The 55,051-nt window shown below is 40.3% G+C and overlaps 6 protein-coding genes across 23 annotated transcripts; 3 read left to right on the top strand and 3 right to left on the bottom strand.

Annotated features, from left to right (window-relative positions):
* Positions 1–8,804: 8,804 nt before the first annotated feature.
* On the top strand, positions 8,805–14,749 carry LOC112202676 (probable disease resistance protein At4g27220). 4 transcript variants are annotated; one of them, XM_024343677.2, is made up of 3 exons: positions 8,805–9,386; positions 9,468–12,149; positions 13,464–14,749. In XM_024343677.2, exons 1-3 carry the CDS (start codon positions 8,887–8,889, stop codon positions 13,498–13,500), a joined length of 3,219 nt encoding a protein of 1,072 aa, XP_024199445.1. In that variant the 5' UTR covers positions 8,805–8,886; the 3' UTR covers positions 13,501–14,749. The 4 variants fall into 4 exon arrangements, with proteins under 4 accessions (XP_024199445.1, XP_024199446.2, XP_040375725.1 ...); XM_024343679.2 differs by lacking the exon at positions 13,464–14,749 and having other exon boundaries at positions 9,006–9,113; positions 9,256–9,386; positions 9,468–13,457; XM_024343678.2 differs by lacking the exon at positions 13,464–14,749 and having other exon boundaries at positions 9,513–13,457.
* A 731-nt stretch (positions 14,750–15,480) lies between these two features.
* Positions 15,481–19,072, bottom strand: LOC112166432 (lysine-specific demethylase JMJ30). 5 transcript variants are annotated; one of them, XM_024303279.2, is made up of 6 exons: positions 18,932–19,072; positions 18,647–18,855; positions 18,415–18,549; positions 18,168–18,311; positions 17,302–17,394; positions 15,481–16,054 (listed from the first exon to the last, which is right to left on the bottom strand). In XM_024303279.2, exons 2-6 carry the CDS (start codon positions 18,728–18,730, stop codon positions 15,854–15,856), a joined length of 657 nt encoding a protein of 218 aa, XP_024159047.1. In that variant the 5' UTR covers positions 18,731–18,855; positions 18,932–19,072; the 3' UTR covers positions 15,481–15,853. The 5 variants fall into 5 exon arrangements, with proteins under 5 accessions (XP_024159047.1, XP_040375663.1, XP_024159048.1 ...); XM_040519729.1 differs by having other exon boundaries at positions 18,647–18,828; positions 18,932–19,068; XM_024303280.2 differs by having other exon boundaries at positions 18,927–19,066.
* On the bottom strand, positions 18,887–19,547 carry LOC112164310 (lysine-specific demethylase JMJ30). Its single transcript, XM_024300526.2, has one exon. It carries the CDS (start codon positions 19,520–19,522, stop codon positions 18,887–18,889), a length of 636 nt encoding a protein of 211 aa, XP_024156294.1. The 5' UTR covers positions 19,523–19,547.
* Positions 19,548–19,889: 342 nt separating this feature from the next.
* On the top strand, positions 19,890–22,443 carry LOC112166595. 2 transcript variants are annotated; one of them, XM_024303473.2, is made up of 3 exons: positions 19,890–20,229; positions 20,645–20,730; positions 21,062–22,443. In XM_024303473.2, the coding sequence occupies exons 1-3, from the start codon at positions 20,057–20,059 to the stop codon at positions 21,109–21,111; spliced, it is 309 nt and encodes a 102-aa protein (XP_024159241.1). In that variant the 5' UTR covers positions 19,890–20,056; the 3' UTR covers positions 21,112–22,443. The 2 variants fall into 2 exon arrangements, with proteins under 2 accessions (XP_024159241.1, XP_024159242.1); XM_024303474.2 differs by having other exon boundaries at positions 21,158–22,439.
* Positions 22,444–34,340: 11,897 nt separating this feature from the next.
* LOC112164309 (protein FAR1-RELATED SEQUENCE 5-like) lies at positions 34,341–36,509 on the bottom strand. The gene has a single exon (XM_024300525.1). It carries the CDS (start codon positions 36,507–36,509, stop codon positions 34,341–34,343), a length of 2,169 nt encoding a protein of 722 aa, XP_024156293.1.
* Positions 36,510–38,559: 2,050 nt separating this feature from the next.
* Positions 38,560–53,391, top strand: LOC112202891 (probable disease resistance protein At4g27220). 10 transcript variants are annotated; one of them, XR_005810877.1, is made up of 11 exons: positions 38,560–39,279; positions 39,357–41,988; positions 47,108–48,115; positions 48,615–48,818; positions 50,824–50,929; positions 51,028–51,078; positions 51,638–51,709; positions 51,999–52,058; positions 52,551–52,622; positions 52,735–52,847; positions 52,952–53,391. XR_005810877.1 is itself a non-coding variant. In XM_024343940.2 (2 exons), the coding sequence occupies exons 1-2, from the start codon at positions 38,774–38,776 to the stop codon at positions 41,986–41,988; spliced, it is 3,138 nt and encodes a 1,045-aa protein (XP_024199708.1). In that variant the 5' UTR covers positions 38,560–38,773; the 3' UTR covers positions 41,989–41,991. The 10 variants fall into 10 exon arrangements, 1 of the variants encoding a protein (XP_024199708.1); XR_005810878.1 differs by having other exon boundaries at positions 50,796–50,929; XR_005810881.1 differs by having other exon boundaries at positions 38,862–39,000; positions 39,092–39,279; positions 48,615–50,929.
* The last annotated feature ends 1,660 nt before the right edge of the window (positions 53,392–55,051 follow it).

The following is a 55,051-nucleotide window of genomic DNA, read 5'->3' as shown; positions in this document are numbered from 1 at the left end:
CTTTATAATCCTCCTATTTTAGAGATGAATAAGACAATTGAAGCATTGCAGACCATTGAACCCTTATTTTCTACTTGGTATCACAGCAAGTTCAAACCCTTGAACTTGCATTGTATTCCTTTGAAACCCGAAATCCGAATCCCGTAAAACATCACAAACCCCAATCCCCATTGAAGTCAAACCATTGCCACATACTTCTGTTTGATTAACTACTAGCCGACAAAGTCCTCCTACATAATTGATTAAGACCAGCCGACAAAGTCCTATTACATAGTTTATTTAATCAAACAAAGTCCTGCTGCATTGTTTGATTAAAGTTAAGCCGACAAGTCCTGCTGCACTCTTTATTGGTCACGTGCAACCCTTTGCTTTCTACTCAATGGAAGACGACGGTGCCATCCTTGCACTCCACAACATGTCTCCAATCATCAATCATTATCATACCACTGCTCAAGATAACTTAGCGTTTCCCACCGGCATTGCCTTAAATGAAACCAACTACACCATATGGCCACCGCTTATGAAGATGAGGATTGGAGCACGAGGAAAGGTCGGCTACCTCACCGGAACCAGAGTTGCACCAGACAATGAGAACTCCACTGAATTTGAAGTTTGGGCCACAGACAATGAAAAAGTGAAGAGTTGGCTCATTGATTCCATGGAGCCATCACTCATGAATCGATATATCTGACTTCCAACAGCCAAAGATGTTTGGGAAGCTGTTGAGAAGACCTTTTATGATGATTCGGAGGAAACTAATATTTTTGAATTAAACAAAAAGTTCTTCGGAGCGAAACAGAATGGCTGGACTCTTCCTACCTACTACAATGAATTAGTGGAAATGTTTCAGGAGATTGATCAATGTATGGCCTCTCAAAATAACACAGTGGCTGCAGTTGTTCAAGAAACTACTGCCATGGCACGAATGCGAGTTCACATGTTTCTTAGTGGACTCGATTCAGAGTATGATCAAGTCTGTGGTGAGATCCAGCGCAAAGACCTGAAATTCGACTTGGAGCAAAGCTATGCCTATGTTTGAAAGGTGCATTCTGATAGGCAAGCAATGGGACACTCCCCTGAATCCTCTGTCATGGATGTCATTTGCAAACAGGGTCCTCCCCCAAGCTTCACAACTACTCCACAATGCCGCCTCCAGGTAAAACAAATCCATATGCAAATACAAATTAAGTGTCCGATATGTGGAGATGTGGGTCATAGCAAGCAACGGTGCTATGAAGTAATTGCCTACCCTGATTGGTGGGATTTCACCAAGAAACCGCGGAAGAACCTTGGAAAAGCTGCCGTAGCTACTACAAAGGAAGAGCAACCATCTAATACCTCCGCTAATATTGTAGCACAGTCAGGTATGAAGGGTAAGGTATCTATGAATAGTTCTTGGATAATTGATACAGGTGCATCTGACCATATGACTAATGATCCTAGCCTCTTGAAAACGTTGAAACCCTCCTCTCTACAGCGTCAACTGAAGAATCCGCTGCGAATGTTCCTCCTTAGGTACCTTTAATTTTGAATGAATCATCTGGGGTAGATAATATTGAGCCTAGGAAATCACAGAGGGTTACCAAGGGTATTCCTAAGAAACAATATGAACCAGACACCAAAACCAAAGCTAAATATCCTATAGCTAATTACATGTCTAACCATATGTTGTCTGGGTCACATGCACTTGTTGTTGATCAATTATCCACTGTATCTATTCCTAGTAGTGTACAGGATGCTTTGGCGGACCCTAAGTAGACTCAAGCGATGAATGAAGAACTAGAGGTTTTGCAGAAAAACTTGACTTGGGATATTATGACTATGCCAGCTGGAAAGAAGACTGTTGGATGTCGATGGGTGTTTACTGTAATACTTAAAGCTGATGGAACCATTGATAGGTACAAAGCATGATTAGTTGCCAAAGGATATACCCAACGCTATGGAATTGATTATGAAGAGACGTTTTCCCCTATAGCAAAGATCAATACAGTTCGAATCTTAATTTCACTTGCAGCAACTAAAGATTGGCCTCTACATCAGTTTGATGTGAAGAATGCTTTCCTCAATGGAAACTTGGAGGAAGAAGTGTATATGGACACGCCGCCAGGGGTCAAAAATATGCCTTGCGATACTGGCAAGGTTTGTAAGTTGAAGAAGTCTTTGTATGGTTTGAAGCAATCTCCTCGAGCTTGGTTTGGAAGATTCTCCAAGTCTATGAGGATGTTGGGGTATAGACAAAGCAACTCGGATCATACCTTATTCAAAGCATAGTCGGGGTAAAATTACCACACTGATAGTATATGTTGTTGATATGATTGTCACAGAGGATGATCTAAAAGAGATGGAGACTCTACAGAGTATCTTTCTAAGGAGTTTGGGATGAGGACCTTGGGCAGTTGAAGTACTTTCTTGGAATTGAAGTTGCAAGGTCTAAGAAGGGGATTTCTTTGTCCCAACGTAAGTATGTACTTGACTTATTAGCTGAGACCAGGATGCTTGACTACAACCCTATTGAGACACCAATCGAGATGAACCATAACCTGGCCATCTATCCGGATTAGGTTCCAACTGATAAAGGAAGGTACCAACGTCTAGTAGGGAGGCTTATTTATCTTTTTCATACTAGGCTTGATATTGCTTATGATGTCAGTGTGGTTAGTCAATTTATGCATTGTCCTGGTGAAGAGCATATGGATGCAGTGTATCGTATATTGAAATATCTTAAGATGGTACCTGGAAGAGGTTTGTTGTTTGGAAAAAATGATGAGTTGGAAGTTGTGGGGTACACGGATGCAGACTGGGCTGGTGATAAGACGGACAGACTGTCCACATCTGGGTATTTTACATTTGTTGGAGGAAACCTTGTGACTTGGCGCAGCAAGAAACATAAGGTTGTTGCTAGGTCAAGTGTTGAAGCTAAGTTTCGAGGTATGGCACATGGAGTTTGTGAGATGTTGTGGATTCGTAATGTGTTGAAAGATTTGGGACGATATCAGTTCAAAGTGCAAAAAGTGTGGAACCACTCAGTTTCCCTCTCTTTTATGTCAACATCAAACAAATCTACGCCGTCTGTTGAAAAACGACATCACACGACAGCCATACACGTGCCTCAAAATCGCACTTACTGTCCGAATTAACCGAGGCGTCGCCTCGGTTTCAAAATCCATAATTACTTGCATTAATGGCACAGATACGAGCGTGCTGAGGAGACGTTATCCCACACGCTAACCCAATGCATGATGGCCACCTGTCGGGCGCCATCAGACGAAGCATCTATCCGAAGTAACCATCAGAGGAAGCTCACCAATCGTCGAAACAGTCTCCGCTAAGCGCAACTCCGCTAGCGGGACTTCTCCCTTTCATCTTGCAAGCGAGATAGTCTCCGCTAAGCGCAACTCCGCTAGCGGAACTTCTCCCTTTTCATCTTACAAGCGAGATAGCCTCCGCTAAGCGCAACTCCGCTAGCGGAACTTCTCCCTTTTCATCTTGCAAGCAAGATAGTCTCCGCTAAGCGCAACTCCGCTAGCGGAACTTCTCCCTTTTCATCTTGCAAGCGAGGCAGTCTCCGCTAAGCGCAACACCGCTAGCAGGACTTCTCCCCTTTTCATCTTGAAAGCAACAGTCTCCGCTGAGCGCAACACCGCTCACTGAGCTACAACCAGGCAGGTCCCCGCAACACTTCTTGCCGCTTACTATCAGCGAAGGGTCTTCCGCCAAGGGCGATTCCCGAGGCAACGCCTTATTCTGACGACGACCGCCACGCGGCGTTACAATCAAGCTACGTCCTTCCGGGACACAGGGACACGTCAACAGTCTACGACGACCCTGATCAGGCACGTTGACCCCCGCCACTCGGGTATCAAAGATTGGGCTCGCTACCCAACACCCTCTGCTCAGCGCAGCTCACCTCAACAAACAATACACCGACCTAACGGAGGTCTATCTTAGCCAGGGAGTGGGGGACTCCCTGGGGGCCTAGCAGGGGCCCATCCGATAGGGTATAAAGCGTTTGCTCAGTAAGTCCACGGTTGACAACGCACTGACGCTAATTATGCTTTTGCAAGTCTAGCGGAAGTAACGCTTCAAACCAATTGGCAGCTCCCCAACCAAGATTGCCCTCCTTCACTGGGGACTTGGGGGACTTGTACTTGCATGAGCATTTGCCAAGCATAATTAGCTATAATGAGCCACGCTCATGCTACCGCCAGCGGTACCAGCTTCCACCAACGGAGTGACCTACGAAAACACAGCCAAGCAGGCTACTGCCTGAGCCCCGGCTCACCCCCAGATCACCGCTGACGCGCCGCCACGCGCCGCACCAAGATAGCATTAAAAGCTCCAGAAGCTGGGAACTGAAGCATATCAGTCCCACATTGAAAACATGGAAAAGGTCAGCCTCTTCCCCACCTATAAAAGGTTCTCTCCTCTCTCCTCATTAATGACGCATTTACTACTTACCTACTGTTATTCTGTCAACATAAATACATTGACTAACTTAAGCATCAGAGAAGAGAAGACCGCCCAACGCGGTCTCCCTTTGACGCCCTCTGTATTTTACTTGACAGGTAGCGGAAGTGTTGATTACATCATGAGTAGCGGTCCGCCACCAGACCAGTGTTAACCGAGATTTAGCTACCACTGAATCTTAGACATCAACAATAGTGATTTTGGAGGCAAAACTCCAAGCATCTGTTAGTGGAAACTCAAAATCAATTCTTTTTTCATTGTGTGAAATTCAGAAGTGAATGAGAAATTACAAACCTAACCTCCGTTGCTTTGAGGTCGTCACAGACCAGACGGCGGTCCAAATTAGGGCCGTTTGCTTCGGAAACCCTAGCTGCGGCTCTGGATTTAGTGGAGACTTTAGTCACGGCGGAGTGGAGGTCCGATTTGAAAAGCGGGCCGCCCATGAGGAGGCCCATGTCGAGGGAGCGGAGGGCGTCGATGAACTCAGCGGCGGCGAAGTGGAGCTTGGCGACGTGGAGGCAGGCCATTGCGTAGGTGTCGCACCATACGGGGAGGACGGATTGCCAGGGGCCAGAGTGGAGCTGCTCCCAGGCCATCTCGAGAGCGGCGGTGCGTGTGGCCATGCTGACCCAGACGTCCCAATCAATGTATTTTTCTTTTGAGCATTGTTGTTCAATACAAGGTTTAACGTCGCCACTGGCGGCGCGTGTGACCATGCTGACACAGACGTCCCAATCAATTTATTTTTCTGTTGAGCATTGTTGTTCAATACAAGGTTTACTAGTGAAAATTTCGGCTTAAAGGACAAGGCCAGGAGTCAAAGTCTTCTCTTCGCCACGATTTATGGCCTTTTTCGGGCTTCTGAGGTCATTTCAGGATTGAAAACTTTATTTTACTATTTTTACAGCGTTAGATTTTCTAATTCGTTTTGGATTTTATTTTATTTACTCCGTGGGTTTTTAGGATTGGTTGTTAGTCGCCTTAGGATTTCTCTTCTATTATATAAGCAACTTTAAACGGCTGCAGATAGCTATCTTTCATATTATTATCAATAAAACTTGAGAATTTTCTCATGTTTCTGGTGGATTATTCTAGAGCTTATAACTTGTAAATCCCGTTAGTTCTTACTGCGTCAATAATTGTCAATATTGTATATATAGTTTACATTGCTGCAAATCCAACAGCCTGAAATTTACCTAAAATACTACATGTAGCAGTGATATCTCCTATAGCAAACTAAACCAAATGCTTCTAGTTATACTGTTACAGAGATAAGAATTTGTAATGGAAACTGAAAATTGTGTTAGGGTGCATTACAAACTCCTTGTGATGTGCATTATGACTATTAGACAGAGTAAAAGCCTCCCTCAAATTAAACATGCTGTCAGGGAAAAAAAGAAAAGAAAAAGAACTGCTATGCATACCTAACATTTTTCACATTATATATATATATATATATATATATATATATATATTGGAAACTGGACTTGCTCTTTGTCAAGCCCAAGAAGATGGAATAACATAGCCCAAACTTATAACAAAGGAAAGATAGTTCCCAACCTAAATCAACAATGATCAGGGGGGAAACTACTCTCACAACAGGAAAAAAAAAAAAACAAACAAACAAAGTGCAGCAATTAAACACAGAAGCAGGTGGAGATGGAAGACCATCCATTGCGTAGAACATGAAGTAAGGATTAGGGGTGGACACTTTGTACCGAAAATGCGGTTATCGACCCGAATCGCACCGAACTAAAATGGTGTCGTTTCATGGTCACACCGCACCGAACCCCTTTTTGCGGTTTCGGGTCATAAACTGCTCGATTTAAACCGACCCGCACCGAATTTGTTTTAATTACATTTTATTTATTTATCATTTCTTTGTAGATGGAAATGTTGGTTTTTAATATATAAGAAATCCATTTTTGTTTAGGTTTTCAGTTTGTAATAAGTTGCTATGTTTGCTTGATTATTGATATATATATATATATATATATATATATATATACAGATTTTATCCAGAGCGGAGCTCCACTTTGAAATTAACGTGTGAAGTTCGAGTTTTTGGTCACTTTTCGGTCTCATATCCACATCTTGACCGTTCAGTTTTTAGGTACTAGTGTATAGATCATCTCTGCAAATTTTCAACCAAATTGATGATCGTTAAGGTATCTAACTTGTTTAAACCAATGGATGGACTGAATCTGTCAACCTGAACCGTACTAGCTTTAAGACAATTATCAATGTCTTAATGATCATCATTTTGCCTGAAAATTTGCAGAGACGATCTATACACTAGTACCTAAAATCTAAACGGTCGAGATGTGGATATGCGACCAAAAAGTGACCCAAAACTCAAACTTCAAACGTTAATTTTCAAAGCGGAACTCCGCTCTAGATAGGATCTGTATATATATATACAGATCCTATCCAGAGCGAGGCCTCGCTCTGAAATTAAAGTGCGAGGTTGGAGTTTAGGGTCACTTTTCAGTTGCATATCCACATCTCGACCGTTCAATTTTTAGGTACTAATATATAGATCATCTCTGCAAAATTTCAGCTAAATTGATAGTCGTTAAGGCATTGATAACTGCCTTAAAGCTAGTATGGTTCAGGTTTGATAGATTCAGTTCATCCATTGGTTTAAGTGAGTTAGATACCTTAAAGATCATCAATTTGGCTGAAATTTTGCAGAAATTTTAAGCGAGTTAGATTCCTTATATATATATATATTTATATATGGGTTTGTTAAGTGTTCAAATATGGTCTTTCTGCAAGTTGCTTGATATTTGGGTGACATTTGCCGATTTGTGTGGACTCTAAATGCATTCAAAATTTATTTATGCCTTATTGAAACTGTTAGGTAAATATAAGCATGATTTTGGCCCTCTCTTTGTAGTTGAAATTAATAAATCGGTCCAAATCGAAACCGACCGGCACCGCACCGAAAAATGGTGTAACCGAAATAATCGGTTCATCCCTTTTGTAATGCAGTTGCGGTTTGATATATAAGTCAACCGAAAAAAATGATTTGGTTGCGGTTTGGGCCTTAAACCGATCCGAACCGCACCGCGCCCACCCCTAATAAGGATGGTGGTGCCCTGGAAGAATCCACCGCCCTCGTGGCAAGCGAGTTATTAGTCGGTATATTATTATAGCTAGAATATATTATTAGTCAGCAGCAAATGGAGATATAGTACTATATAGAGGTGGCAAACGGGCCGGCCCGACCCATTTTAAGCGGGCCTAGTCGTGCTTCGTGCCGGGCTTGGGCCGGCCCATTTATTATCGTGCCGGGCTCGTGCCGGCCCATTTACTTAAACATTAAGCCCGGCCCGGCCCATGGCCCGAGCCCATATCGTAGCGGGCCGTGCTCGTGCCTGGTCAATAACGGGCCGTGCTCGTGCCTACCCACTATAAAGCACGATTTTAAAATATTAATTTGAACAAATAAAAATTAATTTTATTTAACTATTTAGAAAATTAAAATAAATTAAGTTCTACAACGTTTTTCTTAATCTTAGCTTTTTAAGATTAGATTTCTAATAATTTTTTATATTCCACTATAAGAAAGAAAGAAAAAAAAAACTCAAAATATATTGTTTTTAGTATATTATTGTGAGATTAATCTTTATTAATATAATGAATATTTAGTATCTATTATTATTTCCTTCATTCTATAGTTGTATTATTATGAGATTAGTCTTTATTAATAAACATATATTTAATATTTAGAAAAAATACTTATGTCAAAACAAGGATATAATGTTTTGTTTCATTATTTTGACAATATAAAAGAAAGCATTGGTGGAATTGTCATGATATTTTAAATAAAAATGTCTCATATTCAAATCTCATCATTGTAGTTTTTTAATATTTTTTTAAAAAAAATGAAATTTTGTGTTTGTAACGGGCCGGCCCACAATATGTCGTGCTCGGGCCGTGCCGGGCCCATTACGGGCTCGGGCCAATGGGCCAATATTTTTAGGCCTAGCCCGATCCGTTATTCTAACGTGCTCGGGTCGTGCCGGACCACTAACGGGATTGGGCCGTGCCCGGCCGCTTTTAAACGTGCCGGGCCCGTGCCGGGCCCGTGCCGTGCTCGTACTTAGTGGCCCGTTTGCCACCTCTAGTACTATATAGCTAGAATATGCAAAAGTCTGTCAGATTTATTTTCATGTTGTTCAGACTCCAACACATTGATTATTTCCCTTAATTCCTCGAACCTCTATCCCTCATTGGTTTTTTAAAAAAATATAAAAAATATAAAAAATATAAAATAAAAAATAAAATAAAATAAAAATCTTTTTCATTCGGTTTTTGCTGTTTCTTCTTACCTCCCTGTACTTGAGACCTTGTTCTTGCAGTTCCTTCTTTCCTGTTTTTGATTGCCTCTTGTTTTGATCTGGTGGTTTTTTAATGGCCTCCAGCTCCCAAATAGCTTGTGCATCTTCTCATTCATCAGCTCCTTGCTGGACGTATGATGTGTTTTTGAGTTTCAGGGGTGTAGACACTCGCAAGGGGATTACAGTGGACATACACGATCGACTTAATCGGAGAGGAATTAAAACATTCATGGATGACCAAGATCTTGAAGTAGGGGATGCTATTTCTCCCACTCTCTTAGCAGCAATCAAAGAATCAAGGTTTGCAATCGTTGTTCTCTCGCAAAATTATGCTTCTTCTGCTTGGTGTTTGGAGGAACTTAGAGAAATTTGTCTATTAATGGAAGACAACAGAATTTTGCCACTTTTTTATCATGTTGATCCTACTGATGTTCGATATCAGAAGAGGAGTTTCGAAGAAGCTTTTTCTAAGCATGAAACCTCCTGGCGACATGAATCAGAGAAAGTGAAGCAATGGAAAGCTGCTTTAAACAAAGTGGCCGGTTTTTCTGGGTGGAATACAAATGATTATAAGTAAGCATTGTGCCTTTTAATTTCGGTTCTATGTATTTGAAATAACGCTTATTTTGACTCTTAACTAATTCTTCCTTGTAGGACTCACAAAGAACTTGTTGATGTGATTGTGGAATTTCTCTGCAGTAAAGTAGTACCTGACGCAATTGAGTCCACAGGAGATTTTGATGCATTTGAAGCAACAAGACAAGCCATGGATGAAGTTATGAAGGCCTTTAAAGATGACGAGATCACTGCCATAGGTGTCTACGGCATGGGAGGCGTCGGCAAGACAACCATGGTAAAACATGTCGGTGCACATGGCCGAAAAAGTGGGATTTTTGATTATGTGATTATGGGTGTCGTCTCACAACGCCTTGACTACAGAAAAATTCAAGGCACATTGGCAGATCTGTTGGGCGTCAAATTGGAGGAGGAGACAGAAATTGGAAGAGCAGTTAGATTGAGAAATGAGATAATGAGAAGAACAAAGATCCTTATAATCCTGGACGACATTTGGGAGAGAATGGACTTGTCAGACATAGGAATACCTAGCTACAAGGAACTTCGAAAGTGCAAGTCCAAAGTGCTACTCACCACAAGGATAAGGAATGTCTGTCATGCCATGAAGTGCCAAGAAAAGATCAACCTCAATATCTTGTCAAAAGAAGATTCTTGGACCTTGTTTGTGAGAAATGCAGGAAGGTCTTTTGAATCCACCAATTTCGATGAGGTAGGGAGGAAGGTAGCTAGAGAATGTTGTGGTCTACCGATTGCATTGATAGCAGTTGCGAGGGCACTTGGAGATAAAGACTTGGTGGAATGGAAAAGAGCAGCTCAACGACTAGAGAAGTCGCAAGCTGCCAACCCTGACGATTACGGAGAAGCATCCAATTGTATAAAATTAAGCTATGATTACTTGAAAGATGAGGACTACAAATCATACTTCTTGCTCTGTTGCTTATTCCCAGAAGACGATGAAGTCAAAATTGAACACTTGTTCAGGTATGCTATTGGGAAAGGATTGTTTCGAGATGCCGACACACTCGAAGAAGCCAGAGAGAGAGCTGATTCCGTGGCCACGCACCTTAAACATTCTTGCTTGCTTTTGGATAGTGATACGGATGGATGTGTAAGGATGCATGATGTTGTCCGGGATACAGCCATTCAAATTGCGCAATCTGAAGATGGGTTTTTGGTGAAAGCTGGCTGTCGTTTAGTGGATTGGCCACGTCAATTACATGAAGACTACTCTGCAATCTCACTAATGGAGAATGATATTCAAAAGCTACCCGAAAAGTTGGTATGTCCAAAACTCCAGATTTTGTCACTGAAAAATAATATCTGGATAGAAAAGATACCAGAAACTTTCTTTCAAGGTCCGAATGAGTTAACAGTATTAGATCTTACCAGCACTAGTATTGCATTACTACCCGAATCATTCAGTCTGCTAACCAACCTCCAAGCTCTGTATTTAGATGGCTGTCAAGTCCTAACAATAAATAAAATTTCCATACTAGGAAGACTTAAAAAGCTTGAGATTCTTAGTATGAGAAACTGTTATTTGAAAGAGTTGTCAAGAGAAATAGGAAATTTGACCAATTTAAGGATGTTGGATATCACTGGTGGTGATATGAATACAATTTCATCAAAAGTGATTTCAAAGTTGCATAAGTTAGAAGAATTGTACATGCAATGTGGATTTCACGATTGGGGGAGTAAAGTCAGGGGAGAAGGAGAAGAAACCAATGCTAGCTTTGATGAGGTAACTAGCTTGTCAAATCTAAGAGTTTTGGAGGTTTGTATCTCTGATGCAGAATGTATCCCTAAAGATGTCAAGTTCAATCCGAATTGGGTCAAGTTTGATATATGTATTGGCAGAGACCGCTACAAGGCATCGTATGCATTTAGTCATAATTCAATATCCTTAATGCTTGACACCACTAGTAGCTTCCCAGACTGGTTTCTCAACGTGGTGATGAACAAAACACAAAGGATAGTGTGGGAAGGGTGCCAAAGGTTGATCAAAATTTTTGTGGATTATGAACATGGGAGGTTACAAGAATTGAAACATCTCTCTGTATATGGTGACGATTGCTATGAGCTGATGAATGCATTAACATGGGTTCCAAAAAAACCTGTGTTCGAGAACTTGGAAAAGTTGCATTTGAGTGACGTAGATTGCCATGAGTTATGTGTTGGTGACTTACCAGTTGGATCTCTATTCAATTTGCAGATATTGAAGGTACACTCTTGTCTCAACTGGGGGAATGTACTTTTACCATCAGTACTGTTACCAAATCTGGAAGAACTAAATTGTAGTTTCATCAACATTGAATATGTGTTTGGCTGTGAAGCATTATCTGAGCCAAAACAATCAAAATTGAGAAAGATGGAATTGTCTAATCTATATACAGTACGAAGCATATGTGATGGACCAGCTCCACCTGCAATGTTACAGACTCTTCAAAGTTTATCCATTAAGGAGTGCTCCTTGCAGGGAAGTCTCTTCACCTCTGATGTTGCTCAGTGTCTTTCTCAGTTGAATTACTTAAATTTAGAGCATTGCTCCTCTTTGGAGAGAATTGTTGAAGCAAGCAACAAGAAGATCATTATTCCGAAATTGAAGGAATTAAGTTTGACGGGACTGGACATGTTGTACTATGAAAGTGCTACTTTTGATATTGAGTGTCCTTCATTGGAAGAATTGTCTATTTGGAACTGCCCCAAGTTTTCAATCTCTCCTTCTGACTTCCACAGCAGCAAACAAGTCCAACTCAACAGGTATGTCGCTGTGTCAAAAACTTACTTGATTTGTCATATTTGGTAGTCTGAATTTTTTTTTTTTTTTTAAACACCTTATTCCACCCCATCCTTACATATGTCAGTAAGAATTAAACAAATACAAAATGCTAAATTTAAAAAAAATATATATAATTAAATTAAAAAAATTCAAATCCTGGATTCATTGGCAAGCTTTGAATGGAGGGAAAAAAATACAAACAGTATCCAAATTATAGTCGACTCCAAATTTCTGTACCCAAGTTTCCAAAACTATCACTTTGGTACCTGAAGTTCAGACCCCGACCCAACTTTAGTACCTAAAACACTGTTGGCCGTTACGGAGTTAGTCAACTGTCAAACTTTGAGGGGTATTCTCGTCCTTTCACCAGATTTCTTCTTCTTCCTCAAACTCTCTTCATTTTCTTCTTCCTCCCAACTCTCCCATCATCTTGGGCACGGGTGGGCTGCGCAGGCGCGGGGCGCTGGGTGGGCTGTGCAAGCGTGGGACGCGGGTACATATGATGGGTCGGGCTAGATAACCTGGGTACCATTGTGATAGTTTTTGAAAATTTGGGTACAGAAATTCAGAGTCGGTCATAGGTTGTGTACTATTTGTATTTTTTTCCCTGGAGGTAAAGACAGGGGGTCGGTTTTACCCCTAAGAAAATGCCACGTGGCATGATAGTTAACGCCGTCCATGACGACAGGTACGAATGTTGGGTCGGGTGGGATATTTGGGGTACTATTGTGATAGTTTCCGAAGCTTGGGTATAGAAATTCGGAGTGGCCTATAAGTTGGGTACTGTTTGTAATTTTTTCCCTTGAATGGAAATGAGTTTCCGAAACCAATACACCAGTCAAATTGTAACTTTGTTTCTTTGAATCTTTAGTTATTATTTTCCTTTAGTATCATTCCTAATCATCTATCATTCTCTTTTTTAAATTTTTGATAATCAAATGATTGTTAATATTTCATAGAAATTTCATGTCACAGACGAATTATCTGTTTTTAATTGCTCTATTAAACAAACTGCAATACAATATGAAAAGGCTAGGTACGCTTGGAAAAAAATTGGAAAACAGGGTACTTGGGAATGTGCATCACATTGTATATTTAATCAATTATGTTTTATGTTCAGTTATTTTCTCTAATGTTTCATTTTAGTTTAGTTTTGCTTTTAGATTTCTGCTCCTAGCTTATTGTTTCTGTTTTCCAAATAGATTGAAAAATGTATTGTTAACAATATTTTGAGACTTTGGAGATGCATTAAATTTCCAACTTATATACTTATCTCATCTCAAATTGACCATTAGATTGTTCGAGAGCATAACAAGAAGAAGAAGAAGATGATTACCCATTTCTTTCCTGTAGTCAACTATATCGATTCTATCGTGACTAATCAATTGTAAAATATTAGTTTCTCTGTAGTTTGTTCCTGTGTTTCGGTCAAGCATTTGTACCCACAGTTGATTTGTTGATTTGGGAGTTGGCATGTAATTGAACTTCTGAATGTTCTTCCTCCTTGTTGATTTGAGCATAATATGCATTTACCTATTGGCATGGTTGTTTGAGAAAGTTACCCCCTAGGATTCCCTCCTTCTATGTTACCATTATTTGACAGAAATGTGATGAAAATACCTAATTAGTAGGTTTTTAAGGAGGGGGGTGTATTCATTTAAGAGTCCACAAGATTTTTTTGTATTTTGAAAGTCTATGGGCATTCAATTTAGATTTTAAACAATTCTTTAAAATCTTGATGTATTCAATTAAGATTTAGAATTATTCATTTAAATCTGCAGATATTCAAAAGTATACGGATTTTTAAGGATTTCATTAAATGCTGGATTTTGGAGGATTTTATAGTGCTTTTTATACATCTCAAAACTCAAAAACAATCCAACCACTCGGTGTCTACACGGGTGCTTGGGTTTCTGGGGGCTAGATTGGTCGACGATCTGACCATTATGGTGGCTGGGCTCTGGACGGAGATCGGGTCACGACGGAGGCGCGGTGATGGTGGCGTTGTGGTGGCGGCGGTGTTGGTATGGCTGTGGTGTAGCTGGATTTGGCTGGAACCCTGCATATTCCTTGCTGGGCCGGGTGCTTCTTGGGCCTGGGCTTGGGCTCTGGTTTTAAATTTATTTAATGTTATATATATATATATATATATTATTGCTGTTTGGGTCCGACCCACTATTTGGGTCTGGCCCAAGCTGTTTTATTTTTTACAATTCTTATTTTGTTAAGTTGTCTAGGTTGGGTGCGCTTTATGCGACCAATAAAATCCTACATATATTGTGTAGGCCTAATCGGGCTATGTGCCTGGGTATGCACTCTACGTGCCTTGTCTGCTCTAGGTCGGCAGCGACTTATTTGCTTCGTCAAATGGACGTTACCGCCTAGTGGCAGGGTGAGACTAAGTGTCGTCGGATTTACTTTTCGGCGGCAACATAGGAGGAAAGCTGTGCTAAAGCTGGTAATTATGCTATGTTGTACTCGGGGTACATATCAAGTTATCTTTCCGCTATGTCACTGCTATGTTAAAGTAAATGGAGTCGCTATTTGTGCACTCTTTGCTAGTTGGTGCGTGTTAGAATACAAGTCTTATGTAGAGATTTCTGATATTATTTCAGAAAATATTCTAGCTGCTTATTGTAATCAGAGGTTTAGGCTCAATGTCCCCCTTGTATTCGACAGTTTCATTAATCGAGGCTTGAGGGCAGCCGCACCAGCCCTTTATTAAAAAAAAAAAAAAAACAATCCAACCACTTCCCAAGAGATTTTGATGGATTCTTTCTCACTCAAAAAATGAAGAAGCTCTTCACAAAAAAAAAAAAAAAAACAGCTCTCAATAGGTGACCCTCATCTATTTTGTCTTAGACCTATCTTCCTACTATCCTCCTCTGCCTCTGCTTTCATCTAATAATTTTTTTTATTTTTATCACTATAGCTCTGGAAGTCTTATTCCTTCTAGCTAATTTAGCTCATTTTCAATGGTATTGTTAAGATGATACATACACACATATTTCTTTGAATATGAAATAAATTATGTCATTAGTTTACTATTTTATTTTTTGTGTAACATTTTAGCTGATTAGTTTTCTTTTATTATTCATATATCATTATATACAACATAAAGAATGGTAGATTGCCATTGCCACACACACACACTTTTTTGTCATTGATTTAGCATTATACTTGGATCTATACATCCATTGCTTTTAAAGTATAAGAGAAATTGACATACCAAAAACATCATAAGGACTTGTAAAATCTAAACAAATACCAGTAAATCAATCCATTAGAATCTATTAGAGTCCATGTAGAATTTAAACAATCCGTGGATTAAGTAAATTTATAATAACTCAAACAAAATCTTTTAAAATCTAAATTGAATACACCCCCTTAAGAATATTTGATCACTTCAAAAGTCAAAATACTATTTTGTCCAGGTCAAAAATGTCTAAACCCCATTCATGATAAAAGCTACTTACATTGACAACACACTGGGAAGGAAAATTACACCGGTGAAAAATTTGAAGAGTGGCCAATTAATTGCGAGCCATTCTCTAGGAAGGTTAATCATTCAGATTTCAACGAGTGGTTGCCACCAAGGTTTATGCAAACAGTCCAAGCTCAAAGCAAAGGTTTACTAGTGGAAATGTGGGCACCTTAAGTTGAATCCTATCTCGCAAAGCAACCTCTACTTTTTCCCAGTGATCGAGTCCTTTATCCATCGGGTGCCTTTACTTGGGTGGCCTATGGCCTCAGAATGCCAAGTATATGGAGGAGCAAGTCGGGGTTTGTGTGGGGGAAGCAAGGGGAGAAGAGCAGTGAGGTTAGGCATGAAGATGTAGTGGCAAAGATAGAGTCGGTAATGAATCAGATGGAGAAAGGGAAGCACCTGAAAATCAAAGCTTGTGAGGCAAAAGAAACAATCAAGGATGAAGCATGAGGATGAATACAATGGGTCTTCTATGAAGGCTTTGGAAGACTTCTTTTAAAATTCATCCTTGAAAAGAAAAAGAAAAAGAAAAAAAAAATCTCATCACCATGAAGATGATGCACACTGGGGAAGCCATATCTTAAGTGAGCTGATCATGATCAAGATTAAACAAACCCTAAAATCCATCAAAACATAGATCTATCAACCAAATTGATTGAAATGCACCCAATCATAAAACAAGAGAAAAGTAGCTTCTGCTAAAAATGTATAGCATGTGACACAATAAAGGTGTTAAAATTACTATTCTCAAAATTGTTAGAAACAGTTTCTTTTTCCCTGGATGTCTGCAAGTCTTATCGTGAATATATAACAGCAGGATATATACATGAGAATATAAGACTGCAACTGAAAACTGCCCTGTCTAACAATATCAAAATGAATTAACAAGAAGGCACTGAAACCACAAACTATCAAGACATAGCTGAACTGTCATAATCACTCCACCAAAAGCTAACTGACATACTTGTTGTCAGAGACCGCACATAGTGCCACCACTTTGGTGGGATATAAAGCATGTCACCTTCCTCTAATATGCAGTCAAGAAATTCTAAGTCCTGCACCTCTGGGAATTCTTTCTCATCTATGTTGTCTAGATCAACCTTCAAACCAAAGTATATTCAATAAGTAAACATATAATATACTTGAGCTTTAGAAAGAGAACATGATCCCATTTATATGATCTTATCGAGTTCATATAAAGAAGCTGACAGGAATCTCAACATTTCAGTTTTTACCAACTAAATTCTGTTTGTAATCTAAATAAATTGTAAGTTATGACAATTAAGAGTAACTAAAATGTAACCGCCACTATAAAAACAATCCACCAATTTCAGCTTCATGAGATATTTCCAAGAATGATGGTGACAGGTTTCACTGATAATCTTCTTCTCTTGGATTTTGTAAACAAACAGTTGAACCAAGTCATCCATTAAGCTAGACTTATTCAAACCTGAGAGGAACTGACTTGCAATTAAAAACTTTCTTTCCCAACATGACTCGGTATTTTTCTAAAAAGCACGTATAGCCTTGGCACATGCAAACATATGCAAATATAGGTACACTTTTGGCATCTGGCTTCTCGACAAGATATTAGCATATTTGTTAAAATCTTTCCCTTATTTTAATGACTTCAAGAGTGCAATTACCTGACTTGAGTTGCAAAGCATGGTTTCAGTATGTGGATAGAGTTCCTCTGACAATGAAGCACGATAGAGTCTTATATACTTTTTTCCAACTACCTGAAGATGAGCAATCAATTGAAGTCACGTAGATGTTGTGATCACAGAAACTAGTAAGTGGCCAAAATATGCATCTATATACACTCGCTGATATATGTATGTGGAAGTACATGCATGCAAGCACATATTTCTTTGTATAAAGAATTACGATTCATGATATTTATGCATGGTAAAATAGTTATGCACTTAAAACAGACATCTGTGGGTGCTACACATTGCCGTCTTCGCAACAAATGGAGGTGTTATGCACATCTAGGTACTAAAGAAATTATCCGATTCTTTAATCATGTTAGTGCACAGAGTTACTTTTAGAGAAGGCACTCTATGCATGTGATCTGTATGAACCATTCTTTCCCTTTCCAAGGGATTCTCCCATCATCAAGATTTGCCTCCCCTAGTAAACTCATGGGATGTACTGTAGATCATAACTGGAACAGATTTGATGGTAAATCCAGTCTATTCGTTAGCTATTCTAGTTTTAAAAGGTAGGCCGGTTATGGACATAACAACTTGAATAAGAAGACAGAACAGAACTATAATTTTAAGGAGCAACCAATTAAACAAAGGAATGCTACTTCTATGGCTAGTCCTGATTGATCAGTCTCACACATTATCCAATAGAAGGGGAACATATAAGCAAAATTCAAAGATGATAACTAACATTATAATATCAAAACCTAAAAGGAACAACAGGAACACTCACAATGAATATAAACTCTCAAAGGCAAGATCATGGTAATATTGTTCAATACAGAAAACTAACTCTTAAGTACCTGCGCAAACACATTATGGTGTGGATCATGGTGTAACGGGGTTACAGTCCCAGCTGGACCAAACCAAGCATTTAGAGACCTTAGCTCCCCACCACCGGCACAACAATAGTCGGGAATACATATGTCCTCACGCAGCTCGTTTATCTGCCAATCAAAGGTATATCAAAAATGTGAAAGATTGCAACATCTATCCAAACATATATGCATATCACAGTTGCAACACAGTAGCCTGTAACGTGTAACATACCTGATCAAACAATGAGTGCTGAGCAAGATACTTCGGCGCGCCAGAGGAAGAGTCATTATCCCGAATCCTCTCAAGAAACTGCGAAAACGTAATAAGCTCCTGCTTCCACTCCGGGTACAAGTAATTTTTCCCAACCTACAACGCATTCAATGCTTTACCAATTTTCAGTCATCTAACAAAAAGCTACTTAAACACGCTCACATTTGTCTATTAAAGTAAGCATCTTTCTCACCTCAACCGGCACCGTCCGGTCACCGGCGACTCTTATCAGGTAATCCATGTCATTCCACTTTGTCCTCGCCGGCCAATGAGCCATACAATCGGTCAAAATAACCGGCGATCCCGGTAAGAAATGTTCTCTTAAAAACCCTTCCAAAGATAGACCGGATTTCTTCACAACCGTTTTACAAGACACTAATTTTGGAGGCAAAATTCAAGCATCTGAGAAAACCACAAAAAATAAATTTCTTTTTCATTGTGTGAAATTCAGAAGTGAATGTGAAATTACGAACCTAACCTCCGTTGCTTTGAGGTCGTCACGGACCAACCGGCGGTCCAAATTGGGGCCGTTTTGTTCGGGAACCCTAGCGGCGGCTCTGGATTTAGCGGGGACTTTAGTCATGGCGGAGTGGAGGTCCGATTTAAAAATCGGGCCGCCCATGAGGAGGCCCATGTCGAGGGCGCGGAGCGCGTCGGTGAACTCAGCTGCGGCGAAGTGGAGCTTGGCGACGTGGAGGCAGGCCATTGCGTCGGCGTCGCGCCAGACGGGGAGGACGGAGTGCCAGGGGCCGGAGTGGAGCTGCTCCCAGGCCATCTCCCGGCGGCGGCGCGTGAGGCCATGCTGCCGTGCTGCCACGGTGTGAATATTTGTCCCGAATAATGTATTTTTCTGTTTAGCATTTTGACTGAGGGGATTGGAGGGGAGAGTGAAAAATTGAACCTGCAGAAGAGATGGAAGGAGACCCAAGCGAACAGTAGCAGGTGGTTTTCTCACTGAAGCTGAAGTGAAGAGTCGAAGAGCGAGATTTTGGCTTCCACAGGTCAGATGGTTTTTGACTTCGCTGTGGAAGAAGGTGAGAGCAGGTTTTTGGGGACTCTGGAGTCTCATTTAATTGAGTCCCAGTTGTTGCCAAACACGGGATGATGTCTGTTGGACTAGATAAGCCAGTCCAGTCCCGTCCAATCCCACGAAACAAACACCACCCTTCAAGTCTTTGAACTGTCTAAGTCGTTGACCAAAAAAAAAAAAAAAACTATCCAAGTCTTTTCTAAAATTTGAATCGTTTTTTTTTTTTTTTTTTTTTTATACAAAAAGACTATATCTTTTTATATATAAAGCGAAGCGTCTGGTACTGTTCATAGTTTGGTTAAATTTTTAAACTTCCGAAATTGCCCATAGTTAACAACGTAAATTACTGAGCATATAGGAAAAAAAAAACAAAAAACAAAAAACAAAAAACAAAAACAGGTGAGACTGAAACCAAGATTCGGCTTCTGCCGGACACATAGAAAACGAGAAAAAAAAAAAAAAACCGAGAGAGAGAATAGGGGAAGAAGGGATAGAGGAAGAAATTCGGAATAAGGAAGAAATGGGGAGAGAGAGGAAGAAGCAGAAGACGGAGCGGGAAGGAAGGAAGAGGAGATGCAGAGGAAAGAAAGGAAAAGAAGCATGAAAAGAGGAAGAGGATTGGATTTTTGGGCGTGTACAATAATTTACAAGAGGGGTGAAAGATTGGGGCATGGTTCAGATATACATGCAATTGAGATTGTTGGGTATCTGAAAGTAGGGAACTTTGTTTCTGGGGAACTTCAAAGGTAAGACTTAACCATCTGATTTGTTTCAACAAATTTGCACAAGTTTGGGTCTTTGATTGTACTCAAGACAAGTTTTGTTCTCTGGTGGTTGAATGCCTGATTTGAATACCAGTAACCATACCATAATACCATTCTCGGCCAGTAGAACGCCTTGGAGAGTTTATAGAAATCGGTGAATTTTTATTTTTTGGTCTTTGGTTGCATGTAATTTTTGTTGAATTTGTTCTTTATTTGTTGAGGTAGCCTTCGTGTTCTTAGCTTCTGGGTTTGGATACTGTGTAATAATGTCTTTATTTACATGCTCTGCTGATCAATCTGAACCATTAGGTCCAATTACTTGATGATGATGGTGAAGTGAAATGTGTGTTTATGAGTTCAAGAAAGTGATGCCCTTTTCGTTTTATATTTGTGGCAGGTGCCCTGTTGCTTCGTTTGATTTGGGTCGTCAAGTATCGAATAAGTTATTGTTTCATTGCAATTTAAGCCCCACCCTTATTAAAGGTATGCATGCTTGCCCATTTTTGCAGTTTAATGAGTGTTAGAGTATGCTACTTAGCTCGGTATAATAATAAGCATACTCCACATCAAAAAATTTAACAATTTTAGTTAAAATCAAACCGATTTCTTAGAGGCAATGTCTTATGCATGCTTGCCCATTTAGCAGTTTAATATTAATAAGCTGCATTCACAATATGTTCATATTAGTTTGCTATCCCATTATCAATGACAGCCCTCTTTGTGATATTCACTTCTTGCCAAATCCTTAAAGTAACCAGGGACTCAATTCATGAGGTACTACACAAAACTAAGCTATATCATTCGCTTTCTGCAGGAAAAATCAAGCACTCGCATATATCTTTGTGCAAGATGGAAACTCCTTGATTTTAACTAAAATTGTTAAAATTTTTGATGTGGTTTTTGTGTGTAGGACTCTTATGAGGATCTGTTTAAAGAGCTGAGCAAGTATAGACTGATCATTCTCAGGCTAGAATTATAATTAAAGAGTTGGTCTGTTGGTGTATGATAAGCAATTGGATAGGCAAGAAATGGATGACTTGATGAAGCAAGTTTCAGACCAAAAGTCGAATCAAAGCTGCTGTCCAGTTGGTTAAGGATGAGCTAGAAGCTGAAAGAAAGTTGAGAAAGCATTCAGCCGCACTTCTGCACGCGCGTGAGCGCGTGCGTTAAGGCTAGTTAAGATAAACCGAAGCCATGAGGGCCTCCACCGTTTACAGAAAAGCTACAGGTGGGAATCTATCTACCCAAGTGTTACTATAGGAGCAGTCATGACCCAGATTTGCGAATATATCCGCAACGAAATTAGTCTCTCTTAATACATGTTTGAAAGTAATATTAGAGAAATTTGAAGCAATAATCTTGATATCTTGAATGATCTTCCGTAATCTCCATGGTGGCTGATGGACTCCATTGACAGCATCAATGACAAGTTTGGAGTTCCCTTCCACTTTGACGTTATTGAAGCCTCTTTCCTTAGCAGTAGTAAGACTGTTACGCAAAGCAATTGCTTCCGCCATCAGAACAGTAGTGACACCCGCATTTTTTGTAGTGGCAAGGATTGGTTTTCCAAAATGGTGTCAAATTATGAATCCTACAGCTGCAGAGCCTACTTTAACAGAGTCATCAAAGTTGATCTTGACTGCATTTTGTGCTGGGGGTCTCCAAGAGATACAGTCTAGGGTGGGCTTGATATGAGCAATGCTGGTACTTGGAATGGTAATGTCTGGAGTATTTAAAGCAGCATACGAGGTTGAAATTACATGGTGTAGCAATATTGCCTTGAAAGACAAGGTCATTTTGTGCCTTCTAAATTTGCCAATAGCAAGTAATCATTTTTGCAAAGAGCTTCTGATCATAAGGTTGAGAAATGAACATTTCCTTGAAGACTTTAATATAGCCTTCAAATCAATATATTGGAGTAGAAACACCTGCAAGCCTCCAAACAGTTGTAGCAAAGTCATAGTAACCAAATAAATGGTCAATTGTTTCATTGTCATTATTGCAAAGGGGGCGAGAATTATCGTCGATTAAACCAAACATGGAGAGTCCATATATCTTTTTGAGCCGACCTCGAAACAGAAGCCATCCGAAAATTTTAACTTTTGGCTGAATGTTTAGTTTCCAAAGTTTATTAATCAGATCAGTTTGGCTATGCTTCGTTGTATTTTCCAACTGTAGCCAAGTTGCAGATTTAATAGAAAAGTGACCATTCGAAGAAGGACCCCAAACAAACTCATCCTCTTGTTCAGATAAGGGGATAGGAATTCCCAGGATCAAAGTAATGAAGTAGTTTAGCCTTGTTCCATGCATTTTCTCTCACTAATATAATCAGCAACTATTTCCTTGCAGTTAATGCTACCTTTTTGACTATCATTCAATAAACTATAGAGTGGAAATCAAACATCCAATTAAAAGATCAGAAATTGATAGCCTTACCATTGCCAACAATCCATCTTAGGCTTCTGATGATGCGATCTCTTGCATCTAGCACTCCCTTCCAAGCTAAAGCAACAAGCCTATGTGTTACATGATTGCAAGTGCGAGGTGCATGCTTAATATGCACACTCGAAACATTCTGCATAGGGACAGAGATATCATCTAATAGAGCACCATACTCATCAAGGTCATGTTCTTCACTAAGCATTGATTGGACTGCCTCCAAACAGTCACTCTCTACGGTGACATTTTGCAGCTTCAAACCCTTAGCTAAATCAAGACCATCTCTAATAGCTAGTAACTCTGTTTGTTTCGCTGACCCCACATGTTTCACAGAATGCGTAAAAGCAGCCATGAACTACCCTTGAGCGTTGCGAAGAATGTCTCATGTACCACCTCTGATCATCTGAGGGAGAAAAGCACCATCGACGTTTAATTTGCATCCTGGCTCCACTTTCGGTTTCCATTTCTGCTTATTACCTCTCGTTCCAACCCAGCATTGGTGTTTGCAGCCTTGGCTTGTTGAAATTCCTCCAACCATGTCATAGAGGATAGCATAATATGTGATGCTGCTTGTGAAACATTATCCCATAACATGCTATTCCGATTCTTCCATAATGCCCAAACCAGCATCATCAACTTCTCAAAAGCATGAATTTTAAGATGCATTATACGCTCAAGTAGCCATTCCTTAAAATTAATTGAGGACAATAAGATATTTTGAAACTGAAGAGAAGGGGCAGATAGCAACTCTAAAGTAATTGGACATTGACAAAAAAGATGGGCAGTGGTTTCGAACCTGTCCATACAAAGTAGACAACCGAATATCCCCAGTGTAGCCTTTCATGGTCAATTGCTCACTAGTTGGGAGTAGGTTCTGTGCGGCTCTCCATATGCATATTTGGACTTTGCCTGGTACTCGGGCTTTCCAAATTGTTTTCCACAGTGCAGCATAAGGGTTACCATCAGAAGTATTAGTAAGTACATTGCCAAGAACAGAAGTTCATACCACCCAATAGGCTGTTTTAACTGTAAATCTGCCACGTTTGTCCAAGCTTCAAGAGAGCCTACCTTGGGTTCTACGTCTGCTCAATAGGATGGAAAGGATTTGATCACTAATTTCCTGAGTGAAGAGAGACTGAACTACCCATGGTATCCACTCTCTACTATGAGAATCAATCAAATCAGCCACAACTTCAAAGTCATTGTGAGCAAGTCTATGGATCAAGGACTGTAGAAAGTGATTTTCCTTGAGTTGATGTTTACAATTGTACACATATATAGCAGTAGTAAGCTGCTGTTACAATGCAGGCAATAAACTATATTTACAGCTAGAATAAAAACTGATAAGCAATTATAGCTCAGTATCAAAACAGCCTATGAACAAATCAATGGAGAAGAATTAGATGACTTGATTTCAGGAGAAGATTTAGTCTCTCTAACACCCCCCCTCAAACTTGGCGGCTCCGGACGAACAAGTTTGCTTGAAAGGAGAAAATGACGTGACTTGTGAAGCGGTTTAGTGAGTAGATCAGCTGGCTGATCAACAGAGGGAATGAAGCAGACCCGATGACTACCAAGAGCAACTTTTTCGCGGACATAATGATAATCAAGCTCGATATGCTTAGTTCGAGCATGGAATACAGGATTGGACGCCATGTAGGTAGCACTAAGATTATCACAATGCAATAAGATGGGAAACTGAATGCGAGCGCCAAGTTCATAGAGCAGATAACCCAACCAAGTAGTTTCAGCACAGGCATGAGCAAGGGAACGATATTCCGACTCGGCACTCGAGCGGGCAATCGTGGGCTGCTTCTTGGAGCACCAAGAGATCAAATTCGAACCAAGATACACAAGATAACCTGACGTGGACCGGCGGGAGTCGGGACAGCCCGCCCAATCCGCATCAGAGTAGGCGAAGAGGTGCACTGGCTGATGTTGAGGAGCAAAGGATAAACCATGACCAAGTGTGCCTTTGACATAGCGAAGAATGCGCTTCACGGCAACAAGATGAGGAAGACGAGGTTGACTCATAAATTGAGAAACCGAGTTGACCGCAAAAGCAATATCCGGACGTGTAATCGTGAGGTATTGTAAAGCACCGACGAGTGTCCGAAATTCAGTGGGATTATCAAGTAACGCACCATCAGTGGCAGTGAGAGAATCCTTGGCAGACATAGGGGTACTCATGGGCTTGGTAAGCAACATATCATGTTTAGAAAGGAGATCATGAGCATATTTGACTTGATTAAGGTGAAGGCCATGAGAGGAGGTGTGAACCTGCAGACCAAGAAAGTAGTGGAGTGGCCCTAAATCTTTAATGTCAAAACCACGGGCAAGAGCATCAATGAAGCTTTGAAGAAGGCGATCATGGCTACTCGTGACCACAATGTCATCCACATACAACAAAAAATAAATAGTGTGCAGACCATGAGCAAAAATGAATAAGGATGAGTCTGCTAAACTTTGGGTAAACCCAATAGACAACAGAAAAGATGTCATTCTCTGAAATCACGCCCGAGGAGCCTGCTTAAGGCCATAGAGGGATTTGTTGAGTTTACAGACATGAGTGGGGTGAGACTGATCAATGAAACCAGGAGGTTGAGTCATGTAGACATCCTCCGTAAGAAAACCATGGAGAAAAGCATTCTTGACATCTAATTGACGAAGAGACCAACCACGAGACACAGCTAGACTAATAACAGTACGTATTGTAGCAGGTTTGATAACAGGACTGAAGGTTTCATGGAAATCAATACCTTGCTGTTGGTGAAAACCTTTGGCCACAAGACGAGCTTTGAAGCGTTCGACGGAGCCATCCGGCTTCCGCTTGACTTTGAAAACCCATTTGCAGCCAACAGTGTTCTTTGTGGGAGAAGAGGGAACCAAAGACCAAGTGTTGTTCTTCATCAAAGCATTGATTTCGTCAACCATAGCAGCACGCCATTCAGCCTTCTTTGAAGCTTGAGAGTAACAAGTAGGTTCAACTGAGTCAACCATGGTGAGGAGAGCTCGAGGAATGGGATACCGCACTGTGCCATCACTTGGGATTCTGGGTTTTTGAGTACCATCTTGGAGGCGCGTGACCATTTGGTGTCTCGGAAGAGGATTGGTGTCAACAGGAGCCGGAGGGGGAGAACTGGACCGGAGAGCAGGGCCGTCGGAGGGAAGCCGATCAGGAGCAACAGTGGCCGACGATGTAGTGGTGGTGTTGATGGGAGGACCGGTGATGCCATGAGCAGCAGGAACAGCGGAGGAAGGCGGCGACGGAGCAGGAACAGCGGAGGGAGGCCTGGGTCGGCGGTGATATGTGATTACCGGTGGAGATAACGGAGGATTAGATGGAGGAGGCGCGACCAAGTCTGAGGCAAGTGAAGTCGAGGAATGACGTTGAACAGATGAGGTTGACCGAGCGTTTGGGCCGCTGGGCAAGTGGGCATCGTGGATGAGAACAGGGCTGGTTAATTGAGTTAACTCCAAAGCCTTTGAGACTTGAACTGATGAGTCCTGCAATTTTCTGTAAGGAAAACTGGTTTCATCAAATAAAACATGCCTAGAGACGTAGACACGACCAGATCTCGGATCCAGACACCGATAGCCTTTATGTTTAGGGCTGTAGCCTAAGAAAACACACTCAAGACTACGACTAGAGAGTTTATCCGAGACATAAGGACCAAGATGAGGGAAACATGAACAACCAAAGACCCGAAGAGAAGAGTAAGAAGGCGGAGTACCATAGAGACGACGATGAGGTGTATCCCAATCAAGGACAGGTGTAGGAAGAAAATTAATAAGATAAACTGATGTTAAGACAGCCTCAACCCAAAGATTATGTGGAGTACCCGAAGTAAGAAGAAGAGCACGAGCCATGGTGGCAATGTGGCGGTGTTTACGCTCGGCAAGGCCATTTTGTTGTGGAGTATGAGGACAAGAAAACCTTTGTTGGATTCCCAAGGAGTTACAGTAGTTAGAGAAAGCATAACTGACATATTCAGTACCATTATCGCTTTGTAGAAATTTGATGGAATGGTGGAACAGATTTTGGATCATAGCAACAAAGGTTTGAAAATGAGTAAGAACCTCATTTTTGCGACGCATGGGATAAATCCAAGTATACCGTGAAAATTCATCAGTAAAGAGTACATAATACTTAAAACCACTGACAGAAGAAGTAGAAGAAGACCAAACATCACTATGAATTATGTGAAATAGAGTAGTTGCAGTTGCATTATTAGATTGAAAAGGTAACTGATGAGATTTGCTTAACGCACAATCTTTACAAAATGACCGAAAAGATAATTTAGAACCAATAGAAGACCCTATACGGGCGAAAACATTCGACGTAGGGTGGCCCAAACGGTTGTGCCAGATGGTGGAGTGAGTGGATGTAAGAGCATGGGGAGTAGGAGACACACTGGACAGATCTAATGGATAGAGACCATCTTTACAGGGGCCCTGAAACAAGAGACGACCAGTAAGTAAGCAATAGATTTGATAAAAATCAGGAGCGAAAAGGAAAAATACACGATTGTCTTTTGTGAAACGAGCAACTGACAACAGATTTTTACGAATGGAGGGAATACAGAAGACGTCAGATAAAGAGAATTGAGAAGATCCTAAGGAAAAAGGAAGGGTACCAGTATGAGAAATGGGCATCGAATCCCCATTACCCATATACACATTATGAGGGCCACCATATGGTTGAGAGTGATTAAGAGGCATAGCGGTCATGTGGTGAGTAGCACCAGTATCCGGATACCAATTGGGATCAGCAGCAAAATGGGCTCCTGCAAAAGGTGCAGTAGTAGATGGCCCAGGAAATCGATGGGGACATTGATGCAGCCCATGTTGGTTGGTATGGCAATTGGGACACCACGTTGGAGCTGGGCCGAGAAGCCCATTAGGTGGAGAGGGGCGTACAGCCCAAGCAGGAGATGTAAATGGCCCTAGAGAGGGCACGGGCATCTGTTGCGCAGGAAAAGAAGCCGCAATCTGAGATGGATGACCACGGTAGGAGCGCCCACTGTTGGAGCGACCGTTTCTGGGAAAATTTCTGCCAGTGTGGGAGCGATTGTCACGACGGGAAGAAACTTGGCTTTGATGATAGAGAGCAGTGACCGGAGTGGAATCAGAGGGGCGAGATTGAGAAGCGTCAAAGGAAAGAATCCGGGCACGCAGCTCTGTAAAGTCAGGGAGAGGTGATTTGTGCGTGAGAGCAGTACGAAGCATGAGATAGTCAGGACCAAGGCCATGGAGGGTTGCAAGTACCAAGTCTTCATCCGGAACAGGTTTGTTGATGGAGGACAAGGAATCAGCAATAGATTTGGCATGGCGAAGATAATCATCAACGGATTGGGTGCCTTTGTGAAGATCAAGTAGCTGCAATTTAAGATTGGCAGCGCTAGCCACAGAGCGCTGAGAGAAATGGCGAGCAAGACAATCCCATATGTCTTTGGCAGTTTCGAAACCAATGGTGAGTTGGGCAATATTTTCAGTTAACGTTGTAGTTAGGATACTGACAATGAGCTGATCCTGTTGAAACCATTTTGTATATTCAGGGTTGGGAATTGGAGTGGCTGGTTGAGTGTCAGAGGGAGTGGACATGATGGTGGGTGCAGGTGCAGATTTGGAGCCATCAATATAGCCCCAGAGATTATTGCCATTGAGGAACGGTTTGAGTTGACGAAGCCAAACCAAATAGTTGGTTTCGGTGAGTTTGATGAAGTTGGAGGTGTTGGGAGAGGGAGCAGAGGAAGGGGTGAGGGCAGCCATAGGATCGAGAAGACAGAGGAGAAGGATCAGGTGAGAACCTAAACTACTGATACCATGTAGAAAGTGATTTTCCTTGAGTTGATGTTTACAATTGTACACATATATAGCAGTAGTAAGCTGCTGTTACAATGCAGGCAATAAACTATATTTACAGCTAGAATAAAAACTGATAAGCAATTATAGCTCAGTATCAAAACAGCCTATGAACAAATCAATGGAGAAGAATTAGATGACTTGATTTCAGGAGAAGATTTAGTCTCTCTAACAAGGACTGTGGGCAATTGGGTATCCAATGATCATTCCGGATATTCACCAGAGTGCCATCTCCTATTCTCCATTTCACACCAGCCTTTGACACATGCCTCTAATTCAAAATACTGCGCCAACATAAGGATAGGGAGTCTCCTACATCAGCTTCCCAAAAAGTGCAATTTGGAAAGTATCTAGCTTTGTACAACTTAGCAATGAGTGAATTTGGGTTTAAGACAAGTCTCCAACCCAGCTTTACAACCATTGCTGAATTGTATGCATATATATTCTTGAAACCTATACTACCCTCCTGTTTAGTGAGACATAGTCTTTCCCAACTACACCAATGGATCTTTTTCTTCTCCTCTGTATCACCCCAGAAGAATGAAGCACATAATTGATGAATTCCATCACATAGTCCCTTTGGTAATAAGTAATAGTTCATGGCATAAAGAGGCATGGTTTGAGCAACCGCTTTTATCAATATTTCCTTACCTGTGGAACTCAAGATCTTCGACCTCTATCCCACTAACTTCTTAGTGAGCTTCTCCTTTATATAGGCAAAAATAGCTATTTTTGCCTTACCTGCCCTAAAAGGGAGGCCCAAGTACCTGTCATGCTCATCCAAACACTTGACCTCCAAGATTGTGGCAAGGCTTATTTGAAGAGCTTCCAGCACATTTCTACTAGTACAACACTACTTTTTTGGAAGTTTATTTTCTACCCCGAAGCTTGCTCATAACAATTTAAAATGTTTCTCACCTGTAAGCATTCTGCAGTAGTAGCCACTCCAAATAAGAAACTATCATCGGCGAAGAATGAATGATGAAGTGTGGGAGCCTGCGGACACATCTTCAGACCCACCATACTGCCATTAGTAATCGATATAGTAATCAGAGCCGAAAGGTAGGGCTCACAGAATGAAAAGGTAGGGCGAGAGAGGATCGCCCTGCCTAATACCTCTGGTTGGAATAATTTTACATGTCGCCTCCCCATTTATCAAGACTGCATAGCTGATTGAAATAACACAGGTCATTATCATGTCAATCCATCTTTTTGCAAACCCCAATCTAGTTAACATAGCATGTAGAAATCTCCATTCAAGACGATCATATGCCTTGCTAATATCTAGCTTCAAAGAAAAAAAAACCCTCATCCTGATGTCTTAACTTGTGCATAAAAGGCACAGCCTCTGTATCTACCAAGGTATTGTCTGAAATGAGCCTTCCTGATATATATGCACTTTGCAACGGGGATATTATGTCAAGCAGCCATTTCTTCAATCTGTTTGCAACTACTTTGGAACAAATTCTGTAAATGACGTTACAGAGTGCAACTGGTCTAAAGTGAATGGCATCAGCGGGGTTTTGTATCTTAGGAATTAATGAGACACAAATGTGTAAAATTAGATTATGTCCATGCCTCACCTTGTTCTAAAAAATTCCGAATAGCCACACAAACATCCATACGAACAAAGTGCCAATATTTCTGGAAGAAGAAGTGGGACATACCGTCTAGTCCGGGCTTTTCGAGGGATGCATTTGGAAAAATGCAGACTTTATTTCATCATCTGTGTATGGTAAAAGCAGTGCTTCGTTCATATTAGCTATAACTATACATACCGCTAAGCATAAGCAACAACCTCGTAGGTGATCCCGGTGACATGGCTAGCTCCGCCTATAGCATATATTTGGAAGACCAACACCTGAGCTAGCTCACCTTGGTAGAGGTCGGACTATATCCTGTCGGGAGGCCACCTTTCCATGCTCTCCAAAAGGCTTCAAGAGAAGCAATATGTGCATTGTGTCCCACATCGGGAATGTAGAATAGAATGAGACATCCTTTAACTATAAAAGGGAGTCCTCCCTTTCTTAGAATGGGATGGAATCCATGATCCCCACACTTGTAATACTACAAAGGCTACTTGGCCTCACTCATAGTGAAACTTTTAAGTGGACGTAGCCTTGCCTCATGGGCAAAGTGAACCACTATACACCTTGTGTCATTATCTCTCCATGCTTCTAACTTAATTCCTGAATTCTCACGTAGAAACATTGGCGCCGTCTGTGGAAATTGATACAAGAAGTCATGTCACTCTTCCGGCTCAAAGTTATTCACCCCCGCTCATGATACCCATGCAACAGGCCCAAGCCATCTCGTTCATACCAATTACCAAGCACCACTTAGCAAGCAGGATATCCGATTAAGTCAAACATGCCGCTGGCATGACTTGGTCACGCCTAGCCAACATTGACTTGCTTTCGTACAACACATCATCGAGACCCAAATATCCAAATTCTCTATGGGTACCCCTGCCTTTAAGAAAACCCCTCACCTCTCGGTGACCATCGCCGACGGCGTCTTCACATCCCGCTAAACCCCTCCCAGCTCAGCAGCTCATCACCTCTCGGTGATTCATCGCGAGTTGACTTCCCGGCAGTGATGAATGGAACCTAGAAGCAACTCCGGCAACCACTAGCCTCCGACAAGCAATTTTGCTATTTTCCAGGTCTCGCTACCTTTCCTACCTCCCGATGGTCAATCCGACATCGCCCAACATCTCGGTAACCCCAGCTGGCACCCTTCTCATGCTAAAATCCCGATCTCGGTGACTCATTCCACCAGGTCTCGGTGACCCATGCCTCACCGGTACATCCCTTTCTCGGTGAACTAGCTCTAGTCACCGACACTTCATACTATGAAGTACCTGCACATCCTTGAGTTTTCCCAGCGGATGTCCTGCACATACTATGAAGTACCTGCACATCCTCTCGGTAAAATATAAACCATTATATTTTGAATAAAATCACATACGTATGTCCTTGTTGGTGTAATGAAGTTCTCCCTTGCGTAATTAAAGTAATATGTCGTGTAATTTCCATCATCGAAGTTGTAATTATTTTCAGTCGACCTAATTTACCACAAACTACAACAATTGATGTAAAAACAATAGTTTTGTTCTAATTGGTGGTAATTACTCCACCTACAACCTATGTACTAGTTTCTGGACAATTTAACAAGTGTGACAAACAAATTTGTTATCGGAGTGGTAAATCTTTATGTTTTTATTATTAATGAAATGATTACTTCAATGACTATACATTTTGCCACAATCCACGTCAATTGATGTAAAAGCAGTAATTTTTGTTCTATTTGTAGGAATTACTCCATCTAAACTAATGTACTAGATTATAGACAATTTAACAAGTGTGACATTGTCAGAGTGATAAATCTTTATGTTTTTATCATTAATAAAATGATTACTACAATGACTACACATTTTACCACAACCCCCAACAATTGATGTAAAAGTGGTAACTTTTGTTCTATTTGTAGTAATTACTTCAAAAACTACATCATTTACAAAATTATTAACCATGTTACAGTTCCAACAACATTTATGTTGTGAACGTGGTAAAATTAATATTAGACGAGAGATTATTCAGAACACCGTCATGCACTTGCACCAACATAAATGAATGGTTAGATTGCATTAAATACACTTTTTGTTTATTAAAAATAAAGTTGATAATAAATATCAAGGGTTGAGATTATTTTATAAGGGTTGGGTCACTTGCACCGTTGGTGCATAAAATAATTTCCAATATTAGACCAAAAGATATGTAAGTACTCAATATTGTAAGGAGATTCTCCATTTGATAATCAATGTTCTCAATTTGATAAAAGTTGTCCAACTAGGATATTTATATCTTTGACCACTCAATTACAATAACCACAGTAAGTGTGGTCATAAATCGTAACATTAGTTCTACTAGGTGTAATTTATTATTTTGATAATATTTGTTACATATTTATGAACAATATTACATATCAAGATAGAATGTGTTGTTGATATGGTAAATTTTATTTTTAAAAATGACGCATGTCAATATTTAAGTGGGTAACCTGTTAACCAATTCAACAGGTTTCCACTACATTAATTTATTAAAAATAAAATAAAAAATAAAAAAATAAGGATATAGCATACATCAAGGTACCATAAACGACTCCGTTTGCTCAAAGTTTTCTTTTTCTTTTTTCAAAGGGAGAAAGGGACTAAATGTATCTCACTCATAATGGTTACGACAGGCCCGCTCACCTGCGGGACGAAAATAAAGGGACAAAACGGGACAAAATCATCCTAGTGGTTGGATCTTAATGAAATTGATCAAACGGATAAAAAGCAAACCATTAAAACCAAATTTTTTAAACGCACTATCCAATCCCGTCTAATCTACTTTTCTTTCCCTGTTTATCTTCCTCCTCCCTCGTCTCAATTCTCAATCCAACTTCATTCAAGAAAAAAAAAACTCTCAATTCATCTAAGACCCCTCAGAGCCTCCCCTATAACATTCTTGATTCATCATCATCACCATAAGACTGGTCTATCTTGAAGGTATTTTTCTTTTTCAGTTTGGTGAATCATGGAGCCATTGTATTTTGTTTAATGATTTCACTGCTGGTGCTCTGATTTCTTTGTCGTTGCCAATGGAAATTTGTTCAGTTTTCGGATTTGGATTCCTGCTCAAAATTTTATTGATTTGATTTGATTTGTTTAGATTGGGATTTGGAAGTGTTTCTTTTTTTGGTAAGCAAAGTGTTTCTGTTTTCAATTGCTGGGATATGGAGTTGGTACAAAGAAATTGATAAAAGATCTATACTTTTTTGGATAGTGGAATGGATTGAATCATTGTGTTTAGCTTTTAACTTCTTTTTCATTATTATTATGTATTTGAAATTATTATGTCTAAGACTAAGCTACGGTGAAATTCTATTTTTAGTTGTGTTTGTAATATAATGCTGCAGCTTTATGATGGGTGATCCATCGTTACAAGACCTGAATGTGATTGATGCTGCAGCTGTATTGCACCGAGTTGAGTGAGCTGTCTAGTTTCAGTTTATTTTGTATGTCTTGATAGTTTTTCCACAGATAAGGATTGTTGAGATAGAATTTGAATCTCGGTATATTGTTTTGCAGGGAACTGCTCATCTGATTCTAGTTGATAGCATCCTTCTCAACTGCATTGCGTTTATTATCGCTAACAAGCGCTGTAAATGAAGGCGGAGATTGATATGGAGTCAGAAAGGACAGCAAAGTGCAGCTGCGATTTCACTCTTGACAGTAAAAGTTGTAAAGATAGTGTTAAACAGAGCTTTACCTCCTTATTCTGCAGTGGAAATAATAATACCAAGTTGGGCATTATTTATCGACCTTGCATTAAATTATGTATTGAAAGATCCAGAAAAATGGGTGGCTGATGATTCAATTAGCTCAATTATAAAATTCTTGTGCAGTAAGAAACATCCCAATTTACAATCACAAGTCATAATCATAATGCAAAAGAATATACACAAGTTCTAGTCAGTGGATGAAAGAAAAATGGCAGCTGAATGACAACCCAACTGATGCATATTACAATGCATTACAATTCAAAAAGCTTGTGATTATGCTGAAACAAAATAGAAGAAAGATCAACTTCATCATTTACATGCTAAGTGGTGCTTCATTTGATTGCTCAGTGGGGTTGATTTGTATGCTTGACCTGATCATATACAATATCAATAATACATTAATAACCATGAAATCGATCACATAGAGAAATAAAAGCAAGTGTTAGTAGTAAATAAAGTTATTACCCATCAGTATTGTGCTTATCACATGTTTGAATGTTGTGCCCACTTTTACCACATTTTCCACAGTTTCTCTGCTTATTCATTGCAATTTCTTTGGATGACTTCAACCTCTTCCCACTTCCTTTAGCCTTTGATTGAGATGGTTCTTCAATGAGTATTTGCTGAGGTATTCTTTTTTTTGTGGATGGAAGTTCCTCAACACCCAAACTTGAGAGAAGTTCTTTAATACCAAGGCGAAGCGAATGGAGTCCATCTGTGAAATATTTTGTTGTTTCTGGTGAAAGAGATGCCTTATCAATTACAGCTTGTGAAAGTTGAGATAATTGAATATATCTCATCATCAATGACTTATCACCCACATCTTTCACTTCAACACCATCATCATCCCAAACTCTTCCAGCTTTTGCATTTTTTGTCCACCTATCCAAGATGTATTCACTTGGCAAATGTACCATATTCATACTTCGAAAAAAGAAAATGATATGCCTACATACAATTCCTTCAACCTCAAAGCCTCCACAACTACACTTGGCAAAACCAGTTACTTTGTCATGAATAATTTGTCGCAATTTCCAGCTTTGTTCATCATCTGCAGCCCTTAAAACAGTATACACGCATTCATTTTCATCCTCCTTCAAAATTTCACATTTCAAGTAGGCAGTACTCTTGACAACCTCATTTTGTAAGTTCAAGAATATTTCTTTTGTGTACACCTCACGCAGTTGCTTTTCTATGGGATAGTAAGTCCTTGTCTTTGGAATTTCATTACTATCAACATGATCACGAATCAGTTCTTCATGCCTTTGTTGTCTAAGTCCCCTTTTAATCCTTGTAGCAAAATCCAATAAAGAATTGTTCACTGAAACAAATGATTTGAAGAATGAGTGGTTACTTTCAACTCTTTGACTGCTTTGCATACCTGCATGAAAGATGTGATTGCAAAATGCAGGGACCCATTTACTTCGCAGGTCATACATTGTGTTCAACCACGCATGCATTTCTTGTTTGCTTTGTTGAACAGCATTCTTCCAACTAGCTTCAAATTCTTCTTTAGTCCCGGAGTTGTATACACTAGCTTTGAAGAGTGCATAATAACTTTGAGCAATCACAGGACCAAGCTTATCTCGAAATTTAAACATGATATGCCAAAGACAAAAACGGTGGAGTGTAAGTGGAAGAACTTGAGCGATGGCTTTTGCAATTGCTGGATCTTGATCAGTAATTATAACTTTCGGTGGACCACTAGGCATAGCTTTCAGCCATTGTTCCAGTAACCAAATAAAAGACTCTGTTTTCTCATCACTTAAAAGTCCACAACCAAATACAATTATTTGGCCATGATGGTTGACGCCTATGATTGGAGCAAAGATCATGCGATATTTGTTTGTGTTGTACGTGGTATCAAACACAACAACATCGTTAAAATAATAATATGCTTTTCTTGAGGTGGGATCAGCCCAAAAGCAACGATTCAACCTATTTTCTTCATCTCTATCAACTTCAAAACAAAAGGAGGACTTCTTTTCCTTTTCTGACTCTAAGTACTCAAGTAGCATAGTTGCATCATGTCCCTTCAGTTCTTCCCTTGAATCTCTTTCAAAGTTTCTCAAATCTCTGGCAATACATCCAACATTTTGTATACCACCTGCCACAGTCTCCATTATTTTGAATTGCTGACTTGTTCGAACATTAACACTACTTAGCTTTTCCATAAGACACTTCTTTGCCTTTGTAAGCTTGCGGTGTGATGGTAATAAATGTACTCTTTTGGGAGTTGTAAGTTCATGTGTGTGAGCCTCCTCGAAATCACTTATACACCATTTTTTGCTTGCCTTGTTAAAGACGAAGTTCAACCTTGCCTTACAACCCGTACGCTTTATTCCGCAATTCCTTTCTTCCATGGTTGATGAATGTTGCCGTTTTGAGTTCTCATAAGTCTCATATGTTTTTCCTTCCTTGGAACATAAAAATTGTTTCCAAGTAATCTCTCCAGTCACCTTACTTCTCTTAGTTGAACCCATTCTCACACTAAAACCAACTGTCTTTGCATATATCTCATTATAAAAGTAATATGCCTCCTCTATTGATTCGAATTCTTGACCAAGCTGAAGTTTTGGTTCATCTACAATACCATTCTCATTCAGGTCTTGTAACGATGGATCACCCATCATAAAGCTGGAGCATTATATTACAAACACAACTATAAATAGAATTTCACCGTAGCTTAGTCTTAGACATAATAATTTCAAAGACATAATAATAATGAAAAAGAAGTTAAAAGCTAAACACAATGATTCAATCCATTCCACTATCCAAAAAAGTATAGATCTTTTATCAATTTCTTTGTACCAACTCCATATCCCAGCAATTGAAAACAGAAACACTTTGCTTACCAAAAAAAAAAAAAAGAAACACTTCCAAATCCCAATCTAAACAAATCAAATCAAATCAATAAAATTTTGAGCAGGAATCCAAATCCGAAAACTGAACAAATTTCCATTGGCAACGACAAAGAAATCAGAGCACCAGCAGTGAAATCATTAAACAAAATACAATGGCTCCATGATTCACCAAACTGAAAAAGAAAAATACCTTCAAGATAGACCAGTCTTATGGTGTTGATGATGAATCAAGAATGTTATAGGGGAGGCTCTGAGGGGTCTTAGATGAATTGAGAGTTTTTTTTTTCTTAAATGAAGTTGGATTGAGAATTGAGACGAGGGAGGAGGAAGATAAACAGGGAAAGAAAAGTAGATTAGACGGGATTGGATAGTGCGTTTAAAAAAGGGTTTTTATCATATGTGGGGTCTGAACTATGTCTGACCGGACTGAATGGTACCTGGACTTTTAAAATGATCAAATAGGTACCTGAACTTCCAAAACCACATCATTAAGGTACTTCCGTCTATATTCCGTTAATCCTCTGTTAATTGCAGGGATAAATCAGACATTTCACCCAAATTGACCACTAAAATGACTGTTATAACCTCATCTGACATTTTGTCCATTTCCCTCCTTTCTATCTTAATTTCCCTCCAAAAAAATTGACTCTTCCCCCAACACTATTCATGTAAAACTTTTCATCAAATTTTACCTCCAATTATTGTCTTTCGATAAATAATAATCAACATCTCAACATCAAGTTTTCTTGAATAATTTTTATTGTTCTTCAAAAATTAGCCTAACATAAAAATTATTTTGAAGAACAATAAAAATTATTCAAGAAAACTTGATGTTGAGATGTTGATTATTATTTATCAAAAGACAATAATTGGAGGTAAAATTTGATGAAAAGTTTTACATGAATAGTGTTGGGGGAAGAGTCAATTTTTTTGGAGGGAAATTAAGATAGAAAGGAGGGAAATGGACAAAATGTCAGATGAGGTTATAACAGTCATTTTAGTGGTCAATTTGGGTGAAATGTCTGATTTATCCCTGCAATTAACGGAGGATTAACGGAATATAGACGGAAGTACCTTAATGATGTGGTTTTGGAAGTTCAGGTACCTATTTGATCATTTTAAAAGTCCAGGTACCATTCAGTCCGGTCAGACATAGTTCAGACCCCACCTCTGATAAAAACCCTTTAAAAAATTTGGTTTTAATGGTTTGCTTTTTATCCGTTTGATCAATTTCATTAAGATCCAACCACTGAGATGATTTCGTCCCGTTTTTTCCCTTTATTTTCGTCCCGCAGGTGAGCGGACCTGATGGTTACGATTACTTCTCTGAATTTTTCCGTTGTATTTTCATTTGGACTAGATGGTTGTTGTATTTTCATTTGAAACTAGATCGTTGCAGAGACTTATTTCACTGAGGTCACTGTTTTTACGTCATGATGTCAGAGGACCCACAAGCACCAATAATTTCCCAGAGCTTTTACTTTTCGTGGACTCCATGGACTGATGGACTTGCGATGGGAGAAATTATTGGAGCTTCTTTGGTTCAGTGAATTGAGTCAGCATCCAATTATCAATTATGGATGGTACAGTACAAGTTGGTTCAAAGATTAATTGGCTGTTAAAGTTGGGGCAAGATTACTTGGTATGTGTCGGAGGAAAGTTTCACCTCAACAGTAATAAATCGAATTTCACCGTCACATTTTCCAATCCAGCAAACGAAAAAAATACACCCATTCTTCTCATTTCACAATTAAATTACATAATTATGTTTTTTTTTTTTTTTTTTGTCCAATTCAATATGCAATGGCACGTCTGAACCACCTAATAGTACAGAAAATCCCAAATGCTATTTGTCCAGAACCTACAAAAGTCTCATCAGATTTATTTCCAATTTCTCGAACCTCTATCCCTCCTTGGTGGTGGATTCTTTCATTTGATTTTTGCAGTTTCTTTTTACCTGCCTGTACTGAGACCTTGTTCTTGCAGTTTCTGTTCTTGATTGCCTCTTGTTTTGATTTGGTGGTTTTCCAATGGCCTCCAGCTCCCAAATAGCCTGTGCTTCTCCTCCTTCATCAGATCCATGTTGGAAATATGATGTGTTTTTAAGTTTCAGGGGTGTAGACACTCGCAAGGGGATCACAGTCGACATACACGATCGGCTAAATAGGAGTGGAATCAAAACATTCATGGATGAGCAGGACCTTCAAGTAGGAGATGCTATTTCTCCCACACTCTTAGCAGCAATCAAAGAATCAAGGTTTGCAATTGTTGTTCTCTCGCAAAATTATGCTTCTTCTACTTGGTGTTTGGAGGAACTCAGAGAGATTTGTCTATGCATGAAAGACCAGAACAGAATTTTGCCACTTTTCTATCACGTGGAGCCCTCTGATGTTCGATACCAGAACAAGGGGAGTTTCGAAGAAGCTTTCTCTAAGCATAAAACCTCTGGTCGACATGAATTAGAGAAGGTGAAGCAGTGGAGGGATGCTTTGTACAAAGTGGCAAATTTCTCTGGGTGGAATACATCTGATTATAAGTAAGCATTGTGCCTTTAATTTCGGTTTTATATATTTTACCTGACGCTTATTTTTGACCCTTAGTTCTTCCATTTAGGACTCACAAAAAACTTGTTGACGCCATTGAGGAATTTCTCCGCAGTAAAGTTCTAACTGATGCAATTGAGTCCACAAGAGATTTCAAAACATTTAAAGCAACAAGAAAAGCCATGGATGAGGTTATGAAGGCGCTAAAAGATGACGAGGTCACTACCATTGGTGTCTACGGCATGGGAGGAGTTGGAAAGACAACCATGGTAAGACATGTCGGTGCACAAGCCCAAAAAAGGGGGATTTTTCATCATGTGATTATGGCAGTCGTATCCCAAAGCCCTGACTTGGAAAAAATTCAAAGAACATTGGCAGAACTGTTGGGAGTTAAATTGTCGGAGGTGACAGAAATTGGAAGAGCAGCTAGATTGAGTAAGCAAATGAGAAGAAATAAGATCCTTATAATCCTGGATGACATTTGGGAGAGAATGGACTTATCAAAAATAGGAGTACCTAGCTACAAGGAACTTCAAAAGTGCAATTCCAAAGTCCTACTTACCACAAGGATAAGGAATGTCTGTCATGTCATGAGATGCCAAAGAAATATCACCCTCAGTATCCTATCAAAAGGTGATTCTTGGACCTTGTTTATGAGAAATGCGGGAAGGTCTTTTGAATCCACCAATTTTGAGGATGTAGCGAGGAGGGTAGCTAGAGAATGCTGTGGTCTACCGATTGCATTGATAACAGTTGCAAGGGCACTCGGAGATAAAGACTTGGTGGAATGGAAAAGAGCAGTTCAACGACTAGAGAAGTCGCAAACTGCCAACCCTGACGATCAAGGAGATGCATCCAAATGTATAAAATTAAGCTATGATTACTTGAAAGATGAGGAGTACAAGTCATACTTCTTGCTCTGTTGCTTATTCCCAGAAGACTATGAAATCGAAATAGAAGACTTGTTCAGGTATGCGATAGGTAAAGGATTGTTTCGAGATGCCGACACACTTGAAGAAGCCAGAGAGAGAGCTGATTCCGTGGCCAGGCACCTTCAATATTCTTGCTTGCTTTTGGACGCAGACAGATCTTGGAGGACAGCAAGAATAAGATGTGTAAGGATGCATGATGTTGTCCGGGATACAGCCATTCAGATTGTGCAATCTGAACATGGGTTTTTGGTGAGAGCTGGCTGTGATTTAAAGGACTGGCCACGTCAATTATATGAAGGCTGTTCTGCAATCTCACTAATGCAGAATAAAATTAGCAAGCTACCCGAAAAATTGGTATGTCCAGAACTTCAGATTTTGTTACTAAACTCTAATTTCTCTATGGTAGAGATCCCAGAAACATTCTTCCAAGGTCCAAATAAGTTAACGGTTGTAGATCTTTCAAACACTGGCATCACTTTACTACCCGAATCATTCAGTCTCCTGATCAACCTCCAAGCTTTGTGTATAGATAGATGTCACAACCTTGACACTTCTATACTAGGAAAATTGAAAAAGCTTGAGATTCTTAGCATGAGATTCTGTCGTGTAAAGAAGTTGTCGAGAAAGATGGGAAATTTGATCAATCTAAGGATGTTGGATATCACTGATGCAGTTATTGATACAATTCCATCGAAGGTGATATCAAAGTTTCATAATTTAGAAGAACTGTACATGCAAGGATTTTGGAACTGGGGGAGTAAAGTTGAGGGAGAAGGAGAAGAAACCAATGCTGGTTTTGACGAGGTAACTAGCTTGTCAAATTTAAGAGTTTTGAAGGTTTGTATCTCCAAAGCAGAACGTATCCCTAAATATGTTGATTTCAAACCGAATTGGGTCGAGTTTGATATACTTATCGGTAGAGACGACTCGCAGAGAATCTTTAATCCATATGGTCAGAAGTCATTATCCTTGAAGCTTGTCACCATCAGTCGCTTACCGAACTGGTTTTGCAACGCGCTGATGAACACTGCAGAGAAGCTATGGTGGGAAGGCCGCCAAAATTTTGGTGACATATTTGTGGAATATGAGTTGATGAACACAATAATACGGGTTCCAAAAGAACCTGTGTTCGAGTACTTGGTAGAGTTGCATCTGTATTTCGTGAATGGCCTAGAGTTATGTGTTGGTGAATTGCCACTTGGGTCTCTATTTAATTTGAAGTTATTGGAGGTAAAATTTTGTTATAATTGGGGGAACGTATTTTTACCATCAAATTTGTTACTACCAAACCTAGAAGAACTAAATTGTCGTTTCACGGGCGGGATTGAATATGTGTTTGGGTATGAAGCGTTATATCAGCCAAAGCAATCAAAATTGAGAAAGATAGAGTTGAACTATCTGATGACAGTAAGAAGCATATGTCATGGACCTGCTCCAACTGCAATGTTTCAGGCTCTTCAAAGTTTGACCATTAGGCGGTGCAACTTCCAGGGAAGTCTCTTCACCTCTGATGTTGCTCAATGTCTTTCTCAATTGAATTATCTTGAACTACACGATTGCCCCTCTTTGGAAAGAATAGTTGAAGCAAGCAACAAGAAGATCATTCTTCCAAAATTGAGGCGATTGACTTTGTTGGTACTTCCAATGTTGTCCCATGACAGTGCTACTTTTGAGTGTCCTTCACTGGTATACTTGGACTTGTGGGGCTGCCCCAACTTTTCCGCCTCTTTTTCCGACTTCCACAGCAGGGAAACAAGGACCTACTATTAGGTACGTTGCTGTGTCAAAATCTTACTTGATTTGTCATATTTGGTAGTCCGATTGCCACCCAGTAAATTTTGTAATGTGTCGTAGAATTGAGAGATTAGTTGTATCTTTCATTAATAATATGGGTCTCTATATATAGAAGGTATAAGTGCATAACCATAGAGTACGAGGTATCCTATTCTAATTAAGACTAGAAATTTAGAACAATCTTCTCCTATTACAATAATAGAAAGTAATCATATTTGGTAAGGCACACATAAATCGAATATTCTTCAGCACTCTTCCTTGTGCCATCCAAACATGATGTCATCTTGACATCTTAGCGCTTCTAGCGTTGTCTCGTTAAAACCATGCCTGAGTAATAAAACCATGTGGGACAAAAATAATCTAGAAAAGAGAAAAATAGTACAACACGCCATTCATTATTCGAGATCAAACATGTAAACATAATGTCATGCCTCCCTCTGATGTTGAGATCTCCCATTGATTGCAACAATCATAGGAGTTCGGATAGCTTATGCATTTCAATGCTCTTCACACGTTTCTCAAAAGTGGACTTAGGTAACAATTTAGTAAATGGGTCAGCTATGTTATCCTTAGATCAGATTTGATTCACTTTAATCTTAAGAATTGCTTATTGTTGCTGATGGTAGAAGAATTTAGGCAATATATACTTGGTGTTATCGCTCTTGATGAAACATTGCTTCACTTGTTCAATGCAAGCTGCATTATCCACGTAAATCCACGTTGTTTGAACCCAAAACCCACCATGATTCCATTAGTGCTTAAGTGCTTAAACCCACCATGATTCTATAAGTGCTTAACCCATCATGACTCAAAATGTGCATAAGTGCTAAACCCGCCATGATTCCATTAGTGCTTAAGTGCTTAAACCCACTATGATTCCATAAGTGCTTAACCCATCATAATTTAAAATGTGCATGAGTGCTTAAGCCGACCATGATTTCATTAGTGCTTAAGTGCTTAAACCCACCATGATTCCATTAGTGCTTAACCCATCATGATTCAAAATGTGCATAAGTGCTTAAACCCACCATGATTCCATTAGTGGTTGTACATACCGCCTATATTACATACCGCCAAGCATAAGCAACAATCTCGTAGGTAGGCCCCGCGACATGGCTAGTCCCGCCTACGACATGCATCCGGTAGTCTGACACCCCAGCTACCTCGTTATGGTGGAGGTCGGCCGATACTTCGTAGGGAGGCCACCCTCCCATTCTCTCCAAGAGGCTTCAAGAGAAGCAATATGTATGTTGTATCCCACATTGGAAATTTAGAATAGAGTGGGGCTTCCTTTAGCTATAAAGGGAAGTCCTCCCATTCTTAGAGATGGATCCATGATCCCTATACTTGTATCACTACAAAGGTCACTTGACCTCACCCATAGTAGAATCTCTAAGTGGACGTAGCCTTGCCTTAAGGGCAAGGTGAACCACTATACATGCTTGTGTCCCTTTCTCTCTCTCTCTCCCCATCATGATCCACACTTAGTTCCCGTACCGTATTCTTCAGTAGAAACATTGGTGTTAGAAGGAGGGTCCCTAAGTTTGGGTTCGAACCTCCGACCTTGAGCAAGGGTCATGTACGGGTACATGAGCTTCCAGGTACTATAGGCTTCCGGGTACATGAGCTTCCGGGTACATGAGCTTCCTGGTATCTGAGCGGGTACCACAAGCTATCGGGTACTACAAGTCAGCGGGACCCCGCACCCTTAATTCTACAACCAACCTTGACTCTTCTTTGGGCCTTTGACGAGTATCACGCAGCTCCCTTGCTCGGTCATGCATGCAACCATGCAGCAACTTGAGAAACCCCAACATCATGCAAGGTACCCGGTGACCTCTCCAGAAATTTCTTCTGCATCGACATCACCTAGCCATCTCGACCGGAATTGCACTGGCAGCACACCCTACTTTGGACACCCGGAGCTGCTTTTCTCTGATCAATTGATGGCTCTCGATCTCTGACACAGGATACTCGTCATCTAGGTGGCATTCATATTCCCGGATCCTCCTGAACACCGGTCTGAGAAATCACCAACTCGGCATCTTGAGCAGCCTCCGTTGTGCTCTCGTTGACCCATCCTACCATCCCGATCGGTACCAGCTACCTTCAGAAAAGTGGGCTCTACTCCGAGTACCGGGGAAGGTTTGAACACCTAACCTACCGGTGATCATCACCACCATCTCGGTGACACATGCCAACACCTCTCCCCGGTGGTGGGTCACAAGTTTCAAGCCACCGACACCCGTCGTCGACATCCCTGCTTCTACAAGTTCAACGTGCTTCCGGCACCTGAGAGGTGCCTCTTGGTGGCTTGTCCTGGAATCCCCCTCGCTAAATCATTGAAGGGTTCTCGGTGTTTTGATCTGTCTCGGACCCGATGACCCATATCCATCCCGCTGACTTACAGCATTTGAAACTTTGCAGCCAATATTCAATTTGACCATGTACCGTTCAAAAAAAGAAGAAGAAGGGAATTTGCTTTGGACACCTGCTCGGTACCTCTAACCTCAGTCCACTACTCCAAATTCGGCTTCGGGCCAGTGGAGGCTCATCCCGGCCGGGTACCTGCTGCCTTCACCGGTACTTTTCTCAGGCCGACATCTTGGTGACAGACTGAGCTCCAAAGTTTAGCTCCGCATACCCGAAGCATGCTACCTACCGGTAACCCTTGCCTTCATCGGTACTCTGCCATGACAACCATCATCAGTACCAGCACGAGCACTTGCTAGTCGTGCTCGTCCATCACCAACTCTACCCTCCGGGACTCAAAGACACTCGTCCGGGGTTGAGGGGAAGAGATCTGCTCTAAGCTACGGGGATCTCTTCTGGATACCGCAAGGAGTTTGGTCTCGCTGCATTAACACGTTAATCATCTTAGCTCTTCCCAGTGACTTCATCCGGCACCACCCATCATAAGCGATCAAGGCAAGCTTCCACGCAGCCCCGCCCCAAGCTCGCTTGTAGTGGCCTAGCGATCACTTGGTTCCGTATGATCTGACAACACCGGCAGCTCCTAGCATCCCGGTGACCTACCCGACAATTAAAGTATAGGTGACACATCCCGGGGCCTCACCAGGATCATGCTCAATCAGCCCTGATCCCTAACCCATCTCGGTGCCCAGAACTATCTCGGTGCTCCCATGCAAAAAAAAAAAAAAACAAAGCAGGATGATCTTTGAGAACCCAACAATTCAGCACTCTCCGGTACCCACTGGGCCTTTAGGGTCAAGGCCAAAATTCAATTCTGCCAAATGCTGTTCACAAAAAAGAAACGAACTTCTCTGGGCACCCAGGAATCCCATATCATCTTCACCGACAGCTCCCGCAGCAGCAACTTCACTCCCCGGAAGCTCATCTTGGTGACCTCACCGAACCTGCTGACCCTCTCCAACTCTTACTCTCCGGGAATGTATCACACTCCTCCGGGATTCAAAAAAAAAGGGGCATGGATCTGCTCTGGACACCCAACCCACCCCGGTGACTTACCCTCAGCGTGACAACTATCAGAGGCCCATCACAGCAGCACCTACCGGTGACGCATCACCCATGCCTCACAAGCACCATCCTAAATCCCGTAGGTGGGCCAATCCAGCAGCACAGAGGCCCGATGCTCATCCTACTCCGGTAGGAGATCCGTTCGCAGGCCAATCCTACACTGAACGAGCAGTTTGCAGATCAGTTTCGAATACGACCCCGACCTCTATGGGCCACCTTTCCGGTACTTCGAGTACTTTGACTTCTTCCCCACCGGGATCATCACCGTCCGGGACCTCTTTCGTTAAGGTCCCGGGAACATCATTCATGTACACCCATCGATCTTCTCTGTACACCCCACCGCAGCAACTGCTAGATTTCCCTGGTCTCGTCCTCTCCGGGCACCTGCAACTCTTCATGAAATCAGCGTATATGGTTGCCTCAGTTGCTGCCAATTACTCTGGTCTCGTCCTCTCCGGGTACCTGCAAATCCCTTACAGCAAGTCCGATCTTCAAACTATGGCTCCTTGCATGGTTGCAGAGGTGCCCTGCAACTTTATAACACATGCATTGAAGACACCCCACTTGTTCCATCTATGTCTCATATGGACCTACTGAAGTACTGAGCACAATCTGTGCATGTCTCCATACCGCAAATAGCCACTTCAAAAGATACGTGTTTCCTACTCTTACCTTGTTGAACATAAGCACCACTTATATATATATATATATATATATATATATATATCTGCCGAGACTTGCACAATCATGCTCGGGCCCATCTAATTTGGCTGCTTCGGCCTTCTCTTAAATCTTATATGTACCCACTCCATCTTCACACACATCATATTAGGCGGAGAGTCTGCTATCCACCTAGGTGGTGCTCACCTTTTTGACAATTTACGTTTAGGTCAGTGAAAAAAACTCAACAAGAAGCAGAGCTTCTCTTCTCCTTCGCCGAGTAACTACTCCCTCCGCCTCCAAACCCTTCCACACATTTGCCCTTGGTTATAGTAAGTTACGATCGAGATGAACTACGATAACGTTAAACAAGCTCCTCACCTCTGCGAACTGAAACTCTTATCCAAGGCACCGGAGATCGGAAAAATTGCCATGGAGATCCAAGAAATCCCAAGACCCAGCAATCCCAAATGTCTCCCAAGGAGTCCAAGAAATCCGAATCGACGGCGTAAGGAGCACCAACAACCCCCTCGACTCGAACCACCAGTGGAACCAAAAGTCCTCTTCGAGGGTACCATCATGTAGACCTTGTACAGAATATGAATTTTCATACCTCAATTGCAGCCACCGGCGATCGAACCTACCGGAAAACACGTCGAAGCAGCCAGTAAACCAAGACCTATAGCCTAGCCATACCAATCCGCGGTTGTCGTTCGGCCACGTCACCAGGTGAGCACGACCTGGGTGGATAGCAGAATCTTCACATATTAGGTAGCAAGATGGTCTATAATTCTAATTTACAAATTATGCTTCTGCTATCCACCTAGGTGAGGGTCACCTGCTGTCTGTTAACAGCGCGTGGGGTACAAGCGCTGACAGAACAGTGGCAAACCAAAAAACGCGTGTTTGACTCGGTAATTTTTTTTTTTTATACCAGGTCTCATTGTTTTGACATATGGGTTTCAGAAAGGGCTGTTCGCAGTTTTCAATTTAGAAACCCTAATCTCCCACCTGATGGCCTCCGCCAACGAGCAGCGATCCCAGGCCTAGCTCCTCTTCAGTCTCTGCAAGCAGACCGATCCTGACTCGCTCTCACTCAAACTCGCTCACCTCCTCCAAATCTCGCCGGCGCAGGAGGCCCGGGCCATGTCCGCCATTATCCTCCGCAGGCAGCTCACCTGCGACGACTCCTATATCTAGCCCAGGCTCTCCCCGACGACGCAGTCCAGCCTCAAATCGATTCTCCTGTCCGTCCTGTATTCAACGCGAGGAGGTCAAATCGATTTCCAAGAAGCTCTGCGACACCATCTCCGAGCTCGCCTCCGAAATCTTGCTGACAACGGCTGGCCGGAGCTCCTCCCGTTCATGTTCCGGAGATAGGGATAGGTTTCAGGACCTATTGCCGGCGATGATGAGGACATTCATGGAGTCTTTGAACAACGGGAACGAGGCCACGGCACAGGAGGCACTCGAGTTGTTCATCGAATTGGCTGGGACCGAGCCAAGGTTCCTCAGGAGGCAGATTTTGGAGGTGGTTGGCTCTATGCTGCATGTTGCTGAAGCTGAGTCCTTGGAAGAAGGGACCAGACACTTGGCCATAGAGTTTGTAATCACTCTAGCCGAGGCCAGCGATCGAGCCCCGGGGATGATGAGGAAGTTGCCGCAGTTTATTAGTAGGTTGTTTGCCATTTTGATGAAGATGGTTTTGGATATTGAGGATGATCCCTCATGGCATACCGCGGAGACTGAAGATGAGGATGCTGGTGAGAGTGGTAATTACAGTGTTGGGCAGGAGTGTTTGGATAGGCTTGCCATTTCCTTGGGTGGGAATACCATTGTTCCCATCGCGTCCGAGCAGTTGCTTGCCTATTTGGCTGCCTCCGAGTGGCAGAAACACCATGCAGCATTGATTGCCCTTGCATAGATTGCTGAGGGTTGTTCTAAGGTATCAATTTTGCCCTTATTTTGTTATTGAATCCTGCACCGTCTGGAAACTAATTGTCACTCCCCATGGCTTCTTGTTAGTGGATCAAGATAGGAATAGTTGTTACCTCATCAGCTTTTAGATGTTTGCATATTTGCACTACTTGTAGCAATGCTTGTTTTCTGTATTATATGGCTTGGTGATAAAAGCCCCATTGTGTTTCACATATGATGTTATTCTGTCAACATGATGACAACTAGGTAGAATTATAATGGGAACAGTAATCTAAGTGTGTTTTTTTATATATACTTCTCCACTTGTAGTAACACGCTGGACATATATGAAAATTGTTGATTGTCCTGTATGTATAATGTGCGCACACAAACTGACAGATTATGACTTTATCTCAACAACGACACAAGTTCACCTGCAAAGTATTTTTGTGCATTATACCTCTTCCTGTAGTCAAATGGATTCAAGTTACCTTATTCTTAGTTTATTCCATTTAATTTCGCTCCAGGTAATGATAAAAAATTTGGAGCAAGTGGTGGCAATGGTCTTGAACTCGTTTCAAGATCCTCATCCTCGTGTAAGGTGGGCAGCTATTAATGCGATTGGACAGTTGTCTACTGATTTGGGCCCAGACCTGCAAGTTCAATATCATCAACGGGTGCTTCCGGCATTAGCTGCTGCCATGGATGATTTTCAAAACCCTCGTGTGCAGGTACATTGATATCAGTGGCTAATTTATTTATCTGTAATGACACTTGTGAAGAGAAATAAGAGTGTCTAAGAAGCTGACATTCTTGGTGGCTTGAACAAGATAATAGTTGGTGTATTATTAGGAGACTATATCTAAGGCTCTTTTTCTTATTGGTTACCACAAGTGTAGAGGTATTTTCAATCGAGACTTCACGAGAGGAGCGGTGACTGATAGGCTACCCTAGTCACAAAGGATCAATCTGATTGGATTATTGAACAATTATAGCATCTGTCTCCAAAATCAGCATGAACACCATATGACTGCTAAGCACTAGTGCATCTCACATGCGTTATTGTCTTGTAGGGTTCCAGACGTGAACATATTTCTTGATTTGTTATACCAGATGAATGCAAACTTGTGTTTCACACAGTGATAGATGCCATAGTTATTGAGGCTATGAAGAAAGTACTGTGAATATGGTTTTGAAGGATGTATCTCATGGTACTGGGGATTTATTTGTTATGTAGCAGCAGTCATCCGAAAATTGTTATTAGGCTTTCATAGGTAGGAAACAAAATGACTGGAATCTGGTGAATTAGTTATTAGATGCGACTTAAATTCAATGCAAATTTTTACTGGATCTATAAAAGAACGTGAAAACTTGGATCCTATAGTAGATATATTATGGATGCTAAACTTATGATTTGCAAAGTATATTTTCACTTTTTTTTTTTTTTTTTCCTTTTAGCTCAGATTTATTGCAAGTTAATTTTCTCCCTTCTGTTGTTGCAAAACTTTTCCTTGCTTGGTGGGTTTATATTGGAACAGATTTCTCAATGAAATCTTTACTGCCATTGGCCGGGGATGTCATTCTTCTTTTCATTATTACGTGGTTCATGACATTTTTCACGTAGAAAACTAAAGGCCAAACCATTTGTAGTTCCATAGATTCTGGAGGTCAATTGACAGCTCATTATTCTAACGAGTGGCTTAGACATTGATTGTTTCTATTTTAGAATTCTCTAAATTGATGAATGTCTGTCTAGAATCCCCACCTTTGTTATAAGCAGATAATAAGTGCCACTTTTGTATGCTGTCATAGAATTCCAATAATTTCTCAGTGATAGGAACTCATGCATACCTGTCCTATTTTCTAATACAATCCCTTATATCTCAGAATTGTGGATTTTCTGGCTATAGAGTGCTTTTCTTGGTTTTGTTAATTGAATTTCTGATTAAGCATACTCTGATATATTATTCGATATTAAAAAACATTCTTGCATTAGCTTCTGTTCATTTGGATATCGTATAAGCCGTATACTATTATTATCTTCAAAATGAATACATTCCTCTAAGAATTGCGAATTATAGTTTCAGTTGAAAAATGCAATTGGAATTATTTAAAGCTTGTTATGTGCTAGAGGTACACATATTTCCTACATCTGCTTGTATTCAGTTCTGCTCTATCAGCAAAGACTCTGAGCCCACAATACCCTGCTTAATGCCTGTAAAGGGGAACTATTTCTCTTGAATTGTTTTTGTACTTTAAAATGTTGTGAGACAAGTATATTCATTTGAAAAGTTGTGCAACATATGTAAATATGGAGGTATACTAGAGAGGCTCTAAAGAAACAAAAAGTACATGAAGTAACAACCAGACTCCGGAAAGTTAGAACATCAAATGGTATCCGAATTCTCCTTGACCTGGTTGATGCGAGTCATCAGTAGCATTAGTTCAAGACTTGCTTGCTGGGGATGCCAATGGTTGGCTTCACTTGCTTAACCAAATGCTTGAGAATCTGAACAATGGTTTTGTAAAAGGGGCTGTACTTAATTTGTTCTTTGAATAACTAGAAACTTCTCAAACAAATCCAGTTTGGCTTTATCAAACTGAAAGGAGATAATACACTACAGCCCCCTTCAATCCCTCTGAGTGAATTGCGTTAAGAGCCCCCTTCCCCCTTCAATCTTTCTCATTGGCATATATTTACACTGCAGATGGCTCCTTATGATCTTCTTTTTGTAGTTTTTGTTTTGCACAGAAGTTCTGGGAGATACACTTGCAACTCATTTAGACAAATGCCTCGTGTTTATATTGGGTGCATGAAGTCAGGCGAAGTTTTCTCTGAGCTGTGAGTATAGTCTAGAACTTCAGAAACAAGTGTTAACAATCATAAGAATTTCATGATCTTTTTATGTCTCATATTACTGCTTGCTGGTGTTTTGACAGGAGTCAAAAGTGGTATGAACCAGAATGGTGGAAGGTTGGTGATGAAAAATCGTAAGTTGTACTTCAACATATTTCATCATTTAATTGAAAGTAGATTATATCATGATTACTTGTAACTTCTTATCAAAGAATTATAATCAAATGTTTAACTAATGGGAGCAATTCACTTGGACTGAAATTCATAAAAGCTATAAATTATTAGTTACATCTTGTTGAGTAGATTAGTAGAACATCCGATGTATTAATTGGAAGATATGCAGTTTCCGTAGAAATGGTCTTTGTAAATTTTCTTGGTAATAGGTTTCATTTTGCATAGCTTCATGAGATATGCAAGCTCTTGGAGGTTCATGCACATTCATCCCATTTTAGACAGTTTTATACGTATCTGTTTTCTGTATTCTCATAGCAAGAACAACCAACAAAATTTTATCAAGTTCAGGAACCACTCTTGGTTTGTTAAATCTTCGGAGATCCTGCCAACTACATATAATAATCACATCTTGACATAAAATATGCCTAATCTAATGGTATGAGTCACAGATTTACAGCCTTGCATTTCATGCCTAATGTTGAAGATGTTATACTGAAATTATGTTTCTGCATCCAACAGATATTTTCGCCATGCTTCAGGTGAGATGTACGTCATTTCTCAAGGTCTGCCCAAATTTGTTTGAATAAATTGGTGAGTCTTCCTTCTGCTAAACTATTTTTAGTCTGAATTCTTTCCGATAAACTGGTTCCTTCATTTATCACTGTGCAGAGCACTAACTTGAATTCTGGTGAGTTGTTATACTGAGTTCCTATTAGCCAATATTTTCTTACCAGGTTTATGTTTTGTCAATGGCTGATAGTATTTTTGAAATGCACGTTTATAAGTTGAACCATTTTGTTTTTGTTAGAAAGATTTGTTTTTAGTTCTGTTTTCTTTCTCTTCTGTTCACTAAAACTTGTGTTCATTTATTTGTCTACAGCTCCTATCATCATTAGTTTCATCAAGGAACAAGCACTACCAAAAAGAATTGACGTAATTGGTGAGTACTATGTCTGTATGTATATATGCATCTGGGTTTCTATATGAACTCTCATTTCAAGATGTTATGCAGAAAAGTCTGTTTTCTTAACCAAACTTACATGGGGTGAAGCTTTTGTTTATATTTCTTACATGTTCTTAATTTTGGGTCTTGGTGGAATCTGTTTGTGTGTGAGCATATTATGGTCATGACTGGCATCAAAGATATGGTTACTTTTCTGTAGAATTGTGAGTTTGATACGGGGTTTTTGTGACAGTGTACATGTTGTTAATGGTGTATATGCATATGTGCGTATCCATATGTAGTTGCTAAGTATATTCATGATTAAGATTAATGATGGTAAGATTTTTCTGGAGAACTGCAATTTCAGCAAGCTTGATTATATGGGATTTAAGTGATAGTGTTGTATATGGGGTTTTGCATACGCATAAAAGTCTATATGCGGCTGACATCAAATATGGTTTACTGAAATTATGTTTCTGCATCCAACAGATATTTTCGCCATGCTTCATGTGAGATGTATGACATTTCTCAAGGTCTGGCCAATTTTGTTCGAATAAATAGGTGAGTCTTCCTTCCGCTAGAATATTTTTGGTCTGAATTCTTTTCAATAAACTGGTCCCTTCATTTATCACTATGCAGAGCACTAACTTGAATTCTGTGAGTTGTTCTGCAGAGATATTCTCCGTACCTATGCCCATGATGATGTCAGTGTCGGATCTTGGTTAATTGGGCTTGATGTTAAACATCTTAATGACGCCAAGTTTTGCTGCTCCTCTTGGACAGCAGGTCTGTCTCTCTCCCTCACACATGTACACAAGTTACTATATAAAATTTTGTGCCAGCCTGCGCCGATTCAGTTGATTTACTTCTTTAGGTTTTTTTTGTTACAGGAGCCATTTGTGCTGGTGTATGATTTGATTTGCTTTGAGGTGGTGGATCAAAGTAAAACTGTGAGATGTTTGCAGCCTGCACAATGTAGAGTATGAAGATCGAGGAAAAACCATATCTGTGATTGAGAATTTATTCTAAGCGTCTTACCCGTAGGTGAAGTAGCTTTGTTCCCATTACAGTACACTGCAGATAGGAAAGAAGGGATTTCAACAAACTATGCCTAGAGAAGGCAGTCGGTATAGCTTTATAGGTTTAAATTTGTTAATTTTACAGTGTAATAGAGGGTGTTCTTATTGCAACATAATCAAACACATTTCTTTTGTAGCATGTTGATTCGCCTTGGGTTATTCTTTATTCAGAGTAGTAAAAATTTTGGATTTCCTTTGAAATTATGTACTCATCTCTGGAATGATGGTCAAGATTGGTACATTCTTGAATTTGTATTCCTCCTTGTGCCCCAAGTTCCTCTTCATTTTGATGAATCCTTGGCCAATTAAGAACAGCATCCTATGCATTGATACTGGGATACTTCATGCCTAAACCAGTTACCTTAATAGACCTTTTCTGAAACCCAGAGAACCCTAGCTGATATTATCATACCAAAACTCTCAATTGTTTGCCAAGTTAATTATGATTTATGAGACAAACAAAAACACGAATTTCTCAATCTTCCTCTAGAGCTTGTACATACATTGTTATGTTGATCTGTAGCACCATCATTGACAATTGATTTAACCCAGAATACATCACAGGAGTGTGCACCACAACATGGCAAACCTAGAATTAAGACAGAATTATGGCGACTATCATATGTGAAGCCCAAGAGCAATTCTTGACAATCAGAGTAGAACAACAATAACACAACTAAAACATAACAGAAATTTGGAGTTTGGGGTTTTGTTTAGAGTCAAACACATAACAAATTCGGAAACGTGACCGCACTACCAACAAATGAATCAAAATACAGTTTTTAACTGTAGTCTGATTACCATGTTTGCTGTTGTGATAGGTTTATGCCTTTCATTTCAACCATCCATGCTTCAAACGTCACACTTTCTGGAAAATATAATAGGGTTTTCATAGTTTTTGTATAAATTCAGAAAGTAGAAATTAAGTCTTGAGCTGCATTTAAGTGCTCGTACAACATTTGATTGAAGCTTGAGCATTTCTAATCTTTCCCCTCCAGTCTTCTGAATGTTTTCATTGCACTTCCTATAAAGCCTGAAAATAGAACAAGTTTTTGCATTAGCAACACGCAGCATGTATTTATCCACAGAATAGACTCGGAAAAAAGGAGGATTCGATGGCTTTCAAGGTCCGCAATTGACCAGATAACCAAGCTCAGAAGGAAGAGTGCCAGAAAATTGATCGAGTGTTAATAAATAAATACAGCAAGTCTCTTCGAAACATAGAAGATGAACTTCATGCTAATCAATCTAACAACCCAAAATCCAATACATCAGGGACCCAGATCAAGTCCATAAAACTGATTTAAGATTCAGCAGTAAGTAATTTCCAAAAAGAAAAGCAAAGCTAAATGATTAAACTGTAATAAGTAAAGGGTTTCATACTTTCATTATCTAGTGCTGCACATCACAAAAGTTCAAAACTTTGAGAGCCCAATCGAGCAAACTTGAAAGAGAAATCGGGTCTAACCTCAAATGTGTTTTTCAGCAGCTCATCAACTGTAAAGTTAAAAAGCCAAAAAAGACGAACAAAAAACAGAGAAGAAATTTCAGATCAAACAAAAGGATGATACATTTACATATTTGAAATGGGTTGTTCAAACTCTACCTTCCTTTATTGTCGATTGAAAATGCTTAATCGCTGTTGGATTAGGAATACCCATTTTCTTATGTCAGTTCCCTTTGCTGATATTTAAACATAAAGAAAGACTGCAAATTTTAGTTCAATTACGGTAAACCCGAAACAAATTGCAAAAGCATTTCAATTCCGTATTAATAAAATTCATAGACATCACAAATTCAATCAATCTAACGCTTTTATACAACAATTCCATATATTCATTCCACCACAAAATTACAGATCTAATTAATCTCAATATCCCAACAGAAACACACTCACAACTCAAAGGCTTG

Source organism: Rosa chinensis, chromosome 5 (assembly GCF_002994745.2).
Source record: "Rosa chinensis cultivar Old Blush chromosome 5, RchiOBHm-V2, whole genome shotgun sequence".
NCBI classification, from domain to species: Eukaryota; Viridiplantae; Streptophyta; class Magnoliopsida; order Rosales; family Rosaceae; genus Rosa; species Rosa chinensis.
This window is presented reverse-complemented; position numbering and strand designations above follow the sequence as displayed.

Coding starts and splice junctions, on each gene's coding strand:
- LOC112202891 (XM_024343940.2), top strand. CDS start 38,774: ATGGCCTCCAGCTCCCAAATAGCCTGTGCTTCTCCTCCTTCATCAGAT. Junction 39,280..39,356: donor TGGAATACATCTGATTATAA/GTAAGCATTGTG, acceptor TCTTCCATTTAG/GACTCACAAAAAACTTGTTG.
- LOC112164310 (XM_024300526.2), bottom strand. CDS start 19,522: ATGAGACTCCAGAGTCCCCAAAAACCTGCTCTCACCTTCTTCCACAGC.
- LOC112166432 (XM_024303279.2), bottom strand. CDS start 18,730: ATGGCTCATTGGCCGGCGAGGACAAAGTGGAATGACATGGATTACCTG. Junction 18,312..18,414: donor AGCACTCATTGTTTGATCAG/GTATGTTACACG, acceptor TTTGATTGGCAG/ATAAACGAGCTGCGTGAGGA. Junction 16,055..17,301: donor TGCTTTGCAACTCAAGTCAG/GTAATTGCACTC, acceptor TTTGATTTTCAG/GTGCTTCCCTTTCTCCATCT.
- LOC112164309 (XM_024300525.1), bottom strand. CDS start 36,509: ATGGGTGATCCATCGTTACAAGACCTGAATGAGAATGGTATTGTAGAT.
- LOC112202676 (XM_040519791.1), top strand. CDS start 8,887: ATGGCCTCCAGCTCCCAAATAGCTTGTGCATCTTCTCATTCATCAGCT. Junction 9,387..9,467: donor TGGAATACAAATGATTATAA/GTAAGCATTGTG, acceptor TCTTCCTTGTAG/GACTCACAAAGAACTTGTTG.
- LOC112166595 (XM_024303473.2), top strand. CDS start 20,057: ATGCAGAGGAAAGAAAGGAAAAGAAGCATGAAAAGAGGAAGAGGATTG. Junction 20,230..20,644: donor GTTTCTGGGGAACTTCAAAG/GTAAGACTTAAC, acceptor TATTTGTGGCAG/GTGCCCTGTTGCTTCGTTTG. Junction 20,731..21,061: donor AAGCCCCACCCTTATTAAAG/GTATGCATGCTT, acceptor CGCTTTCTGCAG/GAAAAATCAAGCACTCGCAT.